Here is a 72089-nt window from a genome sequence, read left to right on the forward strand (position 1 = left end):
GAGGGCATACCTACTGGAAAGTGTTGGCAAGCAGGGGTCAATTGTCAAGGTCTTCAACACTCCGGCGAGGACATACCTACCTGACGCGTGGGAAACAGGGGGTCCACGGTCAAGGTCTTCAACACTCCGGCGAGGACATACCTACCTGAAGCATGGAAAAGAGAGTTCAGAGGTCAAGGTCTTCAACACTCCGGCGAGGACATACCTACCTGAAGCGTGGAAAAGAGGAGTCAGAGGTCAAGGTCTTCAACACTCCGGCGAGGACATACCTACCTGACGCGTGGGAAATGGAGTCCTCCGTCAATGTCTTCAACACTCCGGCGAGGACATACCTACCTGACGTCTGGGAAAGAGGGGGTCAAAGGTCAAGATCTTCAACACTCCGGCGAGGACATCCCTACCTGACACGTGGGAAGTAGTGGGTCAAAGGTCAAGGTCTTCAATACTCCGGCGAGGGCATACCTACCGGAAAGTGTTGGAAAGCAGGGGTCAATTGTCACGGTCTTCAACACTCCGGCGAGGACATACCTACCTGACGCGTGGGAAAGAGGGGGTCAAAGGTCAAGGTCTTCAAAACTCCGGCAAGGTCATACCTACCTGACACGTGGGAAAAAGGGGGTGAAAGGTCAAGGTCTTCAACACTCCGGCGAGGACTTCTCTAGCTGACGCATGGCAAAGAGTGGGTCAAAGGTCAAGATCTTCAACATTCTGGCGAGGTCATCTCTACCTGACGCGTGGGAAAGAGGGGGTCAAAGGTCAAGGTCTTCAACACTCCAGAGAGGACTTACCTACCGGACGCGTGGGAAAGAGGGTCAAACGTCAAGTTCTTCAACACTCCAGGAGGACATACCTACCTGACGCGTGGGAAAGAGGGAGTCTAAGGTCAAGGTTTTCAACACTCCAGCAAGGACATACCTACCGGATAGTGTTGTAAAGAGGGCGGTCAAAGATGAAGGTCTTCAACACTCCTGCGAGGACATACCTACCGGAAAGTGTTGAAAAGAGGGGGTCAAATGTCAGAGTTTTCAACACTCAGGCGAGGACATACCTACTTGACGTGTGGGAAAGAGGGGGTCAAAGGTCAAGGTCTTCAACACTCCGGCAAGGACATACCTACCTTACGTGTGGGAAAGAGTGGGTCAATGGTCAAGGTCTTTAACTCTCAGGCGAGGACATACCTACCTGATCCAAGGGAAAGAGTGGGTCAAAGGTCAAGGTCTTCAACACTCCGGCGACGACATACCCACCTGACATATGGGAAAGAGGGGGTCAAGGTCTTCAACACTCCGGCGAGGACATACCTACTTGACACGTGGGAAGGAGAGGGTCAAAGGTCAAGGTCTTCAACACTCCAGCGAGGATATATCTACTTGACGCGTGGGAAAGAGGGGGCAAAGGTCAAGGACTTTAGCACTCCGTAGAGGACATACCTACCTGACGCGTGGGAAAGAGGGGGTCAAAGGTCAAGGACCTCAACACCCCGGTGAGGACATACCTAACTGATGCGTGGGAAAGAGGGGGTCAAGGTCTTCAACACTACAGGGAGGACATACGTACTTGATGCATGGGGTAGAGGGGGTGAAAGGTCAAGGTCCTCAACACTCCGGCGAGGAAATACCTACCTGAAGCGTGGAAAAGAGGGGTCAGAGGTCAAGGTCTTCAACACTCCGGCGAGGACATACCTACGGGACGCCTGGGAAAGAGTGGTTCAAAAGTCAAGGTCTTCAACACTCCGGCGAGGACATACCTACCTGACGCGTGTGAAATAGTGGGTCAAAGGTCAAGGTCTTCAACACTCCGGCGAGGACATCCCTACCTGACACGTGGGAAGAAGTGGGTCAAAGGTGAAGGTCTTCAATACTCTGGCGAGGGCATACCTACCGGGAAGTGTTGGATAGCGGAGGTCAAATGTCAAGGTCTTCAACACTCTGGCGAGGACTACTTGACGTGTGGGAAAGAGGGGGTCAAAGGTCAAGGTCTTCAACACTCCGGCGAGGACATACCTACCTGATGGTGGGATATAGTGGGTCAAAGGTCAAGGTCTTCATCACTCGGGTGAGGACATACCTACCTGACGCGTGGAAAGAAGGGGCCAAAGGTCAAGGTATTTAACACTCCTGGAGGACATCTGTACCTGACGCGTGGGAAAGAGTCGGTGAAAGGTCAAGGTCTTCAACACTCCGGCGAGGACATCTCTAGCTGATGCATGGCAAAGAGTGGGTCAAAGGTCAAGATCTTCAACATTCTGGTGAGGTCATCTCTACCTGGCGCGTAGGAAAGAGTGGGGCAAAGGTCGAGGTCTTTTAACACTCCAGAGAGGACTTACCTACCGGACTCGTGGGAAAGAGAGGGTCGAAGGTCAAGTTCTTCAACACTCCAGCGAGGACATACCTACCTGACTCGTGGGAAAGAGGGGTTCAAAGGTCAAGGTTTCCAATACTCCAGCAAGGACATACCTACCGGACAGTGTTGTAAAGAGGGGGGTCAAAGATGAAGGTCTTCAACACTCTGGCGAGGACATACCTACCGGAAAGTATTGAAAAGAGGGGGTCAAATGTCAGAGTTTTCAACACTCAGGCGAGGACATACCTACTTGACGTGTGGGAAAGAGGGGGTCAAAGGGCAAGGTCTTCAACACTCCGGCGAGGACATACCTACCTGAAGTGTGGGAAAGAGGGGGTCAAAGGTCAAGGTCTTCAACACTCCGGCAAGGACATACCTACCTGACGCGTGGGAAAGAGTGGGTCAATGGTCAAGGTCTTTAACTCTCAGGCGAGGACATACCTACCTGATCCAAGGGAGAGAGTGGGTCAAAGGTCAAGGTCTTCAACACTCCGGCGACGACATACCCACCTGACATGTGGGAAAGAGAGGGTCAAAGGTGAAGGTCTTCAACACTCCGGCGAGGACATACCTACTTGACACGTGGGAAGGAGAGGGTCAAAGGTCAAGGTCTTCAACACTCCGGCGAGGATATACCTACTTGACGCGTGGGAAAGGGGGGCAAAGGTCAAGGTCTTCAACACTCCGGCAAGGACATACCTACCTGACGCGTGGGAAAGAGTGGGTCAATGGTCAAGGTCTTTAACTCTCAGGCGAGGACATACCTACCTGATCCAAGGGAAAGAGTGGGTCAAAGGTCAAGGTCTTCAACACTCCGGCAACGACATACCCACCTGACATGTGGGAAAGAGGGGGGTCAAAGGTGAAGGTCTTCAACACTCCGGCGAGGATATACCTACTTGACGCGTGGGAAAGGGGGGGCAAAGGTAAAGGTCTTCAACACTCCGGCGAGGACATACCTACTTGATGTGTGGGATAGATGAGGTCAAAGGTCAAGGTCTTCAGCACTCCGGAGAAGACATACCTACCTGACGCGTGGGAAAGAGTGGGAAAAAGGTCTAGGTCTTTTACACTCCGGAGAGGACATACCTACCTGACGCGTGGGAAAGAGAGGGTAAAAGGCAAGGTCTAAAACACTCCGGAGGGGACATACCTATCTGATACATGGCAAAGAGTGGGTAAAAGGTCATGGTCTTCAATAATCCTGTGAGGATATACCTACCTCAAGTGTTGGAACGAGAGGGTAAAAGGTCAATCTTCCTCCATTGTATAAATCTCCTCTATCGTCAAGCAATGGCATGGGTAAAAGAAAACGTTACTATATTATACCCCTTTCGGACTGGAGAGGGGTACGAGGCACAGATGTCTTCTATCCCCATTGCTATTTGGTCTTTCACTGGAACCTCTGGCCTGCTTGATCTGGGAAGACCTGCGTGTTTGGGGACTGGGTGGAGAGAATCTCACTCTTCGCTGATGATATTTTCCTGTACATGTCGCACCCAAATGACATCATACCCAGGTTCGGACACATTTTCCGCACATACTCAGAATATACCATCAACTCTGAGACATCCCTATTCTATCCATTAACAGGTTGTCCCTGGGAGGTGAGGTACAGAGAAAGCATACCAATTTTTCTGGAGGCATTTAAATATTTAAGGATATGTTTAACATTTATACTAGGCCGGGCCACAATGTTCAAAATAGTCATCCTGTCCAAACCCCATAATGCGATCCAAAATCCCCTGTACAGGATCCCGCCAGAATTCTTTAGACAGCAGCAGACAAGAAGCCTGCACTCAGATGGGGAAGATGTCTCATCGAAGAGCCCCAGGCTCCCCATGCGACCTGGCAGAAGTGATTTGAAACCATCCCTGAGGCGGCACCCAGCCACATACAGCACCGGATGTGCAGTTGAACCCACACCTGAGGCCTCCTGACTGCCTTTTCCTCCTCTGCACTCATTCCGTGAACACAAGATGATGATGGCCGTCTTACAGCCTACTGAGGGATTGCTTAACTGAAAGAGAAAACCTTGAATATATTTCTTGTCCAAAGATGCCACAAAGGTGAATATAGCTAAATTAGCCTTGCAATTCCTAACCACAGAATACAAGAAGATCTTTGGGGACTTGTTTCTTTATATTCTTAACTCCCGCATTTGAGCTAAAGGACTTAGCGAACTAGATGTGAGCGGTTGCTTAGGTGAATTTTCCCCAGACTGGGCCTCTATTGCACGGCGGCCTCCTTGTGCTTTCCGATGACATCCTGTGGGCTTCATACCTTTGACTGCTACTGCCCTTGAGATTTGGCTAGATCATTTTGGGGGTCAACCTGGATGATTCCTTCAAGGCAAGACTACTGATCCTTTGAATGTCTTTTGTGTGTCGAGTACTTCAACATTGCACCAGATGCTTTACTGTATACACACCAGCATGACAGGTATACTTAGGGAATGCTCTCCCAGGAGACAAAGCAGGTACTGAAAGACATAGGCCTCATCAATTCCTTCCCATCTGGCTAAAAAAACAGATGGGAAGGAATATAGTGTCTTCCCACATGTTCCAAGGTCCTATTCATAGATTGACCTAATGGGGCAGCCAAGGATTGGGCGACGCCACGACCTCCATTGTGCACGGTGGTCTCAGACCACACAATGATTGTTTGGGAGTGAGAAAGTCAGCAAGAGAAATGTAGAATGAATAGATGGAAATTTGATTCAACTTTCCTTAAAGATTGACTAAGCCAGCAGACATTGAGGGATGCACTTAAGAGGTACTTTCAGGAGAATTACCTGAGCAAAGTATTCCCCAATATGCTATGGGACACATGTAAAGCTGTTTGTAGGGGCAACTGTATAGGGGAAAAGGGCCCAGCAGAGTGAGACATATACATGCAGTTCTCCTGAGTGGGAACGGGAGGGTCGAAGAGTGGAGGAGTGTAAGGGGAGTGCAGACAGAAATTGATGTTAGAAGTATTTTGTATTCACTTTGACTGATGGTCCACACTGTTTTATCCTATTCTATGAAAGCAAAGAGAAAAAAGAAAGCTGGAGGCAGAAATCCCAATGCTACTGCGTGATGGAGGGGACGTGCAGACAACCTTGCCAAACTCACGAGGGGAGTCTATGACTGTGGGATTGCGCTACTGGATAGCTTGAAATACTATTCTGCATCGCAATGAGCCATTCCTAAAAGTAGATACAGTGATTCTGGGAAATAGGCGCTACCCAACAGCTTTGCATGAACCCAAGACAATGGCAGAACTAAAGTGTCATACCAAGTCCATGATTCGATCAATGAAGGAGACCACTAGATAATTGTGTGGGAGAAGGCATTAGTAGATCAAACCCTGGTGTGGGACAGTGTGGCACAGACTGAAGTGCAGAAAACGCAGAGATCTGAGGGATGGGACTAGAAATGAATCCAAAAATTGGGAGCTTGTGCCAAGATGGGAGGCTGATGAACTGGAGTTGTCCTTTGGGAGGACTGCCAGATGGCTGAGACGGAGTTATTTTTCTAGTTCCAGATACACACCATACTATGTTGGCTCACATAGTGGTGGGAACATAGGTTGCAAAGGCACCCTCGCTAAAAGACCACCCTGCTGTCAGAACCCCTTATCAAGAAACCATCTAACTTGCTTATAGCTGCTCAACAATTACTGAAATGCCGTAGAGAAGCTAAAGAGGGCGGTGGGAGTAGGCACTTAGCACCCTCGAGAAATAGTGATCTGGATTATCTTTTGCCTTGTCCAGTTGCTCTTTCTACATACATTCTACTAAACAAAATCAAGGTTGTGTAAGATGGGGGAAAATAGGGTAAGATCCAGAGGATGTAGCCGATTGGGAACCTTTCTTTACACACAATGGGGCTGCCAAATGCTAACTGGCTATTGAAGGATGCATGGGCTCGCCAGTGCTGTGTCACCGGATCCCAGGCTAGAGGTACTCAACATTTGGAGAGATTGAACACACTCCACACACACAGAACTCTCACCACCAGGGGGCTGATAATAGCAAAAAGAGATGTGGGCAAGAAATAAGGATCTGATATGCCTCAAAATGTGACCTCTGGGTAAACTGACATGAATGGGTGCATGCTGGTGGAACAGTAGGTCTATGAGAGGAGGGGCCGCCCCTATAAGAGGAAAAACATATGGCAGCAATGAAGAATGCACTAGGGACAATAATGATCTGGCCGTTGTCTAAGGCAAAAAAGGAAACCACTGACAGGATAGTGGAGAATGGAAACAACGATTTGGAGCTGCCAGAGCAATAAGGTTTGGTGTGCTAATCTTACTGGGTGCTTGATGTACTCCTCCCCTCAAGAAGCTTGAGGACATGCACAAGCGAGGCCTATCTATGTGCATGGGAGGAGGAGAGGGCTCTTTCACAGATTTAGCTAGCGCTATTTGATGGATGGATAGAGAGGGAGAGTAGCGCTGGGGTGTTTTGATGGAGATTTGTTGCACTATTTTTGTAGTTTTCTTGTGTCTTATAAAAAGGATGAATTTTAGTATTTGACGGATTGGAATGGATTTAGTTACAGGAGGTCCCTGTCAAATCAAATCAAATCAAATTTATTTATTTTGTTTAGTTATCTACTGAGAACAACAAATAGAATGATAAAACAAATAGGATTACATTTTATAGCCAGCAAAAATTATAAACACTTTTCCTAATACATATTTAAAAAGCTTTTAAAAATGTAAACAGATTATAGCATACAAATTCATTGGGAGGGGATTTAAAAATGGATATCAAACTCTGTACATTCATAGAGTTACACTTTGTTTGAACTGGTTTTAAAAATTGCTTTCTAGCGGCAACTACAGTAGGGTTAGGACAAACAAACAAAATATGGATCAGATCTTGAATTCCTCCTTTACAGAGGTCACATAAGCTATTGGCATTATTATTGTCGGTCCATCTACAGGTAACAAATTTGAGAGGAAGGATCCCAAACCGAAGTAAAATCATGCAACGCCGGGCACCATATCTCAGTGTGTAGGAAAGATATTGTTGCCTTTGTTTCAATTCAATTGACTCAGCATATAACTTATAAGATTGTAGTTTTGTAGTTTTGTAGTTTTGTGCAGTTTTGTGCAGTGCTGGAAATAAAAAAAGGCTTTAAATGTGCAGGGGTCAAAGTTTTCAGTAGATCAGCTGTACATTCTAACAACTTCAGTGCAAATATTTCATTTCGGTAGAAAACGTATTTGGAAGATCCTTCATCAAAAATTTCCAGTTTTAGTAGAGCTCTTAAGGAGCCTTGTTCAGCATGTAAAATGTTATATGCCCATCGAATGATACTAGTGATTCCTCTGGCGAATGTACTTGTTAGAGAAAACTCAAGGCGCAGGGCTTGCACAGGGACAGGTTGAGACATTTTGGTTAGTTTTCGAAAAATCTTGCTTTCTTTGACTTGTATTGGATACCATTGATTTATAGGTATATGCTCAAGAACCTATGAAAGAACTGGAAGGATTATAATGCTAAAAACCTGAGTATAATCTCTGCAGTGCCTGGCATGAACATCAGCTTTATAAGCTAGGTGCTGGAGGTGGGAGTGATTTTTTAGGGTTTGAGTAAAAATATGACCTAAATAAATGTATTCTTTCACTGTTTCTAACGATTGTCCTCCCAAGGTAGGTCCAGTTATAGTTTACGAGGTCTGTGTCACTCTTTTTTCGGTTGATTTTGCTCTTACTCCCCATTATGGGTTCTTGTTGGTTGTGTTGATGATAAAAGTTAATGCTTTTCCCATCTCAACCAGTAGATCTTGATGGAGGTGGGTGAGGATTGGGGTGATCCAATATCATGCACCTCTGAAGATGTTGGATCACAGCTTTCAACATGATCAGTGTATGAATGTGATTATTTCTCTAAATGTATGACTTAAATGTTGTTTTCAATGTATCATTGTTCACCCAGTGTCCTTGACTTTCTGCTGCAGCAAAATCCCCCTCTTTTTAGTCTGTTGCCTGTTGCCATTGTATTTGCAGATTTGTTGCCAAAGGCAATAGATTCTTTTTAAGGTGGCCGGTGAATCTACCACTACAAGCTCAGGCTTTTTTACAGGGTTTGATTTTTTTTTTTGTTTCATGCTGTAGGCAATATTGGACAGCGATTCATAGTAAAACTTGTGAACATTGGTCTGTAGAGGGTTATGTTTGGTGAACCATAGCTTGGTATATCTATCCGGTTTGTTGCTGTTGCAAATTGTGTCACACCAATGTCTCTCAAATCTTGCCTTTGCGCAAGATGGTAGAGAGTCTTCAAATTCCCTAGTTTGCTCTGATTTTTTCAATTTTGAATCAGCACAATGCTGCAGTTTTACCAATTTAGAGTCAATTGTTGGAGTTGAATTTGGCTTGCTGTTTGGGAGATTCAGTCTAAATGTGCCTAACACTGATTGGAATATTGAAGGAACATTCCCAATGCGTTCAGTATTGGGGGCAGTGACATGCCCATGGCTCTGGTTGGTCTTATCTTGCGGCCAAATTATTAAGGAGTCTAGATTTTGCAGAATATTATGCCGTTAATGCAGTGGTTAGTTGCCTTTCAAACAATTTGATGTCCTCTGGAAGAACTCTAGAGAACTATAATAACAGGAGAAAAGTAATTACTGTAAGTTAACTTTAGTTAGTCACATTAACAAGAGTAAATACAACATTTAACAAGAGTAAATACAACACATTCTCTGATTTAACTGTATGAGTTTCTCATGGTGTAGACTGACAGGTTCAGTTTTTCCGCTCAAACATACACAATAATTCAGGCTCTAAGCCAAAGAAGAACACTGATCCAGTTATGGACCCTGCAATGTGCTGGCCTTTGACTGGCCAATAGTAGCTGCTTCCATCCCAGATATTATATGCCGGAGGTGGCCACTTTCTCCCGGAAGGCAAATGCAGTCTCATTCTTTGTGTAGGGCAGGAGCCAGTGTAGGACAGGACTGGTCATGCCAGTTTTGTATCAGTCTGTCACATGCGATCTAACATTCTTTTCAAGTTAAACATGTGTATTACAATGAACCTTAAAACAGAAGAGCTACTTGTTTAACCAGTTACGGCCAGATGTACAAAGGTTTTGTGAGATCGCAAACATCCCAAATCACAGAATATGGTCATTTGTGACCTCCAAATAACATTTTTTAATGTACAAAGGCCCAATTAGAAATTCAGTAATCCATAACTGAATTGCAAATTGGGAGTGTGATTCGGTATTGGTAAGGGGCATTTGTAGTGCGTCCCTTCCTAATACCGTATGGAGAATGTTTTGCAACCGAAATGAGGTTGCAAAACATTCACATTTTCAACCTACTTCAAGTAGGTGGTAACCCTTTATAAATGGAAACGGGCCCCCTGGGGACCCATTCCCCTGTTAAAATATTTACAAAAACATTTTTGAAGAGCAGGCAGTGGTCTCACGCACCACTGCCTACTCTTAAAAAATTAAAAGAAAGCTTTTTTTTCTTTTTCAAACAAATCCCATTTTCATACCTCTAATGGACACATGTTGTTACAACCACTACATGAAAAGTTCCCAGTCTCACTAAAATAAAATCCCATACCTCATATACAATGCAATCTGCCAACAGACAAATTGCATCATCTCTCTCACATCATTCAACAAATACAGTGGACTCTCACAAGTGAGAGTTTATTTCCCAACCTCGAATAGCATTACAACTCGCTGCACAGTTACTCATAAGTTAACTTCATAACTATTTGATAATTTTCTAGCATGTAGTGTAACATTAAAAAATCATCTTATATTAGGGCTAAATAAAATCTCCTATAACATCATATTGTTAACAGCCCATTAAACTTCTGTCTTATCTTATGCTGGGACAAAATCCTGATCAATAAAATCAACAAAAACGCTACAGATCAATTTAGTAAATTGAATCAGAAGAAACCAACAACCTGCAATCTTGTGCTATGGAAAGCAGCAAGATACTGGTATCTTAAATCACGTCCACAAATGTTGTTACTGCTTATGCTGAATAGGTCACTGTCACTGTAAGAAATGTTTCACTAACACTATGACAGAACCAAACATCACAGTTTTTGACTTTGGGAAAATTTCTGTGCACAGCTTTTAACTTTGAGAAATGTTTCCGCAGCCACCCGACTCTAAGCGTCTTAACGGAGCGTAAAACCTTGCCTGCAAAGCACGTACCGCACTCTGAGCGTGACGGTATGTGGTAGCACTTGGGTGCGCTTGGCTATAAAAGCTGCACCCAATGTTCTAGAAGGAGGTTTGCCTTCCACTTTGTTCTCCGGACAAAGTCCGGAAAGGAACTTACCTGGGATTCAGAGCGTTCATCTGCAACCTCTGACACTCCAGCCTGGCCTTGGAAATCTCTTCGCTCTCAAGAACAAAACCAACCTTGCAATGAACAAAGAAAGAAGTTAAGTGCATTTTAAATTTAATAGGCGCCCATCGCAAGAAATCTACAAAAATGCTTTTTGGACAATTTTTGGAACTTTTTTCATAAAAGGAACAATCTTGTTTTCACAGAAAACATTACTAGTGCCATTAAGGAATAATTAAGAATATTTCAAAACCATTTGTTAAACTTGTTTAGAAGAGTATTTTAGGACATGTTTACCGAGCAATGTGTTATTGTCTGTAGAATGTTTTTCTACCCCTTGTCTTTTATAAGGTGAAACTGGATCATCAGGGACATTTTCTGAGGCACAATACAATTTAGCAAAAGCAAAAGAAAGTCAAAAAGAGACAGCAGACAAGAATAGATCAGTTCAACCCTCATATGTTATTGGGGACAAAGTATGGTTCAGCACAAGAAATTTAAGGCTAAAAGGATGTAAAAAATGTAATCCTCGATTTATTGGACCCTTTCCTATAGAAAAAGTTATAAATCCTGTTTGTGTAAAGTTAACTCTCCATCCTCATCACCGTTTTCATCCGGTTTTTTATGTATCTTTACTAAAGCCATAAAACTCAAAGACTAGAATGATTAGGCCCCCCCCCTCCAACAGAAGTTTATGGTCACCCAGAATTCGAGGTAAAATCAATTCTGGATTGCAGAAGAATTCGGGGAAAACTTTTTTATTTGGTCGATTGGAAGGGGTATGGTCCAGAAGAACGATCCTGGGAACTGTTAAATAATTTAACTAATGCTCCCAGATTGATAAAAGCATTTCATACTCGCTGTCCAAACAAACCAAAGACCAATCCCAAGAGTTTTAGGAGGAGTCTTGAGAGGGGAGTACTGTCATGAAACATACACTAAGACCTACCTTGCCTTGTAAAGGAGCCACTTAGCACCCACATTATACATGGCGCTAGTGTTTATATTTCTCCATCAGAAAACCCACCCTTTTCCCGTGCACCAGCACCCCTTGTCAGTATGATTTGTGTATACTTGTGATATATTTCTTGGTATGTTTAATTTAGAGATCGTTAAGTTTGTGCAAAGGGCTTTAAGTAATTTGACATTGTATTCCCTCTCTGAAATACCAAAGCGTGATTGTCGTGTACTAATCTGCAGTGTTTGAATGAAGCTTCAAATTTGTTTAAGGTCTGCGGTTTATCAAGGCACAGTTTTTGACTTTGGGAACGTTTCTTTGCACAGCTTTTAACTTTGAGAAATGTTTCTGCAGCTGCCCGACTCTAAGCGTCTTAACAGAGCGGAAAATCTGCCTGCAATGCACGTACCGCACTCTGAACGTGACAATACGTGGTAACGCTTAGGTGAGGCTGGCTATAAAAGCCGCACCCAATGTTCTAGAAGGCGCTTTGCCTTTCACTTTATTCTCCGGACAGGATCGGCTTGGGAGAGGCTCCAGGAACTTACCTGACTTTCCGGGATTCCGAGCGTTCATCTGCGACCTCTGACTCCAGCCTGGCGTTGGAAATCTCTTCGCTCTCAAGAACAAAACCAACCTTGCAATGAACAAAGAAAGAAGTTAAGTGCATTTTGAATTTAATAGGCGCCCATCGCAAGAAAGCTACAAAAATGCTTTTCGGACAATTTTTTGAACTTTTTTCATAAAAAAGGAACAATCTCGTTTTCACACAAAACATTACTAGTGCCATTAAGGAATAATTAAGAATATTTCGAAACCATTTGTTATACATCTTTAGAAGAGTGTTTTAGGACATGTATACCGAGCAATGTGTTATTGTCTGTAGAATTTTTTTTCTACCCCTTGTCTTTTATAAGGTGAAACTGGATCATCAGGGACATTAGGTCAAGTAATATAATTAAGAAGTAAGTTTAACAGAGTTTAGTACAAGTACAGTCTGGAATTAAGTATTTGGCTAAACTAGATTGTATAAGTAATTCCTAATTGTTTTACAGTGCAAAGACAACCAAGAGACAAGCGCAGACAAGCACAGAAGAAGTTAGAACAAAACCAGTATGCAGTTCCTAACAGTGGGTGCAGGATTTTAGAAGTGTTAGGTGCGGACGCTCAAGGAGATCCGGAGATTACAAGATGGTATGGAGAGGGCACCTCTACTTCAGAAAAGGACCCTCACAGACCCAGCCAGCTAGGTGTCTTGCTTCATCGTCGGGTCTGCTCCTTATCGGGTCGGCGGTGCAATACCCCTTCAGGCACCAGTGATGGGGCCTACTTGGCGGAGATCTTTTTTCCTTAATGCCGGTGGGTGAGGTGCGTTTGAGGGCCCTAAGAGAGTGTAGGTGTAACTGAAGTGTAAGTAAGGAGTAGTAAAATAGGGCAGGAGGTCCACTCAGAACAATTTTAATGACTGTGGCCCCTGTCCTAGTTAAAAATACAACAAGACGCGTATCTTCAGTCTAAGGATGTGGAGTATACATGCTTGTGAAATCAGGTCAAATGCAAAAACAACAATTGATGGACAGAATGGAGAACAATGTCATATATTCACCCCAGTACAGAGATCTGGGCATAAATCCATCGTTTTTTTACACTCCACACCACCCCAGTTCAGACTTGGCTATATGCAAATCAGCCTTGACCCTATGCCTCATGGGAACAGTCCAGCCCGAACTGCCAAGCCATGTCTTTCCTGGACCGGAATCAAGCATCCTAGGACTGGTATCTGGCTATCAGCCGTCTTCAGCCAGGATAGCTTGACTCCAGTGGTGTGGAGAGCATGGGACTCACGTCTGAACATACCCATCCCACTCGGGGTGACAAAGGCAAAACCAACAATTGATGGACAGAATGTAGAACAATGTCATACATTCACCACAGTACAGAGATCTGGGCCTAAATCCATTGTTTCTTTGCACTCCACACCACCCCCGTTCAGACATGGCTATATGCAAATCAGCCTTGACCCTGTGCCTCATGGGAACAGTCCAGCCCGAACTGCCAAGCCATGTCTTTCCTGGAACGGAATCAAGCATCGTAGGACCGGTTTCTGGCTATCAGCCATCTTCAGCCAGGATAGCTTGACTCCAGTGGTGTGGAGAGCATGGGACTGACGTCTGAGCATACCCATCCCACTCGGGTGACAAATGCAAAAACAACAATTGATGGACAGAATACAGAAAAATGTCATACCTTCACCCAAATACAGAGAGCTGGGCCTAAATCCATCGTTTTTGTGCACTCTACACCACCCCAGTTCAGACATGGCTATATACAAATCAGCCTTGACCCTGTGCCTCATGGGAACAGTCCAGCCCGAACTGCCAAGCCATGTCTTTTCTGGAGCGGAATCAATAATCCTACGACCGGTTTCTGGCTATCGGCCGTCTTCAGCCAGGATAGCTTGACTCCAGTGGTGTGGAGAGCATGGGACTGACGTCTGAGCATACCCATCCCACTAGGGGTGACAAATGCAAAAACAACAGTTGATGGACAGAATGCAGAACAATGTCTAACACTCACCAGTACAGAGATCTCGGCCTAAATCCTTGGTCTTTTTTGCACACCACACCACTCCAGTTCAGACATGGCTATATGCAAATCAGCCTTGACCCTGTGCCTCATGGGAACAGTCCAGCACGAACTGCCAAGCAATGTCTTTCCTGGACCGGAATCAAGCATCCTAGGACTGGTTTCTTGCTATCAGCCATCTTTAGCCAGCATAGCTGGACTGCAGTGGTGTGGAGAGCATGGGATCACATCTGAGCATACCCATCCTACTCGGGGTGACAAATGCAAAAACAACAATTGATGGACAGAGCCGAACTGCCAAGACATGTCTTTCCTGGACCGGAATCAAGCATCCTAGGACCGGTTTCTGGCTATCAGCAATCTTCAGCCAGGATAGCTTGACTCCAGTGGTGTAGAGAGCATGGGACTCACGTATGAGCATACCCATCCCACTCGGGGTGATAAATGCAAAAACAACAATTGTTGGACTGAATGCAGAACAATGTCATACATTCACCCCAGTACAGAGATCTGGGCCTAAATCCATCGTTTGTCTGCACTCCATACCATCCCAGTTCAGACATGGCTATATGCGAATCAGCCTTGACCCTGTGCCTCATGGGAACAGTCCAGCCCGAACTGCTAAGCCATGTATTTCCTGGACAGGAATCAAGCATCCTAGGACCGGTTTCTGGCTATCAGCCATCTTCAGCCAGGATTGCTTGACTCCAGTGGTGTCGAGAGCATGGGACTCACGTCTGAGCATACCCATCCCACTCGGGGTGACAAATGCAAAAACAACAATTGATGGACAGAATGCGGAACAATGTCATACATTCACCCCAGTACAGAGATCTGGGCCTAAATCCATCATTTGTCTGCACTCCACACCACCCTAGTTCAGACATGGCTATATGCAAATCAGCCTTGACCCTGTGCCTCATTGGAACAGTCCAGCCCCAACTGCTAAGCCATGTATTTCCTGGACCGGAATCAAGCATCCTAGGACCGATTTCTGGCTATCAGCCGTCTTCAGCCAGGATAGCTTGACTCCAGTGGTGTGGAGAGCATGGGACTCACGTCTGAGCATACCATCCCACTCGGGGTGACAAATGCAAAAACAACAATTGATGGACAGAATGCAGAACAATGTCATACATTCACCCCAGTACAGAGATCCGGGCCTAAATCTGTCGTTTTTTTGCACTCCACACCCCCCAGTTCAGACATGGCTATATGCAAATCAGCCTTGACCCTGTGCCTCATGGGAACAGCCAGCCCGAACTGCCAAGCCATGTCTTTCCTGGACCGGAATCAAGCATCCTAGGACCTGCTTCTGGTTATCAGCCATCTTCGGCCACAATAGCTTGACTCCTGTGGTGTGGAGAGCATGGGACTCACTTCTGAGCATACCCATCCCACTCGGGGTGACAAATGCAAAAAAAAAAATTGATGGACAGAATGCAGAACAATGTCATACATTCACACAGGTACAGAGATCTGGGCCTAAATCCATCTTTTTTTGCACTCCACACCTCCCCAGTTCAGACATGGCTATATGCAAATCAGTCTTGACCCTGTGCCTCATGGGAACAGTACAGCCCGAACTGCCAAGCCATGTCTTTCCTGGACCCGAATCAAGCATCCTAGGACCTGTTTCTGGCTATTAGCCGTCTTCAGCCAGGATAGCTTGACTCCAGTGTTGTGGAGAGCATGGGACTCACGTCTGAGCATACCCATCCCACTGGGGGTGACAAATGCAAAAACAACAATTGATGGACAGAATGCAGAACAATGTCATACATTCACCCCAGTACAGAGATCTGGGACTAAATCCATTGTTTTTTTTCACTCCACAACACCCCAGTTCAGACATGGCTATATGCAAATCAGCCTTGACCCTGTGCCTCATGGGAACAGTCCAGCCCGAACTGCCAAGCCATGTCTTTCCTAGACCGGAATCAAGCATCCTAGGACCGGTTTCTGGCTATCAGCCGTCTTCAGACAGGATAGCTTGACTCCAGTGGTGTGGAGAGCATGGGACTCACACTCTGAGCATACCCATCCCACTCGGGGTGACAAATGCAAAACAAAAATTGATGGACAGAATGCAGAACAATGTCATGCATTCACCCAGGTACAGAGATCTGGGCCTAAATCCATCGTTTTTTTGCACTCCACACCACCCCAGTTCAGACATGGCTATATGCAAATCAGCCTTGACCCTGTGCCTCATGGGAACAGTCCAGCCCGAACTGCCAAGCCATGTCTTTCCTGGACCGGAATCCAGCATCCTAGGACCGGTTTCTGGCAATCAGCCGTCTTCAGCCAGGATAGCTTGACTCCAGTGGTGTGAAGAGCATGGCACTCACGTCCGAGCATACCCATCCCACTCGGGGTGACAAATGCAAAAACAACAATTGATGGACAGAATGCAGAACAATGTCATACATTCACCCCAGTACAGAGATCTGGGCCAAATCCATCGTTTTTTTACACTCCACACCACCCCAGTTCAGACATGGCTATATGCAAATCAGCCTTGACCCTGTGCCTCATGGGAACAGTCCAGCCCAAACTGCCAAGCCATGTATTTCCTGGACCGGAATCAAGCATCCTAGGACCGGTTTCTGGCTATCAGCCGTCTTCAGCCAGGATAGCTTGACTCCAGTGGTGTGGAGAGCATGGGACTCACGTCTGAGCATACCATCCCACTCGGGGTGACAAATGCAAAAACAACAATTGATGGACAGAATGCAGAACAATGTCATACATTCACCCCAGTACAGAGATCTGGGCCTAAATCTGTCGTTTTTTTGCACTCCACACCCCCCAGTTCAGACATGGCTATATGCAAATCAGCCTTGACCCTGTGCCTCATGGGAACAGCCCAGCCCGAACTGCCAAGCAAGTCTTTCCTGGACTGGAATCAAGCATCCTAGGACCTGTTTCTGGCTATCAGCCATCTTCGGCCATAATTGCTTGACTCCTGTGGTGTGGAGAGCATGGGACTCACTTCTGAGCATACCCATCCCACTCGGGGTGACAAATGCAAAAACAACAATTGATGGACAGAATGCAGAACAATGTCATACATTCACCCCAGTACAGAGATCTGGGCCTAAATCCATCATTGTTTTGCACACCACACCACCCCAGTTCAGACATGGCTATATGCAAATCAGCCTTGACCCAGTGCCTCATGGGAACAGTCCAGCCCGAACTGCCAAGTCATGTCTTTCCGGGACCGGAAACAAGCATCCTAGGACCGGTTTCTGGCTATCAGCCGTCATCAGTCAGGATAGTTCGACTCCAGTGGTGTGGAGAGCATGGGACTCACGTCTGAGCATACCCATCCCACTCGGGGTGACAAATGCAAAAAAAACAATTGATGGACAGAATGCAGAACAATGTCATACATTCACCCAGGTACAGAGATCTGGGCCTAAATCCATCGTTTTTTTGCACTCCACACCACCCCAGTTCAGACATGGCTATATGCAAATCAGTCTTGACCCTGTGCCTCATGGGAACAGTCCAGGCCGAACTGCCAAGCCATGTCTTTACTGGACCCGAATCAAGCATCCTAGGACCTGTTTCTGGCTATTAGCCGTCTTCAGCCAGGATAGCTTGACTCCAGTGGTGTGGAGAGCATGGGACTCACGTCTGAGCATACCCATCCCACTGGGGGTGACAAATGCAAAAACAACAATTGATGGACAGAATGCAGAACAATGTCATACATTCTCCCCAGTACAGAGATCTGGGCCTAAATCCATTGTTTTTTTTCACTCCACACCACCCCAGTTCAGACATGGCTATATGCAAATCAGCCTTGACCCTGTGCCTCATGGGAACAGTCCAGCCCGTACTGTCAAGCCATGTCTTTCCTGGACCGGAATCAAGCATCCTAGGACCGGTTTCTGGCAATCAGCCGTCTTCAGCCAGGATAGCTTGACTCCAGTGGTGTGAAGAGCATGGGACTCACGTCCGAGCATGCCCATCCCACTCGGGGTGACAAATGCAAAAACAACAATTGATGGACAGAATGCAGAACAATGTCATACATTCACCCCAGTACAGAGATCTGGGCCTAAATCCATCGTTTTTTTACACTCCACACCACCCCAGTTCAGACATGGCTATATGCAAATTAGCCTTGACCCTGTGCCTCATGGGAACAGTCCAGCCTAAACTGCCAAGCCATGTCTTTCCTGGACCCGATTCAAGCATCTTAGGACCGGTTTCTGGCTATCAGCCGTCTTCAGACAGGATAGCTTGACTCCAGTGGTGTGGAGAGCATGGGACTCACGTCTGAGCATACCCATCCCACTCGGGGTGACAAATGCAAAAACAACATTTGATGGACAGAATGCAGAACAATGTCATACATTCACACCAGTACAGAGATCTGGGCCTAAATCCATCGTTTTTTGCACTCCACACCCCCCAGTTCAGACATGGCTATATGCAAATCAGCCTTGACCCTGTGCTTCATGGGAACAGTCCAGCCCAAACTGCCAAGCCATGTCTTTTCTGGACCGGAATCAAGCATCCTAGGACCTGTTTCTGGCTATCAGCCGTCTTCAGCCAGGATAGCTTGACTCCTGTGGTGTGGAGAGCATGGGACTCATGTCTGAGCATACCATCCCACCTGGGGTGACAATTGCAAAAACAACAATTGATGGACAGAATGCAGAACAATGTCATACATTCACCCCAGTACAGAGATCTGGGCCTAAATCCATCGTTTTTTTGCACTCCACACCACCCCAGTTCAGACATGGCGATATGCAAATCAGCCTTGACCCTGTGCCTCATGGGAAAAGTCCAGCCCAAACTGCCAAGCCATGTCTTTCCTGGACCCGAATCAAGCCTCCTAGGACCGGTTTCTAGCTATCAGCCATCTTCAGCCAGGATAGCTTGACTCCCAGTGGTGTGGAGAGCATGGGACTCACGTCTGAGCATACCCATCCCACTCGGGGTGACAAATGCAAAAACAACAATTGATGGACAGAATGCAGAACAATGTCATACATTCAACCCAGTACAGAGATCTGGGCCTACATCCATCGTTTTTTTGCACTCCACACCCCCTATTTGAGACATGGCTATAATCAAATCAGCCTTGACCCTGTGCCTCATGGGAACAGTCCAGCCCGAACTGCCAAGCCATGTCTTTCCTGGACCGGAATCAAGCATCCTAGGACCTGTTTCTGGCTATCAGCCGTCTTCAGCCAGGATAGCTTGACTCCTGTGGTGTGGAGAGCATGGGACTCACGTCTGAGCATACCATCCCACCCGGGGTGACAAATGCAAAAACAACAATTGATGGACAGAATGCAGAACAATGTCATACATTCACCCCAGTACAGAGATCTGGGCCTAAATCCATCGTTTTTTTGCACTCCACACCACCCCAGTTCAGACATGGCTATATGCAAATCAGTCTTGACCCTGTGCCTCATGGGAACAGTCCAGCCCGAACTGCCAAGCCATGTCTTTCCTGGACCCGAATCAAGCATCCTAGGACCTGTTTCTGGCTATCAGCCGTCTTCAGCCAGGATAGCTTGACTCCTGTGGTGTGGAGAGCATGGGACTCACGTCTGAGCATACCCTTTCCACTGGGGGTGACAAATGCAAAAACAACAATTGATGGACAGAATGCAGAACAATGTCATACATTCTCCCCAGTACAGAGATCTGGGCCTAAATCCATTGTTTTTTTTCACTCCACACCACCCCAGTTCAGACATGGCTATATGCAAATCAGCCTTGACCCTGTGCCTCATGGGAACAGTCCAGCCCGAACTGCCAAGCAAGTCTTTCCTGGACTGGAATCAAGCATCCTAGGACCTGTTTCTGGCTATCAGCCATCTTCGGCCATAATTGCTTGACTCCTGTGGTGTGGAGAGCATGGGACTCACTTCTGAGCATACCCATCCCACTCGGGGTGACAAATGCAAAAACAACAATTGATGGACAGAATGCAGAACAATGTCATACATTCACCCCAGTACAGAGATCTGGGCCTAAATCCATCATTGTTTTGCACACCACACCACCCCAGTTCAGACATGGCTATATGCAAATCAGCCTTGACCCAGTGCCTCATGGGAACAGTCCAGCCCGAACTGCCAAGTCATGTCTTTCCGGGACCGGAAACAAGCATCCTAGGACCGGTTTCTGGCTATCAGCCGTCATCAGTCAGGATAGCTTGACTCCAGTGGTGTGGAGAGCATGGGACTCACGTCTGAGCATACCCATCCCACTCGGGGTGACAAATGCAAAAACAACAATTGATGGACAGAATGCAGAACAATGTCATACATTCACCCAGGTACAGAGATCTGGGCCTAAATCCATCGTTTTTTTGCACTCCACACCACCCCAGTTCAGACATGGCTATATGCAAATCAGTCTTGACCCTGTGCCTCATGGGAACAGTCCAGGCCGAACTGCCAAGCCATGTCTTTACTGGACCCGAATCAAGCATCCTAGGACCTGTTTCTGGCTATTAGCCGTCTTCAGCCAGGATAGCTTGACTCCAGTGGTGTGGAGAGCATGGGACTCACGTCTGAGCATACCCATCCCACTGGGGGTGACAAATGCAAAAACAACAATTGATGGACAGAATGCAGAACAATGTCATACATTCTCCCCAGTACAGAGATCTGGGCCTAAATCCATTGTTTTTTTTCACTCCACACCACCCCAGTTCAGACATGGCTATATGCAAATCAGCCTTGACCCTGTGCCTCATGGGAACAGTCCAGCCCGAACTGTCAAGCCATGTCTTTCCTGGACCGGAATCAAGCATCCCAGGACCGGTTTCTGGCAATCAGCCGTCTTCAGCCAGGATAGCTTGACTCCAGTGGTGTGAAGAGCATGGGACTCACGTCCGAGCATGCCCATCCCACTCGGGGTGACAAATGCAAAAACAACAATTGATGGACAGAATGCAGAACAATGTCCTTCTCCTACCTGGCCGCCAAGACCTGGAACTCCCTCCCGTCCGATCTGCGCCTGACCCAAGACCACCTCTCCTTCAGGAAGAAGCTGAAGACCTGGCTGTTCGAGCAGTAGCAGCACCCCCCCCCCCCCAGCGCCTTGAGACCCTACGGGTATGTAGCGCGCTTTATAAGTGTCACTGATTGATTGATTGATTGATTGATTGATACATTCACCCCAGTACAGAGATCTGGGCCTAAATCCATCGTTTTTTTACACTCCACACCACCCCAGTTCAGACATGGCTATATGCAAATTAGCCTTGACCCTGTGCCTCATGGGAACAGTCCAGCCTAAACTGCCAAGCCATGTCTTTCCTGGACCCGATTCAAGCATCTTAGGACCGGTTTCTGGCTATCAGCCGTCTTCAGACAGGATAGCTTGACTCCAGTGGTGTGGAGAGCATGGGACTCACGTCTGAGCATACCCATCCCACTCGGGGTGACAAATGCAAAAACAACATTTGATGGACAGAATGCAGAACAATGTCATACATTCACACCAGTACAGAGATCTGGGCCTAAATCCATCGTTTTTTGCACTCCACACCCCCCAGTTCAGACATGGCTATATGCAAATCAGCCTTGACCCTGTGCTTCATGGGAACAGTCCAGCCCAAACTGCCAAGCCATGTCTTTTCTGGACCGGAATCAAGCATCCTAGGACCTGTTTCTGGCTATCAGCCGTCTTCAGCCAGGATAGCTTGACTCCTGTGGTGTGGAGAGCATGGGACTCATGTCTGAGCATACCATCCCACCTGGGGTGACAATTGCAAAAACAACAATTGATGGACAGAATGCAGAACAATGTCATACATTCACCCCAGTACAGAGATCTGGGCCTAAATCCATCGTTTTTTTGCACTCCACACCACCCCAGTTCAGACATGGCGATATGCAAATCAGCCTTGACCCTGTGCCTCATGGGAAAAGTCCAGCCCAAACTGCCAAGCCATGTCTTTCCTGGACCCGAATCAAGCCTCCTAGGACCGGTTTCTAGCTATCAGCCATCTTCAGCCAGGATAGCTTGACTCCCAGTGGTGTGGAGAGCATGGGACTCACGTCTGAGCATACCCATCCCACTCGGGGTGACAAATGCAAAAACAACAATTGATGGACAGAATGCAGAACAATGTCATACATTCAACCCAGTACAGAGATCTGGGCCTACATCCATCGTTTTTTTGCACTCCACACCCCCTATTTGAGACATGGCTATAATCAAATCAGCCTTGACCCTGTGCCTCATGGGAACAGTCCAGCCCGAACTGCCAAGCCATGTCTTTCCTGGACCGGAATCAAGCATCCTAGGACCTGTTTCTGGCTATCAGCCGTCTTCAGCCAGGATAGCTTGACTCCTGTGGTGTGGAGAGCATGGGACTCACGTCTGAGCATACCATCCCACCCGGGGTGACAAATGCAAAAACAACAATTGATGGACAGAATGCAGAACAATGTCATACATTCACCCCAGTACAGAGATCTGGGCCTAAATCCATCGTTTTTTTGCACTCCACACCACCCCAGTTCAGACATGGCTATATGCAAATCAGTCTTGACCCTGTGCCTCATGGGAACAGTCCAGCCCGAACTGCCAAGCCATGTCTTTCCTGGACCCGAATCAAGCATCCTAGGACCTGTTTCTGGCTATCAGCCGTCTTCAGCCAGGATAGCTTGACTCCTGTGGTGTGGAGAGCATGGGACTCACGTCTGAGCATACCCTTTCCACTGGGGGTGACAAATGCAAAAACAACAATTGATGGACAGAATGCAGAACAATGTCATACATTCACCCCAGTACAGAGATCTGGGCCTAAATCCATTGTTTTTTTTCACTCCACACCACCCCAGTTCAGACATGGCTATATGCAAATCAGCCTCGACCCTGTGCCTCATGGGAACAGTCCAGCCCGAACTGCCAAGTCATGTCTTTCCGGGACCGGAATCAAGCATCCTAGGACCGGTTTCTGGCTATCAGCCGTCATCAGCCAGGATAGCTTGACTCCAGTGGTGTCGAGAGCATGGGACTCACACGTCTGAGCACACCCATCCCACTCGGGGTGACAAATGCAAAAACAAAATTGATGGACAGAATGCAGAACAATGTCATACATTCACCCCAGTACAGAGATCTGGGCCTAAATCCATTGTTTTTTTTCACGCCACACCACCCCAGTTCAGACATGGCTATATGCAAATCAGCCTTGACCCTGTGCCTCATGGGAACAGTCCAGCCCGAACTGCCAAGCCATGTCTTTCCTGGACCGGAATCAAGCATCCTAGGACCGGTTTCTGGCAATCAGCCGTCTTCAGCCAGGATAGCTTGACTCCAGTGGTGTGAAGAGCATGGGACTCACGTCTGAGCATACCCATCCCACTCGGGGTGCTAAATGCAAAAACAACATTTGATGGACAGAATGCAGAACAATGTCATACATTCACCCCAGTACAGAGATCTGGGCCTAAATCCATGTTTTTTTGCACTCCACACCCCCCAGTTCAGACATGGCTATATGCAAATCAGCCTTGACCCTGTGCTTCATGGGAACAGTCCAGCCCAAACTGCCAAGCCATGTCTTTTCTGGACCGGAATCAAGCATCCTAGGACCTGTTTCTGGCTATCAGCCGTCTTCAGCCAGGATAGCTTGACTCCTGTGGTGTGGAGAGCATGGGACTCACGTCTGAGCATACCATCCCACTCGGGGTGACAAATGCAAAAACAACAATTGATGGACAGAATGCAGAACAATGTCATACATTCACCCCAGTACAGAGATCTGGGCCTAAATCCATCGTTTTTTTGCACTCCACACCACCCCAGTTCAGACATGGCGAGATGCAAATCAGCCTTGACCCTGTGCCTCATGGGAAAAGTCCAGCCCAAACTGCCAAGCCATGTCTTTCCTGGACCCGAATCAAGCCTCCTAGGACCGGTTTCTGGCTATCAGCCATCTTCAGCCAGGATAGCTTGACTCCCAGTGGTGTGGAGAGCATGGGACTCACGTCTGAGCATACCCATCCCACTCGGGGTGACAAATGCAAAAACAACAATTGATGGACAGAATGCAGAACAATGTCATACATTCAACCCAGTACAGAAATCTGGGCCTACATCCATCGTTTTTTTGCACTCCACACCCCCCATTTGAGACATGGCTATAATCAAATCAGCCTTGACCCTGTGCCTCATGGGAACAGTCCAGCCCGAACTGCCAAGCCATGTCTTTCCTGGACCGGAATCAAGCATCCTAGGACCTGTTTCTGGCTATCAGCCGTCTTCAGCCAGGATAGCTTGACTCCTGTGGTGTGGAGAGCATGGGACTCACATCTGAGCATACCCATCCCACTCGGGGTGACAAATGCAAAAACAACAATTGATGGACAGAATGCAGAATAATGTCATACATTCACCCCAGTACAGAGATCTGGGCCTAAATCCATCATTTTTTTTGCACTCCACACCACCCCAGTTCAGACATGGCTATATGTAAATCAGCCCCGACCCTGTGCCTCATGGGAACAGTCCAGCCCGAACTGCCAAGTCATGTCTTTCCGGGACCGGAAACAAGCATCCTAGGACCGGTATCTGGCTATCAGCCGTCATCATCCAGGATAGCTTGACTCCAGTGGTGTGGAGAGCATGGGACTCACACGTCTGAGCATACCCATCCCACTCGGGGTGACAAATGCAAAAATAAAATTGATGGTCATAATGCAGAACAATGTCATACATTCACCCCAGTACAGAGATCTGGGCCTAAATCCATCGTTTTCTTGCACTCCACACACCCCAGTTCAGACATGGCTATATGCAAATCAGCCTTGACCCTGTGCCTCATGGGAATAGTCCAGCCCTAACTGCCAAGCCATGTCTTTCCTGGACCCGAATCAAGCATCCTAGGACCGGTTTCTGGCTATCAGCTGTCTTCAGCCAGGATAGCTTGACTCCAGTGGTGTGGAGAGCATGGGACTCACGTCTGAGCATACCCATCCCACTTCGGGTGACAAATGCAAAAACAACAATTGATGGACAGAATGCAGAACAATGTCATACATTCACCCCAGTACAGAGATTTGGGCCTAAATCCATTGTTGTTTTGCACTTCACACAACCCCAGCTCAGACATGGCTATTTGCAAATCAGCCTTGACCCTGTGCCTCATGGGAACAGTCCAGCCCGAACTGCCAAGTCATGTCTTTCCGCGACCGGAAACAAGCATCCTAGGACCGGTTTCTGGCTATCAGCCGTCATCAGCCAGGATAGCTTGACTCCAGTGGTGTGGAGAGCATGGGACTCACACTCTGAGCATACCCATCCCACTCGGGGTGACATATGCAAAAACAAAATTGATGGACAGAATGCAGAACAATGTCATACATTCACCCCAGTACAGAGATCTGGGCCTAAATCCATCGTTGTTTTGCACTTCACACACCCCCCAGTTCAGACATGGCCATATGCAAATCAGCCGTGACCCTGTGCCTCATGGGAACAGTCCAGCCCGAACTGCCAAGCCATGTCTTTTCTGGAGCGGAATCAATAATCCTAGGACCGGTTTCTGGCTATCGGCCGTCTTCAGCCAGGATAGCTTGACTCCAGTGGTGTGGAGAGCATGGGACTGACGTCTGAGCATACCCATCCCACTAGGGGTGACAAATGCAAAAACAACAATTGATGGACAGAATGCAAAACAATGTCTAACACTCACCAGTACAGAGATCTGGGCCTAAATCCTTGGTCTTTTTTGCACTCCACACCACCCAAGTTCAGACATGGCTATATGCAAATCAGCCTTGACCTGTGCCTCATAGGAACAGTCCAGCACGAACTGCCAAGCCATGTCTTTCCTGGACCGGAATCAAGCATCCTAGGACTGGTTTCTTGCTATCAGCCATCTTTAGCCAGCATAGCTGGACTGCAGTGGTGTGGAGAGCATGGGAACACATCTGAGCATATCCATCCTACTCGGGGAGACAAATGCAAAAACAACAATTGATGGACAGAGCCGAACTGCCAAGACATTTCTTTCCTGGACCGGAATCAAGCATCCTAGGATCGGTTTCTGGCTATCAGCAGTCTTCAGCCAGGATAGCTTGACTCCAGTGGTGTGAAGAGCATGGGACTCACGTATGAGCATACCCATCCCACTCGGGGTGATTAATGCAAAAACAACAATTGTTGGACAGAATGCAGAACAATGTCATACATTCACCCCAGTACAGAGATCTGGGCCTAAATCCATTGTTTGTCTGCACTCCACACCACCCCAGTTCAAACATGGCTATATGCGAATCAGCCTTGACCCTGTGCCTCATGGGAACAGTCCAGCCCGAACTGCTAAGCCATGTATTTCCTGGACCGGAATCAAGCATCCTAGGACCGGTTTCTGGCTATCAGCCATCTTCAGCCAGGATAGCTTGACTCCTGTGGTGTGGAGAGCATGGGACTCACTTCTGAGCATACCCATCCCACTCGGGTGACAAATGCAAAAACAACAATTGATGGACAGAATGCAGAACAATGTCATACATTCACCCCAGTACAGAGATCTGGGCCTAAATCCATCATTGTTTTGCACTCCACACCACCCCAGTTCAGACATGGCTATATGCAAATCAGCCTTGACCCTGTGCCTCATGGGAACAGTCCAGCCCGAACTGCCAAGTCATGTCTTTCCGGGACCGGAAACAAGCATCCAAGACCGGTTTCTGGCTATCAGCCGTCATCAGCCAGGATAGCTTGACTCCAGTGGTGTGGAGAGCATGGGACTCACACTCTGAGCATACCCATCCCACTCGGGGTGACAAATGCAAAAAAAAATTGATGGACAGAATGCAGAACAATGTCATACATTCACCCAGGTACAGAGATCTGGGCCTAAATCCATCGTTTTTTTGCACTCCACACCACCCCAGTTCAGACATGGCTATATGCAAATCAGTCTTGACCCTGTGCCTCATGGGAACAGTCCGGGCCCGAACTGCCAAGCCATGTCTTTCCTGGACCAGAATCAAGCATCCTAGGACCTGTTTCTGGCTATTAGCCGTCTTCAGCCAGGATAGCTTGACTCCAGTGGTGTGGAGAGCATGGGACTCACGTCTGAGCATACCCATCCCACTGGGGGTGACAAATGCAAAAACAACAGTTGATGGACAGAATGCAGAACAATGTCATACATTCACCCCAGTACAGAGATCTGGGCCTAAATCCATTGTTTTTTTTCACTCCAGACCACCCCAGTTCAGACATGGCTATATGCAAATCAGCCTTGACCCTGTGCCTCATGATGGGAACAGTCCAGCCCGAACTGCCAAGCCATGTCTTTCCTGGACCGGAATCAAGCATCCTAGGACCGGTTTCTGGCAATCAGCCGTCTTCAGCCAGGATAGCTTGACTCCAGTGGTGTGAAGAGCATGGGACTCACGTCCGAGCATACCCATCCCACTCAGGGTGACAAATGCAAAACAACAATTGATGGACAGAATGCAGAACAATGTCATACATTCACCCCAGTACAGAGATCTGGGCCTAAATCCATCGTTTTTTTACACTCCACACCACCCCAGTTCAGACATGGCTATATGCAAATTAGCCTTGACCCTGTGCCTCATGGGAACAGTCCAGCCTAAACTGCCAAGCCATGTCTTTCCTGGACCTGATTCAAGCATCCTAGGACCGGTTTCTGGCTATCAGCCGTCTTCAGACAGGATAGCTTGACTCCAGTGGTGTGGAGAGCATGGGACTCACGTCTGAGCATACCCATCGCACTCGGGGTGACAAATGCAAAAACAACATTTGATGGACAGAATGCAGAACAATGTCATACATTCACCCCAGTACAGAGATCTGGGCCTAAATCCATCGTTTTTTGCACCCCACACCCCCCAGTTCAGACATGGCTATATGCAAATCAGCCTTGACCCTGTGCCTTATGGGAACAGTCCAGCCCAAACTGCCAAGCCATGTCTTTTCTGGACCGGAATCAAGCATCCTAGGACCTGTTTCTGGCTATCAGCCGTCTTCAGCCAGGATAGCTTGACTCCTGTGGTGTGGAGAGCATGGGACTCACGTCTGAGCATACCCATCCCACTCGGGGTGACAAATGCAAAACCAACAATTGATGGACAGAATGCAGAACAATGTCATACATTCACCCCAGTACAGAGATCTGGGCCTAAATCCATTGTTTTTTTTCACTCCACACCACCCCCAGTTCAGACATGGCTATATGCAAATCAGCCTTGACCCTGTGCCTCATGGGAACAGTCCAGCCCGAACTGCCAAGCCATGTTTTTCCTGGACCCGATTCAAGCATCCTAGGACCGGTTTCTGGCTATCAGCCGTCTTCAGACAGGATAGCTTGACTCCAGTGGTGTGGAGAGCATGGGACTCACGTCTGAGCATACCCATCCCACTCGGGTTGACAAATGCAAAAACAACATTTGATGGACAGAATGCAGAACAATGTCATACATTCACCCCAGTACAGAGATCTGGGCCTAAATCCATCGTTTTTTGCACTCCACACCCCCCAGTTCAGACATGGGTATATGCAAATCAGCCTTGACCCTGTGCTTCATGGGAACAGTCCAGCCCAAACTGCCAAGCCATGTCTTTTCTGGACCGGAATCAAGCATCCTAGGACCTGTTTCTGGCTATCAGCCGTCTTCAGCCAGGATAGCTTGACTCCTGTGGTGTGGAGAGCATGGGACTCACGTCTGAGCATACCATCCCACCCGGGGTGACAAATGCAAAAACAACAATTGATGGACAGAATGCAGAACAATGTCATACATTCACCCCAGTACAGAGATCTGGGCCTAAATCCATCGTTTTTTTGCACTCCACACCACCCCAGTTCCGACATGGCGATATGCAAATCAGCCTTGACCCTGTGCTTAATGGGAAAAGTCCAGCCCAAACTGCAAAGCCATGTCTTTCCTGGACCCGAATCAAGCCTCCTAGGACCGGTTTCTGGCTATCAGCCGTCTTCAGACAGGATAGCTTGACTCCAGTGGTGTGGAGAGCATGGGACTCACGTCTGAGCATACCCATCCCACTCGGGGTGACAAATGCAAAAACAACATTTGATGGACAGAATGCAGAACAATGTCATACATTCACCCCAGCACAGAGATCTGGGCCTAAATCCATCGTTTTTTGCACTCCACACCCCCCAGTTCAGACATGGCTATATGCAAATCAGCCTTGACCCTGTGCTTCATGGGAACAGTCCAGCCCAAACTGCCAAGCCATGTCTTTTCTGGACCGGAATCAAGCATCCTAGGACCTGTTTCTGGCTATCAGCCATCTTCAGCCAGGATAGCTTGACTCCTGTGGTGTGGAGAGCATGGGACTCACGTCTGAGCATACCATCCCACCCGGGGTGACAAATGCAAAAACAACAATTGATGGACAGAATGCAGAACAATGTCATACATTCACCCCAGTACAGAGATCTGGGCCTAAATCCATCGTTTTTTTGCACTCCACACCACCCCAGTTCCGACATGGCGATATGCAAATCAGCCTTGACCCTGTGCCTAATGGGAAAAGTCCAGCCCAAACTGCAAAGCCATGTCTTTCCTGGACCCGAATCAAGCCTCCTAGGACCGGTTTCTGGCTATCAGCCATCTTCAGCCAGGATAGCTTGACTCCCAGTGGTGTGGAGAGCATGGGACTCACGTCTGAGCATACCCATCCCACTCGGGGTGACAAATGCAAAAACAACAATTGATGGACAGAATGCAGAACAATGTCATACATTCAACCCAGTACAGAGATCTGGGCCTACATCCATCGTTTTTTTGCACTCCACACCCCCCATTTGAGACATGGCTATAATCAAATCAGCCTTGACCCTGTGCCTCATGGGAACAGTCCAGCCCGAATTGCCAAGCCATGTCTTTCCTGGACTGGAATCAAGCATCCTAGGACCTGTTTCTGGCTATCAGCCGTCTTTAGCCAGGATAGCTTGACTCCTGTGGTGTGGAGAGCATGGGACTCACATCTGAGCATACCCATCCCACTCAGGGTGACAAATGCAAAAACAACAATTGATGGACAGAATGCAGAATAATGTCATACATTCACCCCAGTACAGAGATCTGGGCCAAAATCCATCATTTTTTTGCACTCCACACCACCCCAGTTCAGACATGGCTATATGAAAATCAGCCTCGACCCTGTGCCTCATGGGAACAGTCCAGCCCGAACTGCCAAGTCATGTCTTTCCGGGACCGGAAACAAGCATCCTAGGACCGGTTTCTGGCTATCAGCCGTCTTCAGACAGGATAGCTTGACTCCAGTGGTGTGGAGAGCATGGGACTCACGTCTGAGCATACCCATCCCACTCGCATTGACAAATGCAAAAACAACATTTGATGGACAGAATGCAGAACAATGTCATACATTCACCCCAGTACAGAGATCTTGCCCTAAATCCATCGTTTTTTTGCACTCCACACCACCCCAGTTCAGACATTGCGATATGCAAATCAGCCTTGACCCTGTGCCTCATGGGAACAGCCCAGCCCGAACTGCCAAGCCATGTCTTTCCTGGACCCGAATCAAGCCTCCTAGGACCGGTTTCTGGCTATCAGCCATCTTCAGCCAGGATAGCTTGACTCCCAGTGGTGTGGAGAGCATGGGACTCACGTCTGAGCATACCCATCCCACTCGGGGTGACAAATGCAAAAACAACAATTGATGGACAGAATGCAGAACAATGTCATACATTCAACCCAGTACAGAGATCTGGGCCTACATCCATCGTTTTTTTGCACTCCACACCCCCCATTTGAGACATGGCTATAATCAAATCAGCCTTGACCCTGTGCCTCATGGGAACAGTCCAGCCCGAACTGCCAAGCCATGTCTTTCCTAGACTGGAATCAAGCATCCTAGGACCTGTTTCTGGCTATCAGCCGTCTTCAGCCAGGATAGCTTGACTCCTGTGGTGTGGAGAGCATGGGACTCATATCTGAGCATACCCATCCCACTCGGGGTGACAAATGCAAAAACAACAATTGATGGACAGAATGCAGAATAATGTCATACATTCAGCCCAGTACAGAGATCTGGGCCAAAATCCATCATTTTTTTGCACTCCACACCACCCCAGTTCAGACATGGCTATATGAAAATCAGCCTCGACCCTGTGCCTCATGGGAACAGTCCAGCCCGAACTGCCAAGTCATGTCTTTCCGGGACCGGAAACAAGCATCCTAGGACCGGTTTCTGGCTATCAGCCGTCATCAGCCAGGATAGCTTGACTCCAGTGGTGTGGAGAGCATGGGACTCACACGTCTGAGCATACCCATCCCACTCGGGGTGACAAATGCAAAAACAAAATTGATGGACAGAATGCAGAACAATGTCATACATTCACCCCAGTACAGAGATCTGGGCCTAAATCCATCGTTTTCTTGCACTCCACACACCCCAGTTCAGACATGGCTATATGCAAATCAGCTTTGACCCTGTGCCTCATGGGAATAGTCCAGCCCAAACTGCCAAGCCATGTCTTTCCTGGACCCGATTCAAGCATCCTAGGACCGGTTTCTGGCTATCAGCCGTCTTCAGACAGGATAGCTTGACTCCAGTGGTGTGGAGAGCATGGGACTCACGTCTGAGCATACCCATCCCACTCGGGGTGACAAATGCAAAAACAACATTTGATGGACAGAATGCAGAACAATGTCATACATTCACCCCAGTACAGAGATCTGGGCCTAAATCCATTGTTTTTTTTCACTCCACACCACCCCCAGTTCAGACATGGCTATATGCAAATCAGCCTTGACCCTGTGCCTCATGGGAACAGTCCAGCCCGAACTGCCAAGCCATGTCTTTCCTGGACCCGATTCAAGCATCCTAGGACCGGTTTCTGGCTATCAGCCGTCTTCAGACAGGATAGCTTGACTCCAGTGGTGGGGAGAGCATGGGACTCACGTCTGAGCATACCCATCCCACTCGGGGTGACAAATGCAAAAACAACATTTGATGGACAGAATGCAGAACAATGTCATACATTCACCCCAGTACAGAGATCTGGGCCTAAATCCATCGTTTTTTGCACTCCACACCCCCCAGTTCAGACATGGGTATATGCAAATCAGCCTTGACCCTGTGCTTCATGGGAACAGTCCAGCCCAAACTGCCAAGCCATGTCTTTTCTGGACCGGAATCAAGCATCCTAGGACCTGTTTCTGGCTATCAGCCGTCTTCAGCCAGGATAGCTTGACTCCTGTGGTGTGGAGAGCATGGGACTCACGTCTGAGCATACCATCCCACCCGGGGTGACAAATGCAAAAACAACAATTGATGGACAGAATGCAGAACAATGTCATACATTCACCCCAGTACAGAGATCTGGGCCTAAATCCATCGTTTTTTTGCACTCCACACCACCCCAGTTCCGACATGGCGATATGCAAATCAGCCTTGACCCTGTGCCTAATGGGAAAAGTCCAGCCCAAACTGCAAAGCCATGTCTTTCCTGGACCCGAATCAAGCCTCCTAGGACCGGTTTCTGGCTATCAGCCGTCTTCAGACAGGATAGCTTGACTCCAGTGGTGTGGAGAGCATGGGACTCACGTCTGAGCATACCCATCCCACTCGGGGTGACAAATGCAAAAACAACATTTGATGGACAGAATGCAGAACAATGTCATACATTCACCCCAGTACAGAGATCTGGGCCTAAATCCATCGTTTTTTGCACTCCACACCCCCCAGTTCAGACATGGCTATATGCAAATCAGCCTTGACCCTGTGCTTCATGGGAACAGTCCAGCCCAAACTGCCAAGCCATGTCTTTTCTGGACCGGAATCAAGCATCCTAGGACCTGTTTCTGGCTATCAGCCGTCTTCAGCCAGGATAGCTTGACTCCTGTGGTGTGGAGAGCATGGGACTCACGTCTGAGCATACCATCCCACCCGGGGTGACAAATGCAAAAACAACAATTGATGGACAGAATGCAGAACAATGTCATACATTCACCCCAGTACAGAGATCTGGGCCTAAATCCATCGTTTTTTTGCACTCCACACCACCCCAGTTCCGACATGGCGATATGCAAATCAGCCTTGACCCTGTGCCTAATGGGAAAAGTCCAGCCCAAACTGCAAAGCCATGTCTTTCCTGGACCCGAATCAAGCCTCCTAGGACCGGTTTCTGGCTATCAGCCATCTTCAGCCAGGATAGCTTGACTCCCAGTGGTGTGGAGAGCATGGGACTCACGTCTGAGCATACCCATCCCACTCGGGGTGACAAATGCAAAAACAACAATTGATGGACAGAATGCAGAACAATGTCATACATTCAACCCAGTACAGAGATCTGGGCCTACATCCATCGTTTTTTTGCACTCCACACCCCCCATTTGAGACATGGCTATAATCAAATCAGCCTTGACCCTGTGCCTCATGGGAACAGTCCAGCCCGAATTGCCAAGCCATGTCTTTCCTGGACTGGAATCAAGCATCCTAGGACCTGTTTCTGGCTATCAGCCGTCTTTAGCCAGGATAGCTTGACTCCTGTGGTGTGGAGAGCATGGGACTCACATCTGAGCATACCCATCCCACTCGGGGTGACAAATGCAAAAACAACAATTGATGGACAGAATGCAGAATAATGTCATACATTCACCCCAGTACAGAGATCTGGGCCAAAATCCATCATTTTTTTGCACTCCACACCACCCCAGTTCAGACATGGCTATATGAAAATCAGCCTCGACCCTGTGCCTCATGGGAACAGTCCAGCCCGAACTGCCAAGTCATGTCTTTCCGGGACCGGAAACAAGCATCCTAGGACCGGTTTCTGGCTATCAGCCGTCTTCAGACAGGATAGCTTGACTCCAGTGGTGTGGAGAGCATGGGACTCACGTCTGAGCATACCCATCCCACTCGCATTGACAAATGCAAAAACAACATTTGATGGACAGAATGCAGAACAATGTCATACATTCACCCCAGTACAGAGATCTGGCCCTAAATCCATCGTTTTTTTGCACTCCACACCACCCCAGTTCAGACATGGCGATATGCAAATCAGCCTTGACCCTGTGCCTCATGGGAACAGCCCAGCCCGAACTGCCAAGCCATGTCTTTCCTGGACCCGAATCAAGCCTCCTAGGACCGGTTTCTGGCTATCAGCCATCTTCAGCCAGGATAGCTTGACTCCCAGTGGTGTGGAGAGCATGGGACTCACGTCTGAGCATACCCATCCCACTCGGGGTGACAAATGCAAAAACAACAATTGATGGACAGAATGCAGAACAATGTCATACATTCAACCCAGTACAGAGATCTGGGCCTACATCCATCGTTTTTTTGCACTCCACACCCCCCATTTGAGACATGGCTATAATCAAATCAGCCTTGACCCTGTGCCTCATGGGAACAGTCCAGCCCGAACTGCCAAGCCATGTCTTTCCTGGACTGGAATCAAGCATCCTAGGACCTGTTTCTGGCTATCAGCCGTCTTCAGCCAGGATAGCTTGACTCCTGTGGTGTGGAGAGCATGGGACTCATATCTGAGCATACCCATCCCACTCGGGGTGACAAATGCAAAAACAACAATTGATGGACAGAATGCAGAATAATGTCATACATTCAGCCCAGTACAGAGATCTGGGCCAAAATCCATCATTTTTTTGCACTCCACACCACCCCAGTTCAGACATGGCTATATGAAAATCAGCCTCGACCCTGTGCCTCATGGGAACAGTCCAGCCCGAACTGCCAAGTCATGTCTTTCCGGGACCGGAAACAAGCATCCTAGGACCGGTTTCTGGCTATCAGCCGTCATCAGCCAGGATAGCTTGACTCCAGTGGTGTGGAGAGCATGGGACTCACACGTCTGAGCATACCCATCCCATTTGGGGTGACAAATGCAAAAACAAAATTGATGGACAGAATGCAGAACAATGTCATACATTCACCCCAGTACAGAGATCTGGGCCTAAATCCATCGTTTTCTTGCACTCCACACACCCCAGTTCAGACATGGCTATATGCAAATCAGCTTTGACCCTGTGCCTCATGGGAATAGTCCAGCCCAAACTGCCAAGCCATGTCTTTCCTGGACCCGAATCAAGCATCCTAGGACCGGTTTCAGGCTATCAGCCGTCTTCAGCCAGGATAGCTTGACTCCAGTGGTGTGGAGAGCATGGGACTCACGTCTGAGCATACCCATCCAACTGGGGGTGACAAATGCAAAAACAACAATTGATGGACAGAATGCAGAACAATGTCATACATTCACCCCAGTACAGAGATCTGGGCCTAAATCCATTGTTTTTTTTCACGCCACACCACCCCAGTTCAGACATGGCTATATGCAAATCAGCCTTGACCCTGTACCTCATGGGAACAGTCCAGCCCGAACTGCCAAGCCATGTCTTTCCTGGACCGGAATCAAGCATCCTAGGACCGGTTTCTGGCAATCAGCCGTCTTCAGCCAGGATAGCTTGACTCCAGTGGTGTGAAGAGCATGGGACTCACGTCCGAGCATACCCATCCCACTCGGGGTGACAAATGCAAAAACAACAATTGATGGACAGAATGCAGAACAATGTCATACATTCACCCCAGTACAGAGATCTGGGCCTATATCCATCGTTTTTTTACACTCCACACCACCCCAGTTCAGACATGGCTATATGCAAATTAGCCTTGACCCTGTGCCTCATGGGAACAGTCCAGCCTAAACTGCCAAGCCATGTCTTTCCTGGACCCGATTCAAGCATCCTAGGACCGGTTTCTGGCTAACAGCCGTCTTCAGACAGGATAGCTTGACTCCAGTGGTGTGGAGAGCATGGGACTCACGTCTGAGCATACCCATCCCACTCGGGGTGACAAATGCAAAAACAACATTTGATGGACAGAATGCAGAACAATGTCATACATTCACCCCAGTACAGAGATCTGGGCCTAAATCCATCGTTTTTTGCACTCCACACCCCCCAGTTCAGACATGGCTATATGCAAATCAGCCTTGACCCTGTGCTTCATGGGAACAGTCCAGCCCAAACTGCCAAGCCATGTCTTTTCTGGACCGGAATCAAGCATCCTAGGACCTGTTTCTGGCTATCAGCCGTCTTCAGCAAGGATAGCTTGACTCCTGTGGTGTGGCGAGCATGGGACTCACGTCTGAGCATACCATCCCACTCGGGGTGACAAATGCAAAAACAACAATTGATGGACAGAATGCAGAACAATGTCATACATTCACCCCAGTACAGAGATCTGGGCCTAAATCCATCGTTTTTTTGCACTCCACACCACCCCAGTTCAGACATGGCGATATGCAAATCAGCCTTGACCCTGTGCCTCATGGGAAAAGTCCAGCCCAAACTGCCAAGCCATGTCTTTCCTGGACCCGAATCAAGCCTCCTAGGACCGGTTTCTGGCTATCAGCCATCTTCAGCCAGGATTAGCTTGACTCCCAGTGGTGTGGAGAGCATGGGACTCACGTCTGAGCATACCCATCCCACTCGGGTTGACAAATGCAACAACAACAATTGATGGACAGAATGCAGAACAATGTCATACATTCAACCCAGTACAGAGATCTGGGCCTACATCCATCGTTTTTTTGCACTCCACACCCCCCATTTGAGACATGGCTATAATCAAATCAGCCTTGACCCTGTGCCTCATGGGAACAGTCCAGCCCGAACTGCCAAGCCATGTCTTTCCTGGACCGGAATCAAGCATCCTAGGACCTGTTTCTGGCTATCAGCCGTCTTCAGCCAGGATAGCTTGACTCCTGTGGTGTGGAGAGCATGGGATTCACATCTAAGCATACCCATCCCACTCGGGGTGACAAATGCAAAAACAACAATTGATGGACAGAATGCAGAATAATGTCATACATTCACCCCAGTAAAGAGATCTGGGCCTAAATCCATCATTTTTTTTGCACTCCACACCACCCCAGTTCAGACATGGCTATATGCAAATCAGCCTCGACCCTGTGCCTCATGGGAACAGTCCAGCCCGAACTGCCAAGTCATGTCTTTCCGGGACCGGAAACAAGCATTCGAGGACCGGTATCTGGCTATCAGCGTCATCAGCCAGGATAGCTTGACTCCAGTGGTTTGGAGAGCATGGGAATCAAGCATCCTAGGACCTGTTTCTGGCTATCAGCCGTCTTCAGCCAGGATAGCTTGACTCCTGTGGTGTGGAGAGCATGGGATTCACATCTGAGCATACCCATCCCACTCGGGGTGACAAATGCAAAAACAACAATTGATGGACAGAATGCAGAATAATGTCATACATTCACCCCAGTACAGAGATCTGGGGCTAAATCCATCATTTTTTTTGCACTCCACACCACCCCAGTTCAGACATGGCTATATGCAAATCAGCCTCGACCCTGTGCCTCATGGGAACTGTCCAGCCCGAACTTCCAAGTCATGTCTTTCCGGGACCGGAAACAAGCATTCTAGGACCGGTATCTGGCTATCAGCGTCATCAGCCAGGATAGCTTGACTCCAGTGGTGTGGAGAGCATGGGACTCACACGTCTGAGCATACCCATCCCACTCGGGGTGACAAATGCAAAAACAAAATTGATGGACAGAATGCAGAACAATGTCATACATTCACCCCAGTACAGAGATCTGGCCCTAAATCCATCGTTTTTTTGCACTCCACACCACCCCAGTTCAGACATGGCGATATGCAAATCAGCCTTGACCCTGTGCCTCATGGGAAAAGTCCAGCCCAAACTGCCAAGCCATGTCTTTCCTGGACCCGAATCAAGCCTCCTAGGACCGGTTTCTGGCTATCAGCCATCTTCAGCCAGGATAGCTTGACTCCCAGTGGTGTGGAGAGCATGGGACTCACGTCTGAGCATACCCATCCCACTCGGGGTGACAAATGCAAAAACAACAATTGATGGACAGAATGCAGAACAATGTCATACATTCAACCCAGTACAGAGATCTGGGCCTACATCCATCGTTTTTTTGCACTACACACCCCCCATTTGAGACATGGCTATAATCAAATCAGCCTTGACCCTGTGCCTCATGGGAACAGTCCAGCCGGAACTGCCAAGCCATGTCTTTCCTGGACTGGAATCAAGCATCCTAGGACCTGTTTCTGGCTATCAGCCGTCTTCAGCCAGGATAGCTTGACTCCTGTGGTGTGGAGAGCATGGGACTCATATCTGAGCATACCCATCCCACTCGGGGTGACAAATGCAAAAACAACAATTGATCGACAGAATGCAGAATAATGTCATACATTCACCCCAGTACAGAGATCTGGGCCAAAATCCATCATTTTTTTGCACTCCACACCACCCCAGTTCAGACATGGCTATATGAAAATCAGCCTCGACCCTGTGCCTCATGGGAACAGTCCAGCCCGAACTGCCAAGTCATGTCTTTCCGGGACCGGAAACAAGCATCCTAGGACCGGTTTCTGGCTATCAGCCGTCATCAGCCAGGATAGCTTGACTCCAGTGGTGTGGAGAGCATGGGACTCACACGTCTGAGCATACCCATCCCACTCGGGGTGACAAATGCAAAAACAAAATTGATGGACAGAATGCAGAACAATGTCATACATTCACCCCAGTACAGAGATCTGGGCCTAAATCCATCGTTTTCTTGCACTCCACACACCCCAGTTCAGACATGGCTATATGCAAATCAGCTTTGACCCTGTGCCTCATGGGAATAGTCCAGCCCAAACTGCCAAGCCATGTCTTTCCTGGACCCGAATCAAGCATCCTAGGACCGGTTTCAGGCTATCAGCCGTCTTCAGCCAGGATAGCTTGACTCCAGTGGTGTGGAGAGCATGGGACTCACGTCTGAGCATACCCATCCAACTGGGGGTGACAAATGCAAAAACAACAATTGATGGACAGAATGCAGAACAATGTCATACATTCACCCCAGTACAGAGATCTGGGCCTAAATCCATTGTTTTTTTTCACGCCACACCACCCCAGTTCAGACATGGCTATATGCAAATCAGCCTTGACCCTGTACCTCATGGGAACAGTCCAGCCCGAACTGCCAAGCCATGTCTTTCCTGGACCGGAATCAAGCATCCTAGGACCGGTTTCTGGCAATCAGCCGTCTTCAGCCAGGATAGCTTGACTCCAGTGGTGTGAAGAGCATGGGACTCACGTCCGAGCATACCCATCCCACTCGGGGTGACAAATGCAAAAACAACAATTGATGGACAGAATGCAGAACAATGTCATACATTCACCCCAGTACAGAGATCTGGGCCTATATCCATCGTTTTTTTACACTCCACACCACCCCAGTTCAGACATGGCTATATGCAAATTAGCCTTGACCCTGTGCCTCATGGGAACAGTCCAGCCTAAACTGCCAAGCCATGTCTTTCCTGGACCCGATTCAAGCATCCTAGGACCGGTTTCTGGCTAACAGCCGTCTTCAGACAGGATAGCTTGACTCCAGTGGTGTGGAGAGCATGGGACTCACGTCTGAGCATACCCATCCCACTCGGGGTGACAAATGCAAAAACAACATTTGATGGACAGAATGCAGAACAATGTCATACATTCACCCCAGTACAGAGATCTGGGCCTAAATCCATCGTTTTTTGCACTCCACACCCCCCAGTTCAGACATGGCTATATGCAAATCAGCCTTGACCCTGTGCTTCATGGGAACAGTCCAGCCCAAACTGCCAAGCCATGTCTTTTCTGGACCGGAATCAAGCATCCTAGGACCTGTTTCTGGCTATCAGCCGTCTTCAGCAAGGATAGCTTGACTCCTGTGGTGTGGCGAGCATGGGACTCACGTCTGAGCATACCATCCCACTCGGGGTGACAAATGCAAAAACAACAATTGATGGACAGAATGCAGAACAATGTCATACATTCACCCCAGTACAGAGATCTGGGCCTAAATCCATCGTTTTTTTGCACTCCACACCACCCCAGTTCAGACATGGCGATATGCAAATCAGCCTTGACCCTGTGCCTCATGGGAAAAGTCCAGCCCAAACTGCCAAGCCATGTCTTTCCTGGACCCGAATCAAGCCTCCTAGGACCGGTTTCTGGCTATCAGCCATCTTCAGCCAGGATTAGCTTGACTCCCAGTGGTGTGGAGAGCATGGGACTCACGTCTGAGCATACCCATCCCACTCGGGTTGACAAATGCAACAACAACAATTGATGGACAGAATGCAGAACAATGTCATACATTCAACCCAGTACAGAGATCTGGGCCTACATCCATCGTTTTTTTGCACTCCACACCCCCCATTTGAGACATGGCTATAATCAAATCAGCCTTGACCCTGTGCCTCATGGGAACAGTCCAGCCCGAACTGCCAAGCCATGTCTTTCCTGGACCGGAATCAAGCATCCTAGGACCTGTTTCTGGCTATCAGCCGTCTTCAGCCAGGATAGCTTGACTCCTGTGGTGTGGAGAGCATGGGATTCACATCTAAGCATACCCATCCCACTCGGGGTGACAAATGCAAAAACAACAATTGATGGACAGAATGCAGAATAATGTCATACATTCACCCCAGTAAAGAGATGTGGGCCTAAATCCATCATTTTTTTTGCACTCCACACCACCCCAGTTCAGACATGGCTATATGCAAATCAGCCTCGACCCTGTGCCTCATGGGAACAGTCCAGCCCGAACTGCCAAGTCATGTCTTTCCGGGACCGGAAACAAGCATTCGAGGACCGGTATCTGGCTATCAGCGTCATCAGCCAGGATAGCTTGACTCCAGTGGTTTGGAGAGCATGGGAATCAAGCATCCTAGGACCTGTTTCTGGCTATCAGCCGTCTTCAGCCAGGATAGCTTGACTCCTGTGGTGTGGAGAGCATGGGATTCACATCTGAGCATACCCATCCCACTCGGGGTGACAAATGCAAAAACAACAATTGATGGACAGAATGCAGAATAATGTCATACATTCACCCCAGTACAGAGATCTGGGGCTAAATCCATCATTTTTTTTGCACTCCACACCACCCCAGTTCAGACATGGCTATATGCAAATCAGCCTCGACCCTGTGCCTCATGGGAACTGTCCAGCCCGAACTTCCAAGTCATGTCTTTCCGGGACCGGAAACAAGCATTCTAGGACCGGTATCTGGCTATCAGCGTCATCAGCCAGGATAGCTTGACTCCAGTGGTGTGGAGAGCATGGGACTCACACGTCTGAGCATACCCATCCCACTCGGGGTGACAAATGCAAAAACAAAATTGATGGACAGAATGCAGAACAATGTCATACATTCACCCCAGTACAGAGATCTGGCCCTAAATCCATCGTTTTTTTGCACTCCACACCACCCCAGTTCAGACATGGCGATATGCAAATCAGCCTTGACCCTGTGCCTCATGGGAAAAGTCCAGCCCAAACTGCCAAGCCATGTCTTTCCTGGACCCGAATCAAGCCTCCTAGGACCGGTTTCTGGCTATCAGCCATCTTCAGCCAGGATAGCTTGACTCCCAGTGGTGTGGAGAGCATGGGACTCACGTCTGAGCATACCCATCCCACTCGGGGTGACAAATGCAAAAACAACAATTGATGGACAGAATGCAGAACAATGTCATACATTCAACCCAGTACAGAGATCTGGGCCTACATCCATCGTTTTTTTGCACTACACACCCCCCATTTGAGACATGGCTATAATCAAATCAGCCTTGACCCTGTGCCTCATGGGAACAGTCCAGCCGGAACTGCCAAGCCATGTCTTTCCTGGACTGGAATCAAGCATCCTAGGACCTGTTTCTGGCTATCAGCCGTCTTCAGCCAGGATAGCTTGACTCCTGTGGTGTGGAGAGCATGGGACTCATATCTGAGCATACCCATCCCACTCGGGGTGACAAATGCAAAAACAACAATTGATCGACAGAATGCAGAATAATGTCATACATTCACCCCAGTACAGAGATCTGGGCCAAAATCCATCATTTTTTTGCACTCCACACCACCCCAGTTCAGACATGGCTATATGAAAATCAGCCTCGACCCTGTGCCTCATGGGAACAGTCCAGCCCGAACTGCCAAGTCATGTCTTTCCGGGACCGGAAACAAGCATCCTAGGACCGGTTTCTGGCTATCAGCCGTCATCAGCCAGGATAGCTTGACTCCAGTGGTGTGGAGAGCATGGGACTCACACGTCTGAGCATACCCATCCCACTCGGGGTGACAAATGCAAAAACAAAATTGATGGACAGAATGCAGAACAATGTCATACATTCACCCCAGTACAGAGATCTGGGCCTAAATCCATCGTTTTCTTGCACTCCACACACCCCAGTTCAGACATGGCTATATGCAAATCAGCTTTGACCCTGTGCCTCATGGGAATAGTCCAGCCCAAACTGCCAAGCCATGTCTTTCCTGGACCCGAATCAAGCATCCTAGGACCGGTTTCAGGCTATCAGCCGTCTTCAGCCAGGATAGCTTGACTCCAGTGGTGTGGAGAGCATGGGACTCACGTCTGAGCATACCCATCCAACTGGGGGTGACAAATGCAAAAACAACAATTGATGGACAGAATGCAGAACAATGTCATACATTCACCCCAGTACAGAGATCTGGGCCTAAATCCATTGTTTTTTTTCACGCCACACCACCCCAGTTCAGACATGGCTATATGCAAATCAGCCTTGACCCTGTACCTCATGGGAACAGTCCAGCCCGAACTGCCAAGCCATGTCTTTCCTGGACCGGAATCAAGCATCCTAGGACCGGTTTCTGGCAATCAGCCGTCTTCAGCCAGGATAGCTTGACTCCAGTGGTGTGAAGAGCATGGGACTCACGTCCGAGCATACCCATCCCACTCGGGGTGACAAATGCAAAAACAACAATTGATGGACAGAATGCAGAACAATGTCATACATTCACCCCAGTACAGAGATCTGGGCCTATATCCATCGTTTTTTTACACTCCACACCACCCCAGTTCAGACATGGCTATATGCAAATTAGCCTTGACCCTGTGCCTCATGGGAACAGTCCAGCCTAAACTGCCAAGCCATGTCTTTCCTGGACCCGATTCAAGCATCCTAGGACCGGTTTCTGGCTAACAGCCGTCTTCAGACAGGATAGCTTGACTCCAGTGGTGTGGAGAGCATGGGACTCACGTCTGAGCATACCCATCCCACTCGGGGTGACAAATGCAAAAACAACATTTGATGGACAGAATGCAGAACAATGTCATACATTCACCCCAGTACAGAGATCTGGGCCTAAATCCATCGTTTTTTGCACTCCACACCCCCCAGTTCAGACATGGCTATATGCAAATCAGCCTTGACCCTGTGCTTCATGGGAACAGTCCAGCCCAAACTGCCAAGCCATGTCTTTTCTGGACCGGAATCAAGCATCCTAGGACCTGTTTCTGGCTATCAGCCGTCTTCAGCAAGGATAGCTTGACTCCTGTGGTGTGGAGAGCATGGGACTCACGTCTGAGCATACCATCCCACTCGGGGTGACAAATGCAAAAACAACAATTGATGGACAGAATGCAGAACAATGTCATACATTCACCCCAGTACAGAGATCTGGGCCTAAATCCATCGTTTTTTTGCACTCCACACCACCCCAGTTCAGACATGGCGATATGCAAATCAGCCTTGACCCTGTGCCTCATGGGAAAAGTCCAGCCCAAACTGCCAAGCCATGTCTTTCCTGGACCCGAATCAAGCCTCCTAGGACCGGTTTCTGGCTATCAGCCATCTTCAGCCAGGATTAGCTTGACTCCCAGTGGTGTGGAGAGCATGGGACTCACGTCTGAGCATACCCATCCCACTCGGGTTGACAAATGCAACAACAACAATTGATGGACAGAATGCAGAACAATGTCATACATTCAACCCAGTACAGAGATCTGGGCCTACATCCATCGTTTTTTTGCACTCCACACCCCCCATTTGAGACATGGCTATAATCAAATCAGCCTTGACCCTGTGCCTCATGGGAACAGTCCAGCCCGAACTGCCAAGCCATGTCTTTCCTGGACCGGAATCAAGCATCCTAGGACCTGTTTCTGGCTATCAACCGTCTTCAGCCAGGATAGCTTGACTCCTGTGGTGTGGAGAGCATGGGATTCACATCTAAGCATACCCATCCCACTCGGGGTGACAAATGCAAAAACAACAATTGATGGACAGAATGCAGAATAATGTCATACATTCACCCCAGTAAAGAGATCTGGGCCTAAATCCTTCATTTTTTTTGCACTCCACACCACCCCAGTTCAGACATGGCTATATGCAAATCAGCCTCGACCCTGTGCCTCATGGGAACAGTCCAGCCCGAACTGCCAAGTCATGTCTTTCCGGGACCGGAAACAAGCATTCGAGGACCGGTATCTGGCTATCAGCGTCATCAGCCAGGATAGCTTGACTCCAGTGGTTTGGAGAGCATGGGAATCAAGCATCCTAGGACCTGTTTCTGGCTATCAGCCGTCTTCAGCCAGGATAGCTTGACTCCTGTGGTGTGGAGAGCATGGGATTCACATCTGAGCATACCCATCCCACTCGGGGTGACAAATGCAAAAACAACAATTGATGGACAGAATGCAGAATAATGTCATACATTCACCCCAGTACAGAGATCTGGGGCTAAATCCATCATTTTTTTTGCACTCCACACCACCCCAGTTCAGACATGGCTATATGCAAATCAGCCTCGACCCTGTGCCTCATGGGAACTGTCCAGCCCGAACTTCCAAGTCATGTCTTTCCGGGACCGGAAACAAGCATTCTAGGACCGGTATCTGGCTATCAGCGTCATCAGCCAGGATAGCTTGACTCCAGTGGTGTGGAGAGCATGGGACTCACACGTCTGAGCATACCCATCCCACTCGGGGTGACAAATGCAAAAACAAAATTGATGGACAGAATGCAGAACAATGTCATACATTCACCCCAGTACAGAGATCTGGCCCTAAATCCATCGTTTTTTTGCACTCCACACCACCCCAGTTCAGACATGGCGATATGCAAATCAGCCTTGACCCTGTGCCTCATGGGAAAAGTCCAGCCCAAACTGCCAAGCCATGTCTTTCCTGGACCCGAATCGAGCCTCCTAGGACCGGTTTCTGGCTATCAGCCATCTTCAGCCAGGATAGCTTGACTCCCAGTGGTGTGGAGAGCATGGGACTCACGTCTGAGCATACCCATCCCACTCGGGGTGACAAATGCAAAAACAACAATTGATGGACAGAATGCAGAACAATGTCATACATTCAACCCAGTACAGAGATCTGGGCCTACATCCATCGTTTTTTTGCACTACACACCCCCCATTTGAGACATGGCTATAATCAAATCAGCCTTGACCCTGTGCCTCATGGGAACAGTCCAGCCGGAACTGCCAAGCCATGTCTTTCCTGGACTGGAATCAAGCATCCTAGGACCTGTTTCTGGCTATCAGCCGTCTTCAGCCAGGATAGCTTGACTCCTGTGGTGTGGAGAGCATGGGACTCATATCTGAGCATACCCATCCCACTCGGGGTGACAAATGCAAAAACAACAATTGATCGACAGAATGCAGAATAATGTCATACATTCACCCCAGTACAGAGATCTGGGCCAAAATCCATCATTTTTTTGCACTCCACACCACCCCAGTTCAGACATGGCTATATGAAAATCAGCCTCGACCCTGTGCCTCATGGGAACAGTCCAGCCCGAACTGCCAAGTCATGTCTTTCCGGGACCGGAAACAAGCATCCTAGGACCGGTTTCTGGCTATCAGCCGTCATCAGCCAGGATAGCTTGACTCCAGTGGTGTGGAGAGCATGGGACTCACACGTCTGAGCATACCCATCCCACTCGGGGTGACAAATGCAAAAACAAAATTGATGGACAGAATGCAGAACAATGTCATACATTCACCCCAGTACAGAGATCTGGGCCTAAATCCATCGTTTTCTTGCACTCCACACACCCCAGTTCAGACATGGCTATATGCAAATCAGCTTTGACCCTGTGCCTCATGGGAATAGTCCAGCCCAAACTGCCAAGCCATGTCTTTCCTGGACCCGAATCAAGCATCCTAGGACCGGTTTCAGGCTATCAGCCGTCTTCAGCCAGGATAGCTTGACTCCAGTGGTGTGGAGAGCATGGGACTCACGTCTGAGCATACCCATCCAACTGGGGGTGACAAATGCAAAAACAACAATTGATGGACAGAATGCAGAACAATGCCATACATTCACCCCAGTACAGAGATCTGGGCCTAAATCCATTGTTTTTTTTCACGCCACACCACCCCAGTTCAGACATGGCTATATGCAAATCAGCCTTGACCCTGTACCTCATGGGAACAGTCCAGCCCGAACTGCCAAGCCATGTCTTTCCTGGACCGGAATCAAGCATCCTAGGACCGGTTTCTGGCAATCAGCCGTCTTCAGCCAGGATAGCTTGACTCCAGTGGTGTGAAGAGCATGGGACTCACGTCCGAGCATACCCATCCCACTCGGGGTGACAAATGCAAAAACAACAATTGATGGACAGAATGCAGAACAATGTCATACATTCACCCCAGTACAGAGATCTGGGCCTATATCCATCGTTTTTTTACACTCCACACCACCCCAGTTCAGACATGGCTATATGCAAATTAGCCTTGACCCTGTGCCTCATGGGAACAGTCCAGCCTAAACTGCCAAGCCATGTCTTTCCTGGACCCGATTCAAGCATCCTAGGACCGGTTTCTGGCTAACAGCCGTCTTCAGACAGGATAGCTTGACTCCAGTGGTGTGGAGAGCATGGGACTCACGTCTGAGCATACCCATCCCACTCGGGGTGACAAATGCAAAAACAACATTTGATGGACAGAATGCAGAACAATGTCATACATTCACCCCAGTACAGAGATCTGGGCCTAAATCCATCGTTTTTTGCACTCCACACCCCCCAGTTCAGACATGGCTATATGCAAATCAGCCTTGACCCTGTGCTTCATGGGAACAGTCCAGCCCAAACTGCCAAGCCATGTCTTTTCAGGACCGGAATCAAGCATCCCTGGACCTGTTTCTGGCTATCAGCCGTCTTCAGCAAGGATAGCTTGACTCCTGTGGTGTGGAGAGCATGGGACTCACGTCTGAGCATACCATCCCACTCGGGGTGACAAATGCAAAAACAACAATTGATGGACAGAATGCAGAACAATGTCATACATTCACCCCAGTACAGAGATCTGGGCCTAAATCCATCGTTTTTTTGCACTCCACACCACCCCAGTTCAGACATGGCGATATGCAAATCAGCCTTGACCCTGTGCCTCATGGGAAAAGTCCAGCCCAAACTGCCAAGCCATGTCTTTCCTGGACCCGAATCAAGCCTCCTAGGACCGGTTTCTGGCTATCAGCCATCTTCAGCCAGGATTAGCTTGACTCCCAGTGGTGTGGAGAGCATGGGACTCACGTCTGAGCATACCCATCCCACTCGGGTTGACAAATGCAACAACAACAATTGATGGACAGAATGCAGAACAATGTCATACATTCAACCCAGTACAGAGATCTGGGCCTACATCCATCGTTTTTTTGCACTCCACACCCCCCATTTGAGACATGGCTATAATCAAATCAGCCTTGACCCTGTGCCTCATGGGAACAGTCCAGCCCGAACTGCCAAGCCATGTCTTTCCTGGACCGGAATCAAGCATCCTAGGACCTGTTTCTGGCTATCAGCCGTCTTCAGCCAGGATAGCTTGACTCCTGTGGTGTGGAGAGCATGGGATTCACATCTAAGCATACCCATCCCACTCGGGGTGACAAATGCAAAAACAACAATTGATGGACAGAATGCAGAATAATGTCATACATTCACCCCAGTAAAGAGATCTGGGCCTAAATCCTTCATTTTTTTTGCACTCCACACCACCCCAGTTCAGACATGGCTATATGCAAATCAGCCTCGACCCTGTGCCTCATGGGAACAGTCCAGCCCGAACTGCCAAGTCATGTCTTTCCGGGACCGGAAACAAGCATTTGAGGACCGGTATCTGGCTATCAGCGTCATCAGCCAGGATAGCTTGACTCCAGTGGTTTGGAGAGCATGGGAATCAAGCATCCTAGGACCTGTTTCTGGCTATCAGCCGTCTTCAGCCAGGATAGCTTGACTCCTGTGGTGTGGAGAGCATGGGATTCACATCTGAGCATACCCATCCCACTCGGGGTGACAAATGCAAAAACAACAATTGATGGACAGAATGCAGAATAATGTCATACATTCACCCCAGTACAGAGATCTGGGGCTAAATCCATCATTTTTTTTGCACTCCACACCACCCCAGTTCAGACATGGCTATATGCAAATCAGCCTCGACCCTGTGCCTCATGGGAACTGTCCAGCCCGAACTTCCAAGTCATGTCTTTCCGGGACCGGAAACAAGCATTCTAGGACCGGTATCTGGCTATCAGCGTCATCAGCCAGGATAGCTTGACTCCAGTGGTGTGGAGAGCATGGGACTCACACGTCTGAGCATACCCATCCCACTCGGGGTGACAAATGCAAAAACAAAATTGATGGACAGAATGCAGAACAATGTCATACATTCACCCCAGTACAGAGATCTGGCCCTAAATCCATCGTTTTTTTGCACTCCACACCACCCCAGTTCAGACATGGCGATATGCAAATCAGCCTTGACCCTGTGCCTCATGGGAAAAGTCCAGCCCAAACTGCCAAGCCATGTCTTTCCTGGACCCGAATAGAGCCTCCTAGGACCGGTTTCTGGCTATCAGCCATCTTCAGCCAGGATAGCTTGACTCCCAGTGGTGTGGAGAGCATGGGACTCACGTCTGAGCATACCCATCCCACTCGGGGTGACAAATGCAAAAACAACAATTGATGGACAGAATGCAGAACAATGTCATACATTCAACCCAGTACAGAGATCTGGGCCTACATCCATCGTTTTTTTGCACTACACACCCCCCATTTGAGACATGGCTATAATCAAATCAGCCTTGACCCTGTGCCTCATGGGAACAGTCCAGCCGGAACTGCCAAGCCATGTCTTTCCTGGACTGGAATCAAGCATCCTAGGACCTGTTTCTGGCTATCAGCCGTCTTCAGCCAGGATAGCTTGACTCCTGTGGTGTGGAGAGCATGGGACTCATATCTGAGCATACCCATCCCACTCGGGGTGACAAATGCAAAAACAACAATTGATCGACAGAATGCAGAATAATGTCATACATTCACCCCAGTACAGAGATCTGGGCCAAAATCCATCATTTTTTTGCACTCCACACCACCCCAGTTCAGACATGGCTATATGAAAATCAGCCTCGACCCTGTGCCTCATGGGAACAGTCCAGCCCGAACTGCCAAGTCATGTCTTTCCGGGACCGGAAACAAGCATCCTAGGACCGGTTTCTGGCTATCAGCCGTCATCAGCCAGGATAGCTTGACTCCAGTGGTGTGGAGAGCATGGGACTCACACGTCTGAGCATACCCATCCCACTCGGGGTGACAAATGCAAAAACAAAATTGATGGACAGAATGCAGAACAATGTCATACATTCACCCCAGTACAGAGATCCGGGCCTAAATCCATCGTTTTCTTGCACTCCACACACCCCAGTTCAGACATGGCTATATGCAAATCAGCTTGGACCCTGTGCCTCATGGGAATAGTCCAGCCCAAACTGCCAAGCCATGTCTTTCCTGGACCCGAATCAAGCATCCTAGGACCGGTTTCAGGCTATCAGCCGTCTTCAGCCAGGATAGCTTGACTCCAGTGGTGTGGAGAGCATGGGACTCACGTCTGAGCATACCCATCCAACTGGGGGTGACAAATGCAAAAACAACAATTGATGGACAGAATGCAGAACAATGTCATACATTCACCCCAGTAAAGAGATCTGGGCCTAAATCGATTGTTTTTTTTTCATGCCACACCACCCCAGTTCAGACATGGCTATATGCAAATCAGCCTTGACCCTGTGCCTCATGGGAACAGTCCAGCCCGAACTGCCAAGCCATGTCTTTCCTGGACCGGAATCAAGCATCCTAGGACCGGTTTCTGGCTATCAGCCGTCTTCAGCCAGGATAGCTTGACTCCAGTGGTGTGAAGAGCATGGGACTCACGTCCGAGAATACCCATCCCACTCGGGGTGACAAATGCAAAAACAATAATTGATGGACAGAATGCAGAACAATGTCATACATTCACCCCAGTACAGAGATCTGGGCCTAAATCCATCGTTTTTTTACACTCCACACCACCCCAGTTCAGACATGGCTATATGCAAATTAGCCTTGACCCTGTGCCTCATGGGAACAGTCCAGCCTAAACTGCCAAGCCATGTCTTTCCTGGAACCGATTCAAGCATCCTAGGACCGGTTTCTGGCTAACAGCCGTCTTCAGACAGGATAGCTTGACTCCAGTGGTGTGGAGAGCATGGGACTCACGTCTGAGCATACCCATCCCACTCGGGGTGACAAATGCAAAAACAACATTTGATGGACAGAATGCAGAACAATGTCATACATTCACCCCAGTACAGAGATCTGGGCCTAAATCCATCGTTTTTTGCACTCCACACCCCCCAGTTCAGACATGGCTATATGCAAATCAGCCTTGACCCTGTGCTTCATGGGAACAGTCCAGCCCAAACTGCCAAGCCATGTATTTTCTGGACCGGAATCAAGCATCCTAGGACCTGTTTCTGGCTATCAGCCGTCTTCAGCAAGGATAGCTTGACTCCTGTGGTGTGGAGAGCATGGGACTCACGTCTGAGCATACCATCCCACTCGGGGTGACAAATGCAAAAACAACAATTGATGGACAGAATGCAGAACAGTGTCATACATTCACCCCAGTACAGAGATCTGGGCCTACATCCATCGTTTTTTTGCACTCCACACCACCCCAGTTCAGACATGGCGATATGCAAATCAGCCTTGACCCTGTGCCTCATGGGAAAAGTCCAGCCCAAACTGCCAAGCCATGTCTTTCCTGGACCCGAATCAAGCCTCCTAGGACCGGTTTCTGGCTATCAGCCATCTTCAGTCAGGATTAGCTTGACTCCCAGTGGTGTGGAGAGCATGCGACTCACGTCTGAGCATACCCATCCCACTCGGGTTGACAAATGCAACAACAACAATTGATGGACAGAATGCAGAACAATGTCATACATTCAACCCAGTACAGAGATCTGGGCCTACATCCATCGTTTTTTTGCACTCCACACCCCCCATTTGAGACATGGCTATAATCAAATCAGCCTTGACCCTGTGCCTCATGGGAACAGTCCAGCCCGAACTGCCAAGCCATGTCTTTCCTGGACCGGAATCAAGCATCCTAGGACCTGTTTCTGGCTATCAGCCGTCTTCAGCCAGGATAGCTTGACTCCTGTGGTGTGGAGAGCATGGGATTCACATCTAAGCATACCCATCCCACTCGGGGTGACAAATGCAAAAACAACAATTGATGGACAGAATGCAGAATAATGTCATACATTCACCCCAGTAAAGAGATCTGGGCCTAAATCCTTCATTTTTTTTGCACTCCACACCACCCCAGTTCAGACATGGCTATATGCAAATCAGCCTCGACCCTGTGCCTCATGGGAACAGTCCAGCCCGAACTGCCAAGTCATGTCTTTCCGGGACCGGAAACAAGCATTTGAGGACCGGTATCTGGCTATCAGCGTCATCAGCCAGGATAGCTTGACTCCAGTGGTTTGGAGAGCATGGGAATCAAGCATCCTAGGACCTGTTTCTGGCTATCAGCCGTCTTCAGCCAGGATAGCTTGACTCCTGTGGTGTGGAGAGCATGGGATTCACATCTGAGCATACCCATCCCACTCGGGGTGACAAATGCAAAAACAACAATTGATGGACAGAATGCAGAATAATGTCATACATTCACCCCAGTACAGAGATCTGGGGCTAAATCCATCATTTTTTTTGCACTCCACACCACCCCAGTTCAGACATGGCTATATGCAAATCAGCCTCGACCCTGTGCCTCATGGGAACTGTCCAGCCCGAACTTCCAAGTCATGTCTTTCCGGGACCGGAAACAAGCATTCTAGGACCGGTATCTGGCTATCAGCGTCATCAGCCAGGATAGCTTGACTCCAGTGGTGTGGAGAGCATGGGACTCACACGTCTGAGCATACCCATCCCACTCGGGGTGACAAATGCAAAAACAAAATTGATGGACAGAATGCAGAACAATGTCATACATTCACCCCAGTACAGAGATCTGGCCCTAAATCCATCGTTTTTTTGCACTCCACACCACCCCAGTTCAGACATGGCGATATGCAAATCAGCCTTGACCCTGTGCCTCATGGGAAAAGTCCAGCCCAAACTGCCAAGCCATGTCTTTCCTGGACCCGAATAGAGCCTCCTAGGACCGGTTTCTGGCTATCAGCCATCTTCAGCCAGGATAGCTTGACTCCCAGTGGTGTGGAGAGCATGGGACTCACGTCTGAGCATACCCATCCCACTCGGGGTGACAAATGCAAAAACAACAATTGATGGACAGAATGCAGAACAATGTCATACATTCAACCCAGTACAGAGATCTGGGCCTACATCCATCGTTTTTTTGCACTACACACCCCCCATTTGAGACATGGCTATAATCAAATCAGCCTTGACCCTGTGCCTCATGGGAACAGTCCAGCCGGAACTGCCAAGCCATGTCTTTCCTGGACTGGAATCAAGCATCCTAGGACCTGTTTCTGGCTATCAGCCGTCTTCAGCCAGGATAGCTTGACTCCTGTGGTGTGGAGAGCATGGGACTCATATCTGAGCATACCCATCCCACTCGGGGTGACAAATGCAAAAACAACAATTGATCGACAGAATGCAGAATAATGTCATACATTCACCCCAGTACAGAGATCTGGGCCAAAATCCATCATTTTTTTGCACTCCACACCACCCCAGTTCAGACATGGCTATATGAAAATCAGCCTCGACCCTGTGCCTCATGGGAACAGTCCAGCCCGAACTGCCAAGTCATGTCTTTCCGGGACCGGAAACAAGCATCCTAGGACCGGTTTCTGGCTATCAGCCGTCATCAGCCAGGATAGCTTGACTCCAGTGGTGTGGAGAGCATGGGACTCACACGTCTGAGCATACCCATCCCACTCGGGGTGACAAATGCAAAAACAAAATTGATGGACAGAATGCAGAACAATGTCATACATTCACCCCAGTACAGAGATCTGGGCCTAAATCCATCGTTTTCTTGCACTCCACACACCCCAGTTCAGACATGGCTATATGCAAATCAGCTTGGACCCTGTGCCTCATGGGAATAGTCCAGCCCAAACTGCCAAGCCATGTCTTTCCTGGACCCGAATCAAGCATCCTAGGACCGGTTTCAGGCTATCAGCCGTCTTCAGCCAGGATAGCTTGACTCCAGTGGTGTGGAGAGCATGGGACTCACGTCTGAGCATACCCATCCAACTGGGGGTGACAAATGCAAAAACAACAATTGATGGACAGAATGCAGAACAATGTCATACATTCACCCCAGTACAGAGATCTGGGCCTAAATCAATTGTTTTTTTTTCATGCCACACCACCCCAGTTCAGACATGGCTATATGCAAATCAGCCTTGACCCTGTGCCTCATGGGAACAGTCCAGCCCGAACTGCCAAGCCATGTCTTTCCTGGACCGGAATCAAGCATCCTAGGACCGGTTTCTGGCTATCAGCCGTCTTCAGCCAGGATAGCTTGACTCCAGTGGTGTGAAGAGCATGGGACTCACGTCCGAGCATACCCATCCCACTCGGGGTGACAAATGCAAAAACAATAATTGATGGACAGAATGCAGAACAATGTCATACATTCACCCAGTGGCGGTGCGTCCATTGGGGGCGTTGGGGCGTTGCCCCACTAGGATGGACGACCGCCGACTGCACTGCAGCATAATAAAATGTGTTTTCTAAAGCAAATTCCAGTTCGATAAAAAATCGGAGCGCCGCGCGCACCAAGGCCCCGGGAGAAGCCCGACAGGATCGGGCATCAATAAGGAAGTGGGCCGGCCCGTGGGGGGTGGGGCTGCGCAGAGTGACAGGCAGGCAGCCTGCGCACAGGGCAGGCAGAGGGTGACGTGTACTGCGAGTGCCGAGCGCATGTAAAAGGCCGGAGTTGTCGAGATTTCGACTGGCCAGCGCATGCGCACACTTCAGACCTCCCACCCCACCCCCCCTCTACCACTATAGTTATAGGCATTGACCCCGGGCCCCAGGTCTCAAAATGGGCAGATTTCAGTCTGCTCTTTAGCCAATAAGTAAGTCGAGATAAGATCATGTGATGTAGTCCCTAGAGAGTCAGTGGGGCGCGTGACTGGGTGAGGAGAGGTCGACGAAGAGGACTGTTGTGGGACTGATTGAGGTCGTCGTCATGCCTGCCTGCGTGGGTGTGGACTCAGTCGGACCGCCTGCTGCCTGGACGGCCCCGGCCTGCTTTAGAAGCCCCTTGCAATTGCGTGCACGGTGCATGTTTGTGCACTGACTCACTGCTGCTGCTGCAGCAGCGTAAGTCGTCGTGTGATCTGCTGGCCTGGTGGTGATCTGATCATCTGACTACCAGTACTGCTGACTAGTGACTACATCCAGGTCCGGACCATCGATCGATTAGCACGACCGGATCGCGTCCCGCACCCACGTGACGTAAGTTATACAGATCATGACATTCCAAAAACGGATCTGTTGTTTGTTTCCAGGATGCGCGCCACACATATAAACGTAGCATAGCAAAACATAATTAAACCTATTCAAACAAACAAAACACTAGCTCAGCAGGTGGAGTACCTGCTGCTAAATTCTGTGTAACCTGTAAATCACTTGATACAGCATTGAAGAAGGGAGTACTGTGGATAGCAGTTGGGACGTGTTTTACAGCTCTTGAAAGCGCTATATGAGAATACAATTATATGTTAGAACGTGCGTCTCCAGCTACGAGGGTGAGTGGCGGAAGGTGGTAAGAGTAAAAAACAGGTAGACTAGGTGAGGGTTGTAACCAGGGGAGGGTAGAGGAAGGGCATTTCTGCAGCTCTGCCACGCCCCTGCGCATGTTCTCTGCAGTATTTATGGTCATGAAGACGGAATGACAAGGGACTCCTTCTGAGATTGTGGGCAGGCTCAGATATGTGCTTGGAGGCCCCGAGGTGGAGGAGAGCTCAAAAGGAGCTATAGAGAGAGTGGCTGGGCGCAGCATCCGCCACTGTGCTCGAGTCGGACACTGACCACCCCCTCCCCCCTCACACAACTCCCCCAACCAAGAGAAGGAGATGGTACTGGATGTGCCTTCAAACCCGGGCACAAGTCCCGGGTGGACGCGGTGGACTGAGTCTCCCCACAGTTTTTTTTATAGAGGGCGGGGACTCCGTTCCCCTGACTGGAGGTGTGCCTTGTGCTTCAGCACAGCAGCTACTTGGATTAACTGAAAGATAGACTATTTAAAAAATGCATCAGCGCGTTTCGTTTTTGTCTTAAATGCAGTTTAAAATGTAATCTCTAGTTCCACGCGTTTGAATAAATATACTGTCCCTTTCAGCCATTTCTGGGCTCGACTACAGGTTGATGTGTGGAAAACCTAAATATGATTTATAAAATAGTCAAACAAACCAAATACATTTGTTTTTATTTTGCATGGTTACATTGGTTATGTTAACTTATTTTCGTAAAAGAGGCGCTTTGCGTTGTGAGGATTGAGATTTTTGTGGCGTCACTTCCTTTGAATTAGTCCCCACACTATTTTTCTGAGGACTTGCGCCCTCTTTCGGGTTTCTCCTTCACTCAATGGGAAAACAATATTTCTGACTAGTCAAATAGCGCTGCTGGCAATCTTCATTGCTCCTTGGCGCCTCGGTGTTGCTTGCTATCCAGCGCAGGCACTGCCTGCGCATAGTGCAGGCCAGGGCAGTGGTGCACCCAGCACCGTGTGCACGAGCCAGGCACAAGCCTCGGCTCTTCTACTACAGTAGCGATGTTAACTGAGCTTGCATCTCTGCAGTGCACTATGCACACAGCACTCACAGGCCTAGGTGCACCTCTGCACTATGGAAACATGCCTCAGTCACAGCGTTTCTAATGCAAGTGTGTGCTGACAGCTTCCCCCTCGCCACAACCAGTTGTGACCGAACGTGCACTGTGCACATCTGCACTATTCACACAGGCCTCGGCTCTGCCTATTCTACAGTAGATAAGTGCTGCCTGCCATCATCAGTCTGCTTCTGGGGCGACTGAGTATGTGTGAGTGCAGGTTGAGCAGTGTGCCTGTGTGAGTCCAGGGTGAGTGATGTATGTGTGAGTGCAGGTTGAGCAGTGTGCCTGTGTGAGTCCAGGGTGAGTGATGTGTGTGTGAGTGCTGGGTGAGCAGTGTGCCTGTGTGAGTCCAGGGTGAGTGATGCCTGTGTGAGTGCAGGGTGAGTCATGTCTGTGTGAGTGCAGGGTGAGCAGTGTGAGTGCAGGGTGAGTGATGTCTGTGTGAGTGCAGGGTGAGCAGTGTGCCTGTGTGAGTGCAGGGTGAACAGTGTGCCTGTGTGAATCCAGGGTGAGTGATGTCTATGTGAGTGCAGAGTGAGCAGTGTACCTGTGTGAGCCCAGAGTGAGTGATGTGGATGGGTGATTGCTGGCTTAGTAATGTGTCAAGGAAGGGTGAGTAATGGGTCTATGAGTGCAGGGTGACTGTGCCTGTGTGAATGCAGGGAGAGAGATGTATCTGTGCAAAGAGACTTGTCTGGCTACTCCCAGAGATGTATTCACCAAGCCACCTCTTTCTCAAATGTGCTTGAGAATACACCATTTGCCCACCCTTTCTTCAAAATGTTCTTGTGGGAGAACCCCCGAACCCCCCATAGGTGGTTCGACCTCGCTTGCTGCACTCGCTCGCCACAGTGCAGTATTTACGCCCCACCACTTTCAAATGTCACCAGCCGCCACTGCATTCACCCCAGTACAGAGATCTGGGCCTAAATCCATCGTTTTTTGCACTCCACACCCCCCAGTTCAGACATGGCTATATGCAAATCAGCCTTGACCCTGTGCTTCATGGGAACAGTCCAGCCCAAACTGCCAAGCCATGTATTTTCTGGACCGGAATCAAGCATCCTAGGACCTGTTTCTGGCTATCAGCCGTCTTCAGCAAGGATAGCTTGACTCCTGTGGTGTGGAGAGCATGGGACTCACGTCTGAGCATACCATCCCACTCGGGGTGACAAATGCAAAAACAACAATTGATGGACAGAATGCAGAACAATGTCATACATTCACCCCAGTACAGAGATCTGGGCCTACATCCATCGTTTTTTTGCACTCCACACCACCCCAGTTCAGACATGGCGATATGCAAATCAGCCTTGACCCTGTGCCTCATGGGAAAAGTCCAGCCCAAACTGCCAAGCCATGTCTTTCCTGGACCCGAATCAAGCCTCCTAGGACCGGTTTCTGGCTATCAGCCATCTTCAGTCAGGATTAGCTTGACTCCCAGTGGTGTGGAGAGCATGCGACTCACGTCTGAGCATACCCATCCCACTCGGGTTGACAAATGCAACAACAACAATTGATGGACAGAATGCAGAACAATGTCATACATTCAACCCAGTACAGAGATCTGGGCCTATATCCATCGTTTTTTTGCACTCCACACCCCCCATTTGAGACATGGCTATAATCAAATCAGCCTTGACCCTGTGCCTCATGGGAACAGTCCAGCCCGAACTGCCAAGCCATGTCTTTCCTGGACCGGAATCAAGCATCCTAGGACCTGTTTCTGGCTATCAGCCATCTTCAGCCAGGATAGCTTGACTCCTGTGGTGTGGAGAGCATGGGATTCACATCTGAGCATACCCATCCCACTCGGGGTGACAAATGCAAAAACAACAATTGATGGACAGAATGCAGAATAATGTCATACATTCACCCCAGTACAGAGATCTGGGCCTAAATCCATCATTTTTTTTGCACTCCACACCACCCCAGTTCAGACATGGCTATATGCAAATCAGCCTCGACCCTGTGCCTCATGGGAACAGTCCAGCCCGAACTGCCAAGTCATGTCTTTCCGGGACCGGAAACAAGCATTCTAGGACCGGTATCTGGCTATCAGCGTCATCAGCCAGGATAGCTTGACTCCAGTGGTGTGGAGAGCATGGGAGTCAAGCATCCTAGGACCTGTTTCTGGCTATCAGCCGTCTTCAGCCAGGATAGCTTGACTCCTGTGGTGTGGAGAGCATGGGATTCACATCTGAGCATACCCATCCCACTCGGGGTGACAAATGCAAAAACAACAATTGATGGACAGAATGCAGAATAATGTCATACATTCACCCCAGTACAGAGATCTGGGCCTAAATCCATCATTTTCTTTGCACTCCACACCACCCCAGTTCAGACATGGCTATATGCAAATCAGCCTCGACCCTGTGCCTCATGGGAACAGTCCAGCCCGAACTTCCAAGTCATGTCTTTCCGGGACCGGAAACAAGCATTCTAGGACCGGTATCTGGCTATCAGCGTCATCAGCCAGGATAGCTTGACTCCAGTGGTGTGGAGAGCATGGGACTCACACGTCTGAGCATACCCATCCCACTCGGGGTGACAAATGCAAAAACAAAATTGATGGACAGAATGCAGAACAATGTCATACATTCACCCCAGTACAGAGATCTGGGCCTAAATCCATCGTTTTCTTGCACTCCACACACCCCAGTTCAGACATGGCTATATGGAAATCAGCCTTGACCCTGTGCCTCATGGGAATAGTCCAGCCCAAACTGCCAAGCCATGTCTTTCCTGGACCCGAATCAAGCATCCTAGGACCGGTTTCTGGCTATCAGCCGTCTTCAGCCAGGATAGCTTGACTCCAGTGGTGTGGAGAGCATGGGACTCACGTCTGAACATACCCATCCCACTTCGGGTGACAAATGCAAAAACAACAATTGATGGACAGAATGCAGAACAATGTCATACATTCACCCCAGTACAGAGATCTGGGCCTAAATCCATTGTTGTTTTGCACTTCACACAACCCCAGTTCAGACATGGCTATATGCAAATCAGCCTTGACCCTGTGCCTCATGGGAACAGTCCAGCCCGAACGGCCAAGTCATGTCTTTCCGCGACCGGAAACAAGCATCCTAGGACCGGTTTCTGGCTATCAGCCGTCATCAGCCAGGATAGCTTGACTCTAGTGGTGTGGAGAGCATGGGACTCACACTCTGAGCATACCCATCCCACTCGGGGTGACAAATGCAAAAACAAAATTGATGGACAGAATGCAGAACAATGTCATACATTCACCCCAGTACAGAGATCTGGGCCTAAATCCATCGTTTTTTTGCAATCCACACCACCCCGGTTCAGACATGGCTATATGCAAATCAGTCTTGACCCTGTCCCTCATGGGAACAGTCCAGCCCGAACTGCCAAGCCATGTCTTTCCTGGACCCGAATCAAGCATTCTAGGACCGGTCTCTGGCTATTAGCCGTCTTCAGCCAGGATAGCTTGACTTCAGTGGTTTGGAGAGCATGGGACTCACGTCTGAGCATACCCATCCCACTGGGGGTGACAAATGCAAAAACAACAATTGATGGACAGAATGCAGAACAATGTCATACATTCACCCCAGTACAGAGATCTGGGCCTAACGCCATTGTATTTTTTCACTCCACACCACCCCAGTTCAGACATGGCTATATGCAAATCAGCCTTGACCCGGTGCCTCATGGGAACAGTCCAGCCCGAACTGCCAAGCCATGTCTTTCCTGGACCGGAATCAAGCATCCTAGGACCGGTTTCTGGCTATCAGTCGTCTTCAGCCAGGATAGCTTGATTCCAGTGGTGTGAAGAGCATGGGACTCACGTCCGAGCATACTGTGGTTCCGTGGTTCGCGAACCGGGTTCGAAGGTTCCGAACCCGTGCAATAAAGATCGTCGGAAATGGACAATTTTGGTGTCAGTAGTAGATCGTAAATGGCGAGTCTAGCGTGTCTGAGTGTTTTCGTATGAATCGATATAGGAGAACACTCTGTATTCAAGGATTTAGTTTGAACCTCCGGGTTCCATTTTGTATGCGGCAGCCATTTTGTGTGGTTGCCCTAACATAGGCCCGATGACTGTGGCCGAACGAGTCCTTGAGACACGTACGCTTTAGCTGACTCCTGGGTGACCTGGCCGAACTGACTCCTTGCCCGAGGCTGACCTCGCTGAGCCAGTTCCTTGTTCAGCAGCTGGTCTGATAAAGATCAAAGAGCAGGACGTGCCCGAGTTTATGGTACACTGCTCCCACCTTTCTATCTCCTTTCTCATCTGTTTCAGCCTTTCCTTTACGACATAATCATTGATTTGGGTTGAGGGTTTTATGATGGGTTTGTCCGGCCTGATCGAACAGGAAACCTGGAAATCGCTTGGTCATTTCTGGTGGGCTGGACAACGGAAAATGGGATTGTCTTGGATTGTCGTCATACGCTACTTTTGAAATGTTGTACTGTCATTGGTCAGTTTGTATGCACCGAATGTAAATTTGGAATGTTGCCTGAGGCTTGATTTTTGGCATAAAAGACCATGCTCCGCTTATTGAATTTGTGCAGTCTCTGACGAACTACCCATGTGTACTTCGTAGATCTCTGTTCCTGGTTGCAGCCAATAAACTTTGGTCTTTGACGTCATCAAGAAGTATCCTGTGTCTCTGTTTGCCAAGACAGGGGAACTCGAAGGTATCAGGTGTTCTCCCTGACGCCATTGGGTTCTAAAACCCGGTCCTTCAGTTGGCGCACAACGTGGGGCGACTTCAGCGGTACCGGTCCAAGCCAGAGGTTCGTGAGAAGGTTCGTGTGAAAATTCTGGAGGAAGGCCAGCCACTTCATCGACCCCTGCATGTCGTTGTGGTCCGAAAGTCTTTGCTGCGAGGTTTCCCGCTTTCCGACGGCTACGAAGGACTGCTGCCCTGACTGTCGCTCTGTTTTGGAGCCTTAGACGTTTGTAGAGCGAGACGATTGACGGGACTTCTGGTGACGCCATCGACATTTCAGTTAAGTATAAGCGGAGCGCCTCCCAGTCCTTAGTTTGTTTTGTATCCTTTAGTGGATAGCTTTGATTTGGTACCTGCAGGCCCCAAAGCCAAGGGATTCCTGTATTCACGAGACTATCGGTTTTAGATCCCCCTTGTTGTTTGAAGCTAGACTAGTGAGCGAGATGCCTGGTTTTAGCAGTTTTAGAAACTTGTTTAGTTGTGGAATATCGAGGGACTCCCGGTTAGAGGATTCGTGTCCGGTTCCTCCGATCGGAACTCCTACATACGAGTTGTATGTGAAGCATGGTGTGGGCCCTATTAGCTACAATGAGATCTGGGTAAAATATACGAAGAGTGACGTTGTCCTACAGTGGCCCCGTTATGGTAGTTTTGAAAGTGAAATTCTAGATAACCTCGAGGTGAAGTTGTTTAAGAAGAAAGCCCGGCCGGCGATGTTTGACTCTTTCCGCATATGGCGCAAAGAAGCCAAACAGAAAGAAATAAAATTAGCAAAAAAGAATAAGCGAGAACGAGGTATGTCAATGGTGCAAGCTGCCATTGCATATAGAGATAATGAAGAAGAACAAGAAAGTGAACAGATGCTTAGAGTGAGGAAGTTAGCGGTACATAGATGCTATCCAGTCTTGCCGCCTAAAGAGCAGAAAGACGAGAAAGATCTTACGAAAGATCCTTTAATGTCGCATCTGTTAAATTCACCGCCACCTTATGTGCAGAATGCTACGGCACCACCGCCACCAGCCGTGGCTGTGCAACTGCCGGTTGTTTTGCCTCCTGTGATTCCTCTACAGCCAGCTTCTCCGTTGGCTACTGTTCCTTTGGCGCAGCCTCCTCAGGGGCCGCCAACTCTTCCCTTTCCTACGACTGCTGCTTCTATGCCTGTCCCTACTGCTTCTATGCCTGTTCCGACTTTGGATTCTTCTAATACTGTTTCATCTTCCCTTGTTCTTCCGACTACTCCTTCTCCTCGACAGCGGATGACCGCTGATTTTTTCTGGTTTTCTGACTCCTTGGTTGGGTCAATTGGGTATGTCTCCTGTGAGTGAGCATAGACAGTTGCGTAGTCAACTGCCTGATACAGATGAACGAGTGGTTTTAGATCACATGGCACGTAGATGGGTTACGTATGCGTCCCAGTACGATCTTGAGGGCATCATGGATGTTTTTCGGCAAATGGGAAGCGCCAAAGCAACGGTATGTTTTTGAGATCATGTGTGCGTTCCTCCATGAACAATGGACGGACGAAGTGGGTAAAGCTCCTGAAGAGTTGTTCCGACTGCGTTCCGAATTTGCGAAGGGAACGATTGTGAGTCTTCTGGACATCGAGAGAGCGGTGTCAACGTTATTGTCATTTCGAAATAATGCTTCTTCTGAACGATTGCTTGAGCCTGACTCATCAGTTGGGAGAAAAGCGCATTAGTACCCGATGCGAGAGGTTCCTCCGGTTTGGAGACCTGCTGATGCGAATGCTGTTCCACCTTGTAGGAAGGGGGAGGCTCTAGTTGGCGCAGTGGCGACACTGCCGACAAGCAGGGACTCTCTCTTCCTCGTCAGGGCTGAGGGTTACCTTCCAGACAACCTCTGCTTACCCTCTAGGTAGTGTGGCTTAAGCAGTCGTAGGCTAATCTTTGGGGCACATAGGGTTAAACACTTGCAATATTACACCGTCACAACCAACCCACCACACAATGAGACCAAACTGCATTCTGTAAAAATATATATCTTTATATAGATTTTAAGCAGGCTTGTGAATACAGTTATCAGGTGTTCAAATAGCGGTTTCAAGTTACTTAGTTCAAGTTGCCACAGTTCTTTCTAGCAATAAGAGTTCTTAGGGCCTTCTGGCCAGTTCAACAAAGTTCTTGTAGAGCGGGCGGTTTCCAGGGGAGCTGTCCCACGTCGCGTTGCCTTCCCGGGGTCGCTGTTCGTTGCGGCTCTCAGCCGAGCAGGTCACGGGTCATCTGGGGCAGCGGTGTTCTGTGGCGGCAGGGTCCCTTCCTCGTCGTTCGCTCCGACCCTGGCGGCGGTGGCTGTGTGGCGGCGGCAAGTGGCAGTACGGTCCCCAAGTGCAGGACGTACCCAGCCAAGTGCCGGTGCAGCTGTGCGTTCACAACTGTGCTGTCGGGCAGAATACCGACCCAGAGGACTCTCACAGGGCGACTGTCCGTCTTTGCAAGTGGATTGGCTGCTCGTGGCGCAGTCAACTCGAGAGCTCGGACCGGACGGGTCCTCCTTCGCTTTGCTCTCGGGCTCCCGGTGCAGTTGCGGTCACGGTGTTCGGGCCAGCGGCGGCTGGTCCTCACTTTGCTTTCGCTGTTGCTTTGGGCCCCGGTCACGGTGGTCAGGTGGATGTCGTTGCCTTGGAGGAAATTCCTCCGTCGGTACTGCAGGGATAGGCAGCACCCACAGTCGCTTTCGTCAGGGTGTAGCGCCCACTGGTCCTGGGGCGCTGGTCAGGGGGCAAGTTCACAGCAAGCCCTTGGAGATCTCTCAGCAGAGTTTGGCACAAAGTCTTGTAAAGCAAAAGTCTTCTCGCAGTCTTTCCTCTCTCCTCTCCTTCGGCAGCAAGGCACCAGACACAGGCAAGAGACAGCACCCTTCCTTGTCCTTCACGGTCCTTCTCGTCGGGCAGAGTTCCTTCTGTAGCCCAAACTGGATCTAATTTTCAAGGAGCAGGGCTCCTTCTTTTATATGGCATTTCTTTTGTTCTTGCAGGCCAGGGGGGCCTTTGCATAGCCACTTTCAGTCCTTGAGTACTCTGGTGGGTGTACTCCGGCTTCTGCTTTCAGTGTGAGGGGCAGGCGCATCAGACGCCCCACAGGAGGTGGAGCCAGCATTGTGCGGACAGGGGCCGCCAGAGTACCTTGTTGATGGGGGCTTCGCCCTTCCTGGGCCAGGTGTCGGCTGAGTCATCAGTCGCTCCCCAGGAGGGTGGAGCCGGCATTGTGGTGGTAGAGCACAGCAAGATCCAGAGTCAAGAGCCACTCCTACCTCCCACTAAGGTGTAACCTGCGCATTCACCACCTGTCATCCCCCCAGCCCTGTCACTCACACATCCCAGACAGTCAGATACACATACCAGCAGAGGCGGCCGAAATGGTTAGGCAAGCAAATGCTAACTTTCTAAAAGTAGCATTTGCAAACCCAGGATACTAAAATAAACTTGACTACAAGAAATATTTTATCATCCTGAGTTCAGGCATACTAAACACGACTCGCTACCATGCTCCTTGAGCCTGCTGGGATTATAGGGTGTAATAATTCCACCAGCTCAGTCTGGCCTAATGGAGCAGGTAGCCTTCAATAGTGAAATACGGTCTTGGTTGTAAGTCACTACCAGGACAGGCCGCACACATCAGGGCTTGTCCTGCCTTACACCTACAACGCACCCTGCCCACAGGCCTACCATAGGGGTGACTAATATGTAGTCAAGGGAAGGTTCGGGGGCTGGCAAGTGGGTGCACTTGCCCAGCTAGCGTGACAGTACGAGACCGCACGCGGGTTCTGCGGTCGCAGTTCCCAGACACATCTTTACGGCTGCTTCGGTGGGTGGCGCAACCAGCGCTGCAGGCCCACCAGCAGTATTGGCATCTACAAGCCCCGGCACTCCTAGTGCACTTTACTAGGGACTGACAGTAAATCCAATGAACCAATCATGGACATCAATCACATGTACAATTTACAGTAGGGAGCACTTGCACTGCGGCACGGGTCAGCCGTGGCGCAGTGCCCTGAGTATCGGAAATCAGCAAAACATCGGAGGCACATCAGCAAAAAGTGGAAGGGAGACTCACGCCAAGGTGCCAGGTCTAACATGTGTCCCCTCCAGCTGAAATGTGGGGGGAACTACCCTTCCCCAGGGAGTTCCACATCACTAAGGCGGAAAAATCTGGACAGACCGTCAGCGTTGGCGTGATCGGTGCCAGGGCGGTGTTCCACCGTAAAGTCCATACTCTGTAGAGAAATGGACCACCTCAACAGTTTCGGGTTCTCACCCCTCATTTGCATCAACCATCTGAGGGGCCTGTGGTCCGTCTGAACTCGGAAGTGAGACCCAAACAAGTAGGGTCTTAGCTTCTTCAGCGCCCAGACCACAGCAAATGCTTCACGCTCTATTGCACTCCACCTACTTTCCCGTGGAAGTAACCTCCTACTTATGAAGGCTACGGGTTGGTCAAAGCCCTCCTCAGTCATCTGTGAAAGAACAGCCCCTACACCATGCTCTGAAGCGTCTGTTTGCACTATGAATTCCTTGGAGAAGTCAGGAGCCAGGAGCACGGGCGCCGTGCACATGGCAGTCTTCAGGGTGTCAAAAGCCTTCTGACAGGTGTCAGTCCAAATCACATTCCTGGGCTGCTTCTTCGAAGTCAGCTCTGTCAAGGGGGTCACAATCGTGCCATAGCCCTTGACAAACCTCCTGTAATACCTAGTGAGCCCCAGGAAGGCTCTCACTGCAGTCTGGGTCTTGGGGGGTTCCCAAGCCAGGATGGTCTCAATTTTGGGTTGCAAGGGTGCTACCTTGCCACTCCCCACTTGGTGTCCCAAGTACACCACTGAACCCTGCCCAATCTGGCACTTGCTTGCCTTGATCGTGAGGCCTGCTCTGCGCAGGGCCATCAACACTTCCCAGAGGTGTCGCAGGTGTTCTGGCCAGGTGCCACTGAACACCGCGATGTCATCCAGGTAGGCGGCACTGAACTCGTCCAGCCCAGCCAACATCTGGTTGACCAATCTCTGAAAGGTGGCAGGGGCATTCTTCATCCCAAATGGCATAACCCGGAACTGGAAATGCCCATCTGGTGTCGAGAATGCCGACCTCTCCTTTGCCCCATCGGTCAAGGCGATCTGCCAGTACCCAGACGTCAAATCAAACGTACTGAGGAACCGGGCAGCCCCCAGCCGATCAATGAGCTCGTCAGCTCTGGGGATGGGGTGCGCGTCAGTCTTCGTGACTGAATTGAGTCCTCTGTAGTCCACACAGAACCGGAGTTCGGGTGTGGCTCCCGGCGCAGCAGCCTTTGGGACCAAGACCACGGGGCTGGACCAAGGACTGCTGGAAGACTCAACCACCCCAAGGGCAAGCATCTTGGAGACCTCCTCCTTAATGCAGGCCCTGACCCTGTCAGTCACCCTGTAAGCCTTATGCTTCACAGGTAAGCTGTCTCCAGTGTCCACATCATGGACGCACCAATCTGTGACACTCGGAACCAGGGAGAACAGATCGGGAAACTGCCCCAGCAGCTGGCGGCAGTCTTCCTGTTGTTCGGGGGTCAGGGTGGGTGAGAGGTTAACTCCATCCACTGACCCGTCTTTCTCACAGGCCACTAAGAGGTCAGGAAGAGGCTCCGACTCCTCCTCCATTCCGTCATCAGTTGCCAACAACATGCCCACTTCGGACCTTCGTAAGTGGGGCTTGAGGCGGTTGACATGTAGGACCCTTAAAGGGTTCCTGGGCGTCTTCATGTCCACCAAGTATGTCACTGGGCTCTTGCGCTCCACAACCTCCAATGGGCCTGTCCACTTATCCTGAAGGGCACAGGGCTCCACTGGGGCCAGGACATACACCTCTTGTCCAGGCTGAAGCTCGACCAGAGTGGCATTCTGGTCGTACCACCGCTTCATCTCCTCCTGGCTCGCTTCCAGATTTGCCTCGGCAAGTTGTCTGAAGCGTCTGGTCTGGTTTCTGAAGGCCAGCATGTAGCTATATACATTCTGGGGAGGTTTCCTGGGAGATTGCTCCCAGCCTTCCTTTACCAAACTCAGCGGTCCTCTCACGGGGTGACCGTACAGCAGTTCAAAGGGGCTGAACCCTAGGGACTTCTGTGGTACCTCGCGATATGCAAAGAGTAGGCATGGTAAGAGGACGTCCCACTTACGCCTCATCGGACCTTCCAGGCCCATGATCATGCCTTTCAGGGTTCGGTTGAATCTCTCAACCAACCCGTTACCTTGGGGATGGTAAGGAGTGGTGAACTTATACGTTACGCAACACTCTTGCCAAAGGGACTTCATATATTTGGATATGAAGTTGGTCCCCCTGTCGCTCACCACCTCTAGAGGGAATCCTACTCGTGAGAAAATTCCCATCAGTGCACGTCCCACCACGGGGGCCGTCACTGTCCTCAGAGGGATAGCTTCAGGGTACCGGGTGGCATGATCCACCAAGACCAGGATGAACCTGTTGCCCATGGCTGTCTTGGGGTCCAGAGGCCCAACAATGTCAATACCCACTCGCTGGAATGGCGTACCGACCACAGGGAAGGGTTGGAGGGGAGCCTTGTTCTTCCCTCCGGTCTTCCCACTTGCCTGGCAAGTCGGACAAGTTCTACAATGAGCGTCTGAGCTCTTGTGCATTTGGGGCCAGTAAAAGTGGGTGACAAGCCTGTCATAGGTCTTGTCCATCCCCAAATGTCCTGCTAAAGGCACATCATGAGCCAGACCCAGTAGGAAGGCTCTGAACTTCTGGGGTACCACCAGCACACGGGCTGACCCAGGTTCAGCAGCCTTAGGCTCTGAATACAGGAGGTCGTTCTCCCAGTACACATAATGTGTTTTGGCCTGAACACCATTGGCCTGGTCTGCAGCCTGCTGCCGCATACCCACGAGAGAAGGGCATTCTTTCTGCTCCTTGCAGAATTCCTCCCTGGAGGGTCCTCCTTCTTGCTGCCAATGGGTCAGCTCAGGCAGGTCCCCCAGTTCGGCGATCTGTTCCCCTGTAGGCTCCAGGGCATCCCCCTCAAGGTCTGCCTCCTCCTGGACCGTGGCAACTTCAGGGACCGGTTTCCCGCGCCCCCTGCGCCTTCTCCCTAAGGCCGGTTCCTGGGCCTCTCCTTCAGGCCCCAGGACCTCTTGATCACCCCTACTGGCTGCCATCGACTGGGTGGTCACGCACGCCCAGTCAGGCAGACCCACCATCCGCAGGTGAGTCGTCTTCTCCACCTTTTCCCAAGGGGAGTGCTCCAAGTCATTCCCTAGCAAACAGTCAACAGGCATGGTTTTCCTTACACAGACCTGCAGAGTACCAGAGACCCCCCCCCCACTCGAAGGGAACTTGAGCCATCGGACACTGACTCTCAGAATTATCAGCGTTGATAACCCTACAGTAGGCATGGGGTACAACCTGCTCTTGAGACACCAGGTGCTGCCTCACTGCAGTCACACTGGCTCCTGTGTCTCTAAGAGCCTCAGCTTCCTTGCCATTGATGATCACCACCTGCCCATATTTCTTAGTGTTAGAGGGCAGGTAGTTCGTAGGGATCATCTCACTGTCTCCTAGCGAGACTAGGGTCATGTGAACGGGATCTCCACCCCCCGGGACCATCACTTCTTCTCCTAAGTGAACACTAGTCACTTGACGGGGCGGAGCACCAGTGGGTGCGGGTTTTCCAAACAGGCGACACTTGGGGTCCCTGGATATGTGTCTAGGCTCGCCACATTTGTAACAATTGAAGGGCCCCTTTGGAACAGGCTTACCTGTCGGGGCCCCATTCTGCTTTGGGGGTGGGGGAGGCTGAGAACCTTGCTGCTGGTTCCCCTGGGAACTACTTTGGGGGCCTTTTTGGAACCCTTTCTGTTTTCCCCCCTTGTCCCCCCCACTCTTCTGCTGGGGACCCTGCCCACTCTTGGCGGAGTCTCCCAAGGGACCCTTGTGGACCCTGGTGCTGAGCCAGCGGTCCGCCTCCTCAGCAAGCTTCCTCGGGTTGGACAGCTTGCTATCGATCAGGTGTTGGCGTAACTCAGGAAAACAGTGATCAGACAAGTGCTCCCATGCAATTAAATCAAAGAGACCTTGAAAATCATTCACTTTGCTACCCTTCACCCAACCATCCAGTGCTCTGCAAAAGTAAGTCACATACTCCACATACGTATTCCCAGGCCGCTTAGTACATCCCCTAAACTTCTGTCTATACATTTCAGGGGTAAGCCCGTACCTGTTCATTAAAGCTTCTTTCATGTGGGAATAGGATCTCTGATTCTCAACGGGCAAATCTAGCAAGGTATCTCGCCCTTCGCTAAGGAACCTTCCCCACAACCCCGCTCCCCAATCCTTGTCAGGGACCCGGTGGGAGGACATGGCTACCTCGTATGCCCTAAACCACTGTCCTATGTCATCCCCCTTAAAGAACTCTTTAACTACGTCCTTCGGGATGTGCACTCTTGACTCTACCTGCACTGGCGATGTGCTGCCACCAGAGGGAGGATGATCCAAGCCTCTTTCTTTCAGGCTCATCTCCCTCATTTTCACTTCGTAATCCATTTGGTGCTTTCGCTCTTCCAGCGCCATTCTTTTTGTTTCAAGCTCCAGTTGGATTTTCAATTCTGCCAGCTTCCTTTCGTGATTCCTCGTTTCCTTCCTGTCCGCCAGCTCCTCTGGCGACAGGCCTTTGCCAAAGCTGTGCACGCTGTTTGGCCTTTCGAGATCTATCAGATCTCCAAGTGCATTCTGCTCCTCAGTTGCCTCTTGCTCCGCGAGGGCGTCTTGATCCTCCGGGGCCTTTCTGGACTCTACCCAGGCTTTCAGGGCCTTGTAGAACTGTGGCTTGTTCTTGCAACCAGTGTGCGGAACCTTGAGTTTTCTGCAAAAAAACTTCAGCTCATCCTTGGTGTATTTCTCCAGCTTCGCGGCGTCCCACTCCACCTCCAACACCTCGGAGGTCGTGGACTCCTCTCCATCCAGGCTCTTCGTGCCCGGCATGGTTCTCACACTCGGAATCTTCTTTCGGCAAAATTCAAAAAGCAAAGTCTGTGGCTAAGTAACTGTAATCTGTAATCACTGTGCAATGGTCAGAGGTTAAGGTATAAATATTGCAAGCGTAAATTCGAAAAATCCTCACCGCTGCGTCCAATGTAGGAAGGGGGAGGCTCTAGTTGGCGCAGTGGCGACACTGGCGACAAGCAGGGACTCTCTCTTCCTCGTCAGGGCTGAGGGTTACCTTCCAGACAACCTCTGCTTAGCCTCTAGGTAGTGTGGCTTAAGCAGTCGTAGGCTAATCTTTGGGGCACATAGGGTTAAACACTTGCAATATTACACCGTCACAACCAACCCACCACACAATGAGACCAAACTGTATTCTGTAAAAATATATATCTTTATATAGATTTTAAGCAGGCTTGTGAATACAGTTATCAGGTGTTCAAATAGCGGTTTCAAGTTACTTAGTTCAAGTTGCCACAGTTCTTTCTAGCAATAAGAGTTCTTAGGGCCTTCTGGCCAGTTCAACAAAGTTCTTGTAGAGCGGGCGGTTTCCAGGAGAGCTGTCCCACGTCGCGTTGCCTTCCCGGGGTCGCTGTTCGTTGCGGCTCTCAGCCGAGCAGGTCACTGGTCATCCGGGGCAGCGGTGTTCTGTGGCGGCAGGGTCCCTTCCTCGTCGTTCGCTCCGACCCTGGCGGCGGTGGCTGTGTGGCGGCGGCAAGTGGCAGTACTGTCCCCAAGTGCAGGACGTACCCAGCCAAGTGCCGGTGCAGCTGTGCGCTCACAACTGTGCTGTCGGGCAGAATACCGACCCAGAGGACTCTCACAGGGCGACTGTCCGTCTTTGCAAGTGGATTGGCTGCTCGTGGCGCAGTCAACTCGAGAGCTCGGACCGGACGGGTCCTCCTTCGCTTTTCTCTCGGGCTCCCGGTGCAGTTGCGGTCACGGTGTTCGGGCCAGCGGCGGCTGGTCCTCACTTTGCTTTCGCTGTTGCTTTGGGCCCCGGTCACGGTGGTCAGGTGGATGTCGTTGCCTTGGAGGAGATTCCTCCGTCGGTACTGCAGGGATAGGCAGCACCCACAGTCGCTTTCGTCAGGGTGTAGCGCCCACTGGTCCTGGGGCGCTGGTCAGGGGGCAAGTTCACAGCAAGCCCTTGGAGATCTCTCAGCAGAGTTTGGCACAAAGTCTTGTAAAGCAAATGTCTTCTCGCAGTCTTTCCTCTCTCCTCTCCTTCGGCAGCAAGGCACCAGACACAGGCAAGAGACAGCACCCTTCCTTGTCCTTCACGGTCCTTCTCGTCGGGTAGAGTTCCTTCTGTAGCCCAAACTGGATCTAATTTTCAAGGAGCAGGGCTCCTTCTTTTATATGGCATTTCTTTTGTTCTCGCAGGCCAGGGGGGCCTTTGCATAGCCACTTTCAGTCCTTGAGTACTCTGGTGGGTGTACTCCGGCTTCTGCTTTCAGTGTGAGGGGCAGGCGCATCAGACGCCCCACAGGAGGTGGAGCCAGCATTGTGCGGACAGGGGCCGCCAGAGTACCTTGTTGATGGGGGCTTCGCCCTTCCTGGGCCAGGTGTCGGCTGAGTCATCAGTCGCTCCCCAGGAGGGTGGAGCCGGCATTGTGGTGGTAGAGCACAGCAAGATCCAGAGTCAAGAGCCACTCCTACCTCCCACTAAGGTATAACCTGCGCATTCACCACCTGTCATCCCCCCAGCCCTGTCACTCACACATCCCAGACAGTCAGATACACATACCAGCAGAGGCGGCCGAAATGGTTAGGCAAGCAAATGCTAACTTTCTAAAAGTAGCATTTGCAAACCCAGGATACTAAAATAAACTTGACTACAAGAAATATTTTATCATCCTGAGTTCAGGCATACTAAACACGACTCGCTACCATGCTCCTTGAGCCTGCTGGGATTATAGGGTGTAATAATTCCAGCAGCTCAGTCTGGCCTAATGGAGCAGGTAGCCTTCAATAGTGAAATACGGTCTTGGTTGTAAGTCACTACCAGGACAGGCCGCACACATCAGGGCTTGTCCTGCCTTACACCTACAACGCACCCTGCCCACAGGCCTACCATAGGGGTGACTAATATGTAGTCAAGGGAAGGTTCGGGGGCTGGCAAGTGGGTGCACTTGCCCAGCTAGCGTGACAGTACGAGACCGCACGCGGGTTCTGCGG

Source organism: Lissotriton vulgaris, chromosome 7 (assembly GCF_964263255.1).
Source record: "Lissotriton vulgaris chromosome 7, aLisVul1.2, whole genome shotgun sequence".
Taxonomy (NCBI): domain Eukaryota; kingdom Metazoa; phylum Chordata; class Amphibia; order Caudata; family Salamandridae; genus Lissotriton; species Lissotriton vulgaris.